Raw genomic sequence first — 72,089 nt, 5'->3', positions numbered from 1 at the left:
CCTGCTGCAATTTAAAATGATGCCCAGTCTACCTAATGTACAATCCACCTGCCGCGATCTCTTGATGCAAGGTGGCTCATAATTGCCACCCCTCGTCCTTTTACTGCCTTCCCATCTCATCGCATTAACCACCCCGATCAGGGGTGTCTCATTGGGTTATATTTATTCACAGGAAAATTCAGATTTCACTTCTCTATCTATATTAATATTCAATCACATGAATCTCTTAATTTTTTGAACTTTGTGCAGGTGATGGAAAAATTTGGGTTTCTCTCGACTGACCTTTGCTCAGCATCGTCACATGGATTACATCCTATATCAAACAAAAGGAAACAAAAGGAAAATGGAAGAAGAATTCTATGCACTGCTACGATGTTTGGATTTGTCATGATGGACAGGTCTGGTGATGTCAAAAGCATGTTCGGTGGAAGAGTGAAATACTATTTTGTAGGGGACTCTAAAGGATGTATTTATTGGGTAAAGGGATTGTCATGTTTCCAATCTCATTTTCTAACTTATTTGTCATATCTCCACATCATACATATTGTAAACAATAAACAAAATATAAATTTTTCAACATAGTAATATTTGAATTCACCATAGTAATATTTCATAAGGCATGAGTAACATATGAATTATTAAAAACCGTGATTAAATTCCGGAATTAATTTGTTTTCATGTTAAAAGTCTCCGATAATTGGGCCTCATTATTAATCCCTGCTATAGGGGATCTTATCTCACTATCGCTCACAGTCTCATTTACTTTGGGTTAATTCTATCATGGTTACACTTAAGTTCACACTCCAACTAAATATTACACTTGGTTTTGGCATTTAACCCCTACTCTACCATGGTAATGTGGTACTTGCAGGCTTGTCCTTCCGCAACGGTACACCTTGGATCTCTCGTTGCATCAACGGTGGAAGATTTGGGTTCTCGATCCTATGGCTGGGCTCTTCCCGGAAGGTTACTCAACCTTGTTTGCTGGAGTTATGCCTCATTCCGCTCCTTAGCTCCTTGGCATCTGTTCCCACTCTCCTGCTCCTCTCGCTGGCTTGCTTGACCTGCAGACCTAGGGTTTCGATTCGGTTGAAAGAATTCAGGAGCAGAGCTGTAGGATTTCCCTCCGTTGAGTGTTTATCTCCCAGTAAGTAGTTCATGTGATTATTTTTCTGTGATGATTTCCATAGTTGTTTATCTATTCCCTGATATCTGACTCAATTGCTAATATAGTTTGCCATGCACTCTATCTGCAGGTGTAATGGTTGCGGGTCTGAGGGCTTCCAGCTATTGTCAAGTGGAGCTCATGGTTCCCCTTTCTGTCTCCAACGCTCGAGGGTTTTCGGGTAAGCTTTATCAGTGGCCCTAGTGCTTGTCCTACAGTAAAGGAACATTCAGGTTTCACTTGTGGCTAAATGCATCAGTTCACAGGAGTTTTGCTAGTTCTTTTGTTTCAGTTCTGAAGCTAAACGAGATTCTATTGTCAAGTTACATGTTAATCCTCTTTCAGGCGTTTGCCTTCTGTCGTTCAAGAGTAGAATGCATGTTTTTCCCTCATCTAGCCGAGGGTTTCTAGCTGGCTGCGGGGCCTGAGACTAAGGCTGCACCGGTGTAATTTCTTCATATTTAGGTTCTGCGAGAGATTTTCAACTCTCTGGACTTGCCCTGATAATCTTGTATTGATTGACTTAGCCATATAAGTCTTCTTTTATGCTAAATCGATATTGTTTTCTCTTGGAATGTAATTATGGATTCTTGGTCGCTATGTGAATGATGATGCTCGTCTTTTAAAAAAAAATATCAATACTACCCTTGCTCAGATAGTTATGTACAGTTTTAAGTGGCTAGAATTGATGTGTGAACAACAGGACGGGGTTCCACTTATTTTAAACGTTTATTGCTTTTACCAATTAAGCGGCTCTAAGTTAGAAATAAGTTGGAATTTACTTCTGCGGAATAGGGTATCTGTGTCTCTCCTTTTTCAATTATATCTCTTGATGCTTTAATTAACTATCCGGGAATTTAACTCTATTGGTGTTTTATCACTATGGGGTTTCATTTCTGTATAGGGTTACGGGAAGGATCTTACAGAGTTTTTGACCTTATCTAACAGTCTTCTCCTTTAATGTGCTAGCCAGTACGGCTTTTGTGTAAATGCACTTATATTTCTCTGCTTCAACGACCTCGTTTTTTATTCGAACTTGCTTCAACTCTTTGGGTTTAGCACTGTACTTCCAAACCTATGAAATTAATCTTTCCCTTCACTCTTGGTACTAGCATCTTCAGTATTCTCTAAAGAACTTGGGCATGCCTTCTCTAGTCAAATTTTTATTCTCAGTTCTTAAATTTACATAGTTCAACTAAGAGAATAATAACCAGTTCAGTACAAACAGTATTCCTACCATAAATAATTTTTCAGCAATAAATAGCCAGTTCTATTCAATTAATAATTCTACAATTAGTATTTTCCATAATATAGTTTAACTAGTTCTGAACGGATAATAACCTTACTATTAATGTTTTCTAGTAAATATATTAACCAATTTTATACAGTAATAATCCTACTGTTAATGTTTTCTAAATATCATTTCAAGTTAAAAGCTCCAACTCTATCTTTCCATTTACAATTAAAGACACATAATATAGTTTGTGCAACAGATTAGTTCCAGGAGGGTACCACTTACCTGAGTTGTTTCAAGAAGGAAAGAACTCCAATGGTAGAGGTCACCTTTGTTATCTGGTGCTTTTCAACCACCCGTCCATGAGATTTGTCTTCAAGACCAAATCTCCCCCCAAGCTTGCTCGCAAGACCTCTGTCTTTTGCAAGTTTTCGCACTCAGTGCTTATGCTATCTGGTCATCACCAGACTTAGCAATCCCCTTACCGTTTGACATTTAAACATAGCTTTTTCCTCCCCTCACTCCCTTTTCTTTGGAGCATTCACAGCTAGGGGAGGTAGTTAGGGTTTTGGCAACTGCCTTTTCCAACTTCCTTCTATGAGAAGTTACAAGATCTACTAATACTTAAATTATTTCATATCTTCAATAATTAACAATATTATTCAACTCAAACGAATAATAACAATAATTATCCAATTTGTTTCTTACTGTGGTAAAATAAAAATATTTACAGTTTTCTGGGGACATTACATTATTGGATGAAGGATGCATCCATTGGGTAAAGAGATTGTCATGTTTCTAGCGTCATCTTCTGACTTATTGGATGAAGCACATTCGTACATTACAGCGCATTGATTTCAATCATATATATAGGGAGCAGAATCTCACAGCTGACATATTCTCCAAAAAAAGGCATTTCAGCATCTCCTAGAGTCATTCATTAGACTGTAGGACTCTAAATTTGATTTTGGCTCTAGATAATACTAGCATATCTCTCTTGCTTTTTTTCCTTTTTGTTTTTTTGTAACAAAGCACTTCTTAACAACAAATGAACTTTAAGTAGATTACAGCACAGTGGTCCATCTATGTTTTTATTTTCTGTTAGGTTTCTTGCTGCTGAGTTTTAGTACTTTATTATGACACAAAATCATGTACCTGTACTTTCTTTAGTAATAATAACCAAGGTGTTTTTTCTACTAAAAAAACATTATTTAATTCTTTCATTAGGTTATTGACCAAAGTGTTGATATGACTCAATGCATCTTCCACTGTTGATTTAGGATTGTCTTTCATATTTAACACAATCATTTTCCCATGGATGAACTTCGTGATCCATACTCATCGGTCGCCATTGGAATGCTCAATAGTGCTTGCACCATTATGTGTTGTCTACCACATCAATTTTTGGTTACCGATATTATGAGATTGGTGGTCTCTAGTAGCGATTATATTATAGATTGCTATTTGTTATTATGAAGGTTTTTAGAAGATTTTTTGGCGGAAATCGCATTATAATATATTTGTCGACCCGTTTCAAATCAACAAGTGTGGTTCATCGTCCGGACAAGTCGAAAATCATGGCTGCAATATAAATAGAGAGATTAGGTTATCTAATGGCTACATTTGACCTAGAACGGCTACATTTGATTGGGTAAAGGATAGGACCAAGAGAAATGGAGAAGGACATATAATTAGTTAATTAAATCATTAGAAAGTTAGTTTTATTTCTATTTACGATTAAGAGTAAATTGTTTGTATTTAACCAGATTAACTAATAGGCTTATTTATTATTATTATTATTATTTAATCATCAAAGACTAGAAAAAGACATATAATAATATTATTATATTAAATAATAAGAATAAATGAGTAATAACTAAATAGTCTAATTAGTTAGTTCGTTCCTTGACTTAATTCATAATTTAATTTAATTATATTAGAAACGAAACAATTTTTATTTAAAATATAAATAAAAGTCAATGGGAAAATATATCTATTTTCAATTAGTTAGTTAATTCAATTTATAATTTATTTTTTTATTTTTATTTTTTTATTCAAGGAGTAACGGGATTAATTGTATAAAACCTTATAATCATATTATCATTGTTTTATGAATAATAGAATTTTATCCATTTATATAATAATTAAGGGGTAAAAATTAATACATAAATTACTTAATGAAAAAACCCAAAGGGAAGAAAGGGAAGACTGGAAAAGCAAGTCAGATGATGTTGGGAAAAAAGATGACAGAAAGGGCGGGAAGAGGGAGAAGAGGGAAGGTTGGCTAGGAAGAAAGGGCAGGGATCCCTACCCTTTCTTCCTGCCCTTTCTTTTTAGCCAACCTTGCGCCCCCCTCCGCCCTACTGCCCATTGTGTTATCTTTTTCCCCCTCGTCATGTGGATTGCTTTTCCAGCGTTCCCTTTTTTCCCTTTGGGTTTTTTCATTCAGTAATTTATGTATTAGTTTTTATGCCTTAATTATTATATAAATTAATAAAATTTTGTTATTCATAAAACATTGATAATATGATTATAAAGTTTTATACCATTAATTCAGTTACTCCTTGAGTAAAAAACATAAATTATAAATTGAATTAACTAACTAATTGAAAATAGATATATTTTCCCATTGACTTTTATTTATATTCTAAAATTGTTTCGTTTCTAATATAATTAAATTAAATTATGAATTAAGTCAAAGAACTAACTAATTAATGAAACTATTTAGTTTCTACTCATTTATTCTTATTATTTAATATAATACTATTATTATATTTTTTTTTAGTCTTTGGTAATTAAAAAATTATAATAAAAATAAGCCTACTAGTTAATTTGGTTAAATACAAACAATTTACACTTAATCGTAAATAGAAATAAAACTAACTTTCTAATGATTTAATTAACTAATTATATGTCCCTCCCCATTTCTCTTGGTCCTGTAGTTCTTTCTTGGTCAAATGTAGCCATTCTAGGTCAAATGTAGCTGTTAGATAACCTGATCTCTATTTATCTGCAGTCATGATCTAGGTCTTCAACTTGCCCTCACAATGAACCACACTTGTTGGTTCGAAACTAAAGTGATTTCCGCCTAAAACTCTTCTGAAAAAACTTGATATGAATGAGAGAAACCTAAATTCAACAATTATGTAGTTTGTTAACTATTGCCATTAACTGCTACAATTACTGAGATTACGACATTGCTATTCCGTCATGGCGATTGGGTCAATACACGAGGGTGAGCTAACTAAATAAATGTGTCTAACATTTTGAAAAATTTCAAGGGAATTTAAACCGGCAGAGTTTATAATTTAAACTTAAATTTATAATTTAAAAAATCTCTATTAAATTGCTCCAACACATCTTCACTACTAAATTATAAGTAAATTAAAACATAAAATAAACAATAAAACCCTAAAAAAGTAAGACACCTCTTCACTAAATTATAAGCAAATTAAAACATAAAATAAACAATAAACCCCTAGAAAAGTAGGACAGACTGAGGAATAGATCAATTGGAAGGGCAGACGGGTTATTTTTGGAATACGGTTTCTGAAAGGATGATGATGAAGAGACCAAGGTAGAGCTCGTTTACATGTGCGCCAATGGTGAGAGGTTTTCTCGACTCAATCCCCTAAATAGATGTTTTACAGTTCGATTTAGGGGAATCTCACTAAAATATTTGGTCGAGTGTCTCGGGAATGGGATAGATGTGGCGAAATCTATTTGAATAGTACCCCGATTCCTCTTTGGAAAACAATATATGTATCAACATGTATTTATATACACACACAATTCCATCTAGCCCTGTCTCACCCCATGCAACTAGAAGAAGCTTCTATTGGAATTAGTCACACTTACCAAACTTAATGTCTGACAGTGCAACCATAGCTGGAGTACATGAAAAATCAAATTGCAGATTTTAGTTTCGTTTCAGGTTCAAAGACGTAAACGTAAATGAAATTCTGAACAAAGTACAAGATACCCCATCCCCGCATTACATCAAACATTCAATTGTCTGTAAATATCCACGCGGAGTTGGTGAACTGTAAGTCCGAAGCTTTTACTGCGCAACTAGAGTAAGTATTGCGTAGCGTGTGAGAGTTCAAAAGTTTTTTTAGTCTTAATATTCGTCTTGTCATGAATTAATGCATCAAAAGTATGTTTGAAATGTGTATGCAAGAATCGTGGAGAGAAAATAGGTGGGCGAACCGAGAAACTTGTCTTCTTGTGTTAAAAACTAGTTTTCACTGTGCAGAAACATAAAGTTGAAAATCTCTCTAAAAATATTAGTTTTATAGTCGTAAAGGAGATGAAGTCTCCATTTTATATGGTGAATGTATTTTTTCCCATATGAAATTATAAATCGAAGTATTTTTGTTGTGTGCCACATTCTAGAATTTTTATTTTCAGTTTTACTGTGCCAAGACAATGTTTTACTCTGTTTTACCTTGTCCCTTACTGCGAGATATTTTTAAACTTTTATTCTGTGGATTTACTATTCCGTGAAGTTTGTTTTGGCCTGCGCAGTGGTGACTATTATTTTCTCCTCTGCCTTTATTGTCACTGGTATCAGAGCAGGGTTTTACTGCAAGGATTTATTAGAGCCAAAGTTTGGTTGGCAGCAGATTTACCACAACACGTTTACAAGCAAGGAGTTAAGTTTTTAATAGTCAAGCACAAGCTTGAAAATTTGTCAAGTTCTTCAATTTAATGGTAAGAAATATGATTATTGAGTCATCATAATGAAACATTGTTTTGTTCAAGGCATATGGGATTTCGGGGAGAATGTATTCTAAGAACCAACAAATGTGCAACATACAATGCATTGACACAAGCAGAAAAATATTTGTTGAGAAACAATAGGAAGAAACACTCCAAAACTTTTTCTACATTTTTTAAGCAGTGCATGAGAGCATATTTTCAAGGATTACAGCAACAATAAAGTCCAAGCAAGCATGGAATATTCTCCAAACAACATATCACGACATGGAAAACGTGAATGAAAACAAAGTTGCAAATGTTGAAAAGGGATTTTGAAACAATATGCATGAAGTAGTGTGTGACAATAGACTCATTTTTCACACAAATAATTGGACTAGTTACTCAAATTAGATCTCATGGGGAGACACTTGAATAAAGTAGAATAGTTGAAAATATTCTAAGGAATTTTCCAATAAGGTTTGATCTTATTGTTGTGTCCATAGAAGATACAAAAGATCTCTGGAATTTTCAATGGATGAACTTCATGCATTATTGATTTCTCATGAACATAGGAACACCAAATTGTTCAATGGAGCATGCCTTCAAGACACAAGTCTTGGTTGGTTAAGGTAGAGGAAGAGGAAGTTCAAATGCTAGAGGTAGAGGAGAAAGCCCACACAGAGGTGGAAGAAGCAACCCTTCAAGTTTAAGTGGAAGAGGCAACACTCAAAATCCAAGTCAAAATCAAGCATAAGCCCAAAGGTATGATAAATCTCAAGGTCAATGTTATTATTGCAAAAAGTATGGACATTATGCAAGGGAATGTAGAAAGAAACATCATGATCTTGATAATAAACCAAATGCAAATTTCACAAGAAGAAAATCAAATCCAAGAGAGTATATTTTTAGCATGCAATGTATCACAAGAAAAACAAAGTAATGTATGATTTCTAGACTTGTGTTGTAACAATCACTTGACAGGGAATATATAAATGTTTTTTAATTTGGATGAAAGTGTAAAATATGAAGTATGATTTCTAGACTTGGGTTGTAACAATCACTTGGGAATATATAAATGTTTTCTAATTTGGATGAGTGTAAAATATGAAGTGACATTAGGGATTGATAACAAAGTGTCTATCATGGGAAAATGAAGAGTTAATATTCTAACAAAGAAGGGGGAAAATTGAGATGTATATTTTGTTTTAGCTTTAAAACACGATTTGATAAGTATTGAACAACTCATGCAAAAGGGATACAATGTTTTTATCAAAAATGGAGAATGCACAATTTTGGATAAATTTCCAAGCAAGTAGCTAATTTCAAAGGTTCAAATGACAAGTAACAAAATGATTCCCCTCAATATAAAACTAGATTTGAAGTAACAACATGCGCAAGCACAATTGTCAATGAATTCACAAGAAGATGGAAGAAATGTTGTTGTCACACAAACAAACTTTCAAGCAAAAGTCAAAGATGAAAATTGGCTATGGAATCTAATATTTGGGCATATCAACTTTGAAGGCTTAAATTTGTTGCTTAGGAAAGACATGGTAAAGGGATTGCCACTCACAAAAAACTGGACAGATTGTGTGAAGGATGCATCTTGGGCAAACAAAATAAAGAATCATTTCCAGCAGGAATGTCAATAAGGGAAAAAGCACCCTTGGAAATTGTCCACTCAGATTTATGTGGACCAATGCAAACACGATCAATTGGTGGCAACTATTATTTCTTGACATTCATATATATGACTAACAAGGAAGACATGGGTCTACTTGCTAAGACAAGAAAAGTGATGTGTTTGAGTGATTCCATCAATACAAAGCTCTTGTTGAGACACAAAGTGGACACTACATCAAAGTTTTGAGAACTAATAGAGGTGGAGAATACATCTCAAATGACTTCCTACATTTTTGCTCAGAGCATGGAATTCACAAACAATTTATAACAAGGTATACACCTCAGCGAAATGGTGTCACAGAAAAGAAAAATAAGCCATTATGGAAATGGAAAGGAGTATGTTGAAGGCAAAGCATTTTCCAAATGATTATTGGGTTGAAGCTGTCGCTTGCGCATCATATATTATAAATAGGTGTCCAACCAAAGGTGTGAAGAATATGGTTCCTAAAGAAACATGTAGTGGAAGAAAACATAGCATCACTCACATGGGAGTGTTTGAATGTGTGGCATATGCACATGTCATGGATGAATTAAGGAAGAAGTCAGATAAAACGGTAGATAAATGCATAGTTGTTGGATATTGTGATGAATCCAAGGCATACAAACTCTACAATTCATTAACCAAGAAGGTCATAATCAGTAGAGATGTGCAGTTCATAGAAGAGGAAGCATGGGATGGAAGTTTACAAAAGACAATCAATGCAAAAGCAAGCATACCATAAGAAGAAAAAGAGGAATTGATAGCACAAAACCGTTCTTCAGTAGTGTCACCTTTGACACCTACTCAAGATCAACAATGCAGTCATCAAGTGACACCATTAGCAAGCAATAGGACTGTTTCAGGCATTCAAGCAAATACCCCTTCAAGCGTGCAATAGAGATCAACAACTCCATTTTCTCCAAGTTCAACATTAGGTGACATGTCAAGTCCATCTTTGGCAAGCATTAGAAGACAAAATTTCTAAAATTTAAGTGAAATTTATGAGCAAAATGAAGCTGAAAATAATGGAGGTATGAATTCTTTATTTGCTTTATTTTGTCATGTAGATGATCCAATTCATTTTGAAGATGCAATCATGGAAGAAAAATGGTGGCTATTAGCAACAATGGATAAAGAAATAAAGGCAATAGAAAAGAATGACCGATGGGAGTTAGTGAATTTTCTAGAAGGAAAATAAGTCATAGGTGTCAAGTGGGTCTATAAGACCAAAGTCAATGTTGAAGGAAGGAATGAAAAGCATAAAGAAAGGCCGGTTTTCAAAGGATACAAGCAACAACACAAAAAATATTATGCAGACATTTGCACTAGTCACAAGAATAGAGATAGTGAAAATAGTATTTTCAATAACAATGAAACAAAAATGCAAGGTATATCATATAGATGTGAAATCAATGTTTTTGAATAGAGTGTTGACCAAGAAGACAAAACGTGCACATGGTAAAGCAATATAAACACTTGCATGTTGGACAATGGCTTTAGCAAATGTGATGACTTGCCTACTCTCTTGTAGATCCCTATCCCTGCATCGAAAGTTTTATTTAATACTCAGCACGATGAGGTGTGGGGCAGTTGGCTCAATGTCAGCATGCTTTGCGCGGGTGTCGGCGACCATGGAGAGAATTTAATGCTCCTTGTCCTTGCAATGACGGAACAACAGTCTCAGTGTGACCGTATGCATGTGCGTTTGTCACAACAGACATGACAACATGTTACCAAAAATATTATTGGAGCATTAATGTTTTGGGGCAGTATACGCCCATTCTTAGATTTTCCTTTTAGATTTATCTCAGTACATTAAGAAGCCTGCAATGCAAGTTATCGATGATTCCTGAATTGTCTTTTCTTTCCCTCCGTTGTCTTCTTCCAACTGCGTGCACGAGTCTGCAAAATAGCTCTTTTCTGTAAGTCGTCTTCTTCCAACTGCGTGCACGAGCAGGTATTGAGAAATGTTTGTTTTTTTAAGGATGTTCTTCAAATACTGAAGAGTTATGGCCTACTTTCCAATGTTTTTACGAGCTCAGAAAAAAAAGAATTGGAAATTTATTATTCTTTTTAAAGGGAAAATGATTTAGGATTTCCCATCTTCAGCTTTGGTTGTTTCTAATTATTAGGATCTTCTTTGAGAAATTTATTCATCTCCATTAGCATAGCGATATAAGGTTACTGTTAAAAGGAGTTGAGTATATCTTCTTTCAGAAATTTATTCATCTCCATTAGCATAGCGATATAAGGTTACTGTTAAAAGGAATTGAGTATTTTTTTTATTAGATTGCAACCTTCTAATCATATTCTGTATACAAAATGCTGTTTAGTATACCCGTGGAGAGAACTCTACTTAGTTAAACGCTGTCCCATAAACAACCAAGATAAGGAGTAAGACAATAGACCGTAGTACACCACAAGATCTGCACTCGCTTCACAAATAACTGACTAACTTATAAGTTATTTGCTACGTGGTGAATCTGTAACCGTTAAAAAGGGAAAACAATCCTCATTTTGAAGGTTTGTAGAATGAAAATGGGAAAAAACGAAACAATTCTCATTTTGATGAGTGATTAAGGAATCCGGGTTGCAACACTTACGCTCCGGGCTCTCTGTCTCGTCTTAGGTAGTGGGGGTTTTCAACATTGATATGATAAATGCTTGGGCTTGTGTTTTTCTTTTAACACCATTTGAGACTTATTTTGTGCCTAGCAGCTCTATTTCTTAGGATAGGACCAGCCAGTGTATTTTAATTTTTAAAAATATTGAAAACGTCTTTTTAGCCAAGAATTTTTTTTCTCAGTTAACTCTAAATTATGAAACCTCCTCTTTCATTTTGGTTCCGTTTGGCCGGAATATATTGGCCAGGATTACTTGTCAGCTTACTAGATGCATTTGTATTTACTGCCAAAAGAAATAATACATAAGATCGACAAAATTTCCGCTAGATTTCTATGGGTGGGTAAAAGTACAAGAAGGAAATACTACCTAATTCGTTTGTTAGGGTATACTGGACACTCTGAGTCCTTTAATATTTCATTAGTCACAAAAACTTTTTGGCAGGCATTATATGGCATAGGTATTTGGCAAAATATCATGAAAAGGAAATACCTTCGTCATATTGATTCCATGCAGTGGATTAGAGATGGGGCTAAGGAACATAAGGGTGTGTCATACATTTGGTGTAATATGATGAAAAATAAACAGTGGCTCTTTATTGGAATGAGATGGGAGATTGGCTATGGTTGTCAGATTTAGGTGGGTTTGGACGTTATCAAGGGTATGGATGGTTAACATTCACTTTCTACCCCTCTGATTTATCATTTATCACAAATGGGTATCACTCATATCTGGTAGGTGGCGTCTGAAATAAACAACAACTTGGGTACCCGCACGTGGCAAAATGCGGTTTCTTTGGGATTGTCAGGGAGACGTGGTATAGAATGGAAGGATTACATCCAATGTTTAAATCAGACCGGAGTCTTTCTATCCGAAGTAGAGGATAAATTGTACTGGGTGGGCACACTAAAAAAGGGACAGATTGTTGTCAAGGATATATATTCCAGATTTCCTGTAGACACATTTGATGAAAGGTTCTAGTGGTTCCAAAACATATGGTATTGGGACATACCCATGAAGCTAAAATGTTTTAATTGACTAGTTCTCCACAACAGAGTGCTCACTTTGGACATATTAATACATAGAGGGCATCAAGGACCAGGTAATTTTTCCCTATGTTGGGCTGCCATGGAGGACTCCCTTCATCTATTTAAAAATGTCCATTTTCAATTGCTATCTAGGATGGAGTAATGTCACTACTCAACATCAAAGGCAGGTGGCAACAAGGATCGATTGAGGGAGTTCTATCTTCTTGGTTCATTACACAAACAACACTCCACTTTACCATTTTATATATTCTGGTGGTCTGGAGATGTAGAAACAAAAATTTCATTGAACAACAAGAACCAGACATCATGAAAACTATAATTAAGACTGTCGCATACTATGGGGAGATTGGACCAAATAATAGAAAAGGCCACAAAGGTAATACCAAGTATATCAATATTTGGAGTGAATTTCCAGTTGGCTTCTTTGATGGGGCATTCATACAATCGAAATGTGAATGTGGGGCTTATATTATATTGGAACCTGGTAAGTTTTATCACTTGTGGTGGGAAGGAGGAAGTGGCACAAACATTCGGGAAAAAATTATAGCACTATGGGGGCACACTTCTATGTGAAAAATGGTTGGGTATTGAGACTATAAAGATATTCGAGGACTGAAAAAGTGTCCTTGAATGGGTACAGGGATCCTCTCAATTCAATCCTATCAATCTTTCTGCATGGATGAGGCGTATCCGGATTCTGGAGCAGACCCTTCATCAGATTACATATAGGCATGTGTACCAGGAACATAATGGAGCTGCAGACATGTTATAAAAAAGGGGCATTGTAGCATAAACATGTTTGATTCATTTTTATGCTTTCGAGTAGGGTTCAGTAATAAATGAAGGAACTATAGAGATCTTATAGTATAACATTTTTGTATAAGTGGATCTTGCTAGGACAGAGACACTTAAAAAATAGGGGCATGCTAATAGATTTTCAAAGTGGATTCATAGGTGGATATTGGACATATGATAGGTAAGTATAATTTTGCACTAAGTTTATATTGAGCATAATGACAAACATGTGACATAAATGTTTTTTTTGAAGGATGTCAATAAAAAACAAGCTATTGTAATCACCTTTATTTAATGACAGATGATGTTTTTTTTCTACTGAAAACAAATATTGACTAGGATTACATTGCTTAAAATCTTCGAAACCTCTAGGTTAATTTTGGTTCTTCTTGACCAAAAGGTATTGGCCACGATTACACTACTTGAAATCTTCATCTCCATTAATAAAAGTAGGCCCTTTGATGTTTTACGTTTTTGTTTTGTGAGGGGGCATTAAGTGAAATATTATGGGCCATATTTTGAAAATTGAAATTCTTAGTAGTGAAGGGTAAATATCAAGAACTTTGTTGGGCTTATCTCAAAGGGCAAGAAGGTTATTAACACGTGCACTTTTCTAAAGTTGGGAGCATGTGGACACTATGATTTGGTCGTTGTAGCTGGTATTGTCTTAAACTTATGTCAAATAATGTAAATTCAAGAGAATTTATTTGTATACATTGTAATAGAGATTGGTTTAAAGTAATTTTTAAATCTATTATAGTGTAATTCATATGAAAATTAGTACAAAAATAGAGAAAACAAGAAAAAAAGAGATAAACTTGAAGAAAGATATTTTGGTAATAGAAAATTGGGAGGAATGTTCACTTGTCTTTTCAAAGGGGAAATCTCATAAAACAATTCTCTAAATACACTCACAATTCTTAACAAAAACATTATATAACTTTTTTTTCTCAATATATATCTATTCATAGAGAACATTAACTACTTATGAGCCCACTTACAATGACAATCTAGTAATTAATTTGAGTTATATTAACAAAAGAAACCCTTTTTACAATAAGTAACTATTCACCAACTATTTAATGGGATTTATACATTAATAATTTATTTAGGTAAGGGGATTAGGGTATGACTCTAACTTTTATCTAAGTGATTATAGATTTCATGGAATAAAATGATATGGTGATATATTGCAAAATTTATCAAATTTGTGAAATTGTTAAGTGAAAGATAAAAACTCACTTCAATGTCATAGCAAATAATATAAGAGTGGCATACCTATACCAATTCAAACTTCGTTTGCTCTTATTTGTTCCTAGGTGTGACCTATAAATTTGTTCAATCACTAATTTGTCTATTTTATGTATGTTTCTTTCCTTTTGACCCTCTTCTATCAATTCAAAGAATTTAGGTTCATTTTATGCATGTTTCTTTCCTTTTGACCTTCAGTCCTTTGGATTGTTAGATCTATCAATTAAACACACAACTTTCCAAATTTCACCATTTTCATTATTTATTTGGTTTTCCCATTTTCTAATAGAATTTCAATATTAAATGTTTTCTTATATTTGACAATTATTAAAATTTTGAATCTAGATGTTAGAATCTTGAAAAGTCTATATATATAATAGAATAACCTAAAATATTCCTTTGTTGATAAATGGAAAGCACATCATTTGGGAAAATAGCCCAATTTTAGGATTTTTTCTTTGTCACACTTTTCATGGAACCTAGAAGATCCAAAATTCCTGACACTTTTTGGAAGTTTGGAACAAGTTTGGAACTTCTTAAAAATGCGACTTTTAGAAAATTTTGGTTATATAAATCCACATGCCTTTCCAAAACTCCTCTAGGTAACATAACCTTGTTATGGAATCATACATTCAAAACCAACATCAATCTAAAATTCCTAAATAAATCAACTTTCTTGAAAACATAAATCTAAATGCCACATTTCTTGAAAACGTAAATCTAAATGCCACATGGTACATGTTATATTCACGTCGTTTGATCCATGGACAATCCTCGTTACCTTCTACATCACAATCATGATAATCTAGCAATGAAGGGACCACAATCAAGATCGTTAAAATATGGGGAAACTTAAAAGGTGACTGGTTTTGAAATATTTTTAATGGAGTTTCTCAACTGTTTAATTATTTAGTGTGAAATTCAATATTCAAGATAAAATAATAAAAAAATTGTGTTTTATTGAAAGATGTAAATTTATTTTAATGAAAGAGATTATTATATTTAGTCTTAGTATAAGTATATTGAGTGTATGTATTTTTCATTATTATCAAAGTAAGTAATTATTATAATGGTTTAAGGATGAAAAATATTTTTTTATTTCTATATTTTCATGTAGTTGAGATTATGTTTTTAATTATATTCATTATCGTGATTTATTGTTAGTTATTATGATTTAGTGAATATTTATTTTTTAGATTTTTTAATTAGTTTTATTAATGTAAAGTTATATAAGTTAGTGTTTGTCTTAATAAAATTTAGTTAAAGGATTTATTTTAGATTCTAACTATATTCATACATGATATTTTTGGTATCATGTTGGGAATTTCCGCATCATTTCTATTGGACTCTAGGTTTCAATTTCTATTCCTTATTTCTATGGTATTTGTTTTCTAATCAAGTTTTAGGTTTGGAATTATAACTTGCTCGCAAGGTCCTCTTTGAGATGTGAAGGAAAAATTATAACCAACATCAACGTGGATAGTTATTGTTGGTTTTATGCATTTGTAGACCTTATTACATGTGGTCTATGCTTATTCATGGCCATTGCTACTCTTGTGACATTGCTAATAGCTTGCATTGTGGAAGTGTTTTTCAATGCCTAGATATTTGAAAATTGATCTCCTTACCAATCAACAAATCAAAGTTATGCTCCCTACATGTAATGTAATTCACCTGCACACGTTCTTCTAAGATTTTTTTGTACCTAAATCTAATTCATTTCACTATTAATTTTATGTTGCATTGCTATTAAGACTTCAAGCATTAAGATCATCTTGGTCATATGATGTAGGGATATAAAACACCCCCCTAAACCAAATTTGATTATAGAGGCCATTGAAAGGTGCATTGTGCTAGCCAAGGGGATAGGACATGATTTTCTCTAATTTTTATGTGAAATTAAAAATATTTGTAAGCCTTTAGAAGGCTGGCATGGCCAAATTATTTATTTTGTTAGGGTTTTATATTTTATTATATGTGTAAGTCAGGTAGGGGGCGGTCAAAAAAATCTAAATCAGACCAACAACATATAGAATCAGATCGAAGAAGGCGGTCATCCTCTAAGAGGTTGTGCCATCTAATCACTTGTTGTTTTAACCCAAGTTCCCTATGCCTTTGTAATGTACATGTGTGTATTTTGTTCATACGATGTGTTTGATTTATGTGTGTATGCTTGTTTTAAGTCCGCAAACCCTATTCGATTTTCGTGGTTGCCATGTTTTGGGAAGGGAGTTTGAGAGATAAGTAGAGAGTGGTGAGTCGCTTGAGAGGTCAATCTCTATCTAATTTATGTGTGAATGAAGGGACTATATCGCTATAGCATTGAGAGATATTTGAATATAGGGCATCGAGACGATGAAAATCCCAAGAAGGAAACATTAAAGAATTGAGCACACACTTCAAACCCACAATTTGGGATGAAGTAGAGTGAAGTGGGTGCAAAGTCCCAAACTCGTCGAATGAATGAGATGAATACATCGAACCAAAGAAGATACGAAAATTTGTCATAAGTGAATTTGGAAAAGTTAGGCCTTCGGTCCTCAGACAAATTTGATGTGCATGAAAACAAGTTGACCCCTAAATGCCCTGACCAAATTGATTATTGAAAACAACTTGATCCCCGAACGTAGGATGGGACCTTCTTGTTTGAACCCTCGATTGAGGTTGCCTCCCTAAGAATGGTTCAGGACCCAATGGTTTGGGACAAGTATAGGTTGGCTCATGGGTTATGGATGGAGCTCAAACCTTGGCATATCACTTGGAGCCAATTTGGCTCAATGGAGGTTGACGTGAGAGCATGGACATAGTGAATTAAGGATTGAGGAGGACGAGGTTATAGAGAAGAACATTGGCCCTAGATCTTGGTCAGTGCCAACATGTTGGGACTTTTGGATTTGGAATCATGTGAAGCTCTATTAGCAGATACGAGATAATTGCAGAAATAAAGGTAAGCTTTTTATATTTTGTGGGCCCATAACCCATAGGTATCTAGAGTTAAACCATCTGAGGATCGAATTTGTAGAAGGGAAATATTTCATGTAGGATAGAGAACAAATTCTAGCTACAGTTGGGTGGAAGTTGTTGAAGCAATTCCACAGTTGCGGTTGTTGGTAGAATTGTTGAAAAAAATGAACAATGTGTGACAATGAGGGGAGCAGAGGAAGCTTGAAAGATTCCAGAGGAGGTGAACCTAAGATGCCAAAAGACAGAGCTAGAGGAGAGAGCTTGGTGAGGTACTAGTGAGGCTTGGTTGCATCTTACTTTTGAGTATGACTGGAAGCTCAATGATATATGAGGAGAAAGAATACAGAGGTGGAGATGAACAAGACGAAACAATAAAAGCACATAATTAAGAGATCGTGAATGTTTTCAACTATAGGAGTATGATGCAGGGTTATAAACCCCCCACCCGAACCAAACATGATTCCAAGAACCACCACATTGTGCATCATGATAGCCAGAGGGAGAGGACATGATTTTCTCTAATTTTTTTACGAAAAAACGAAAAATATTTGTAAACCTCTGGAATGTTGGCATGGAAATATTCACTATTTTGTTAGGGTTTGTGTCTTTTATTATATAGGTGACATGTGTAAGTTAGGTAGGGGGTGGCTAGAAAAATCTAAATTAGGCTAACATCATCTAGAATTAAGTCGAAGAAGGCGGTTAGGCTCTAAGAGGACGCACCATGTAATCGTATGTTGTTTTAATCCAGGTTCCTTGTTTCTTCGTAATATACATACAATGTGTTTGATTTCTATGTGTGTGTTTGTTTTAATTCTGTAGACCCTATTGAATTATTGTGGTTTCCATTTTTTGGGAAGGGAGTTTAGAGACGCGTAGAGAATGGTGAGTCACTTGAGATGTCAAGCTTTGTCTAATTCGGGCATGGAAAAAGGGATTGTGTCCCTGTAGCACTAAGAGAGATTTGAATATTGAACCTTGAGAGGATGAAAATCCTATGAAGGCAAAGTTAAATAACTAACTGTGGATGCCAAACCAGCCATTCAGCTCGAAGCAGAGTGAAGGTGTACTGTCCCGAACTTGTTGAATGGTTGAGCCAAATATTTCGAACTAGAGTGACCCCAAAGTTCGTCGTAAGTTATTTTGGACAAGTAGGGCCCTCATGCCTTAAATGCATTTAATGCGGAAGAAAATGGGGTAACCCCCAAACATCTCGACCAAACCGAGAGTTGATGATACCGTGACCCTTGAACTTGTGATGGGCCTACATGTTTGGGCCCCCGAATGAGGTTTCCTTGCCAAGAATGGTTTATGACCCAAACATTTTGGGACAAACAGAGGTTGGCTAACAAGTTATTAATGGAGCTCAAAGCTTATCATATCACCTGGAGCTGAGTTGTGTCAATGGAGGAGAGCATGGGCACAATGAATTAACGATTGAAGAGGATGAGGTACAGAGATGAACACTGGCCCTATACATGATCTAGGCAGGTGTTGACATGTTAGGAGTTTGGGATTTGCAATCATGTGAAGCTCCATCATTAGATGCAAGATCATGGCTTAAATAAAGGCAAGATTGTTGGATTTCATAGACCCATAACCCATAAGCGTCTAGAGTTGAACCATCTAGGGATCAAATTTGCAGACCCCAAAATCGGTTTTCATCATCATCTCTTCAAGAAAGGGTAGAGATTTTGGATCTTCTAGGAAAATTTCTTGGTGCCTATGACATCCTTGGCACTTATCATTCTATACGTGATCTCCATCTTTATTGGTACCTCATCCCTATTATGAACCACCTCTTTGGGGTTCTCTTTATCTGTAATTATAAATGCTTGATCATTAGTGAACCAATCTTACTTTTCTTTAGAGATTTCTAGGTTTTCAATGCACATCTCAAAACCCTCACTTTGTTGTTCTTACATTATTTGGATCTTGGAAGACACAAATGTATGTTAATCTCTGGTTATTTTGATCAGGATGGTTATTGTTTATGAATATATGGTTTGAATTCAACTCAATCCTCATATATAGTAAATTGTACAAATCATGAAACTCCAAGAAACAACATTATTGTTCGGAAAGCCGTTGGCCTCAATACACATCTTAGAAAATTTCCATCATGATACAATTATGTGATTCAAATCCATATTATCATGAACCTTTTTCAAACTGAACTAAGAATAATTATCAAAATTATCAAAATGACGTGTCCAAATTAGTTCAAAATGTTCTCTTTCTTGAAGTCACAATTAACCTATGATAAGAAATAATATAGAAAGGAGGACATTGAAGTTACAATCAACCTATTATAAGAAACAATATAGAGAGGTGGACATTGTAGTTAAAATTATAGTGTGAATGATAGCATGTGGTAAGTTTCTTAAATGGGTAGTTGTCAAAACATAGAATTTGCTTGTAGAAGCTATTTTTATTCACAACATTGGTAAACTACATTTTGGTTCTCCTGAGATTTAGCTATGAGTATGAACATTGTTTTGACATTTAAAACATGAAGGATTATTTCATAGAAAGTTGTTTTACTGAATGTATGAAGTTCTTGCCATCATTTCCAAAAGGATAAGCATTATTTTATTATGCATTCAAAGGATTTTGAAATTATTAGCTACATGTATACATATGTTCTCTTATCTCCATGATGAAAATCCCTTAACAATCTACTTTGTTACACTACATTTGTTAGGTCCCTATAATACTAGTGATTACCCCATTACTATTATAGTTGTATCCCTTATTAATATTGTTGTGCCCCTATTGTCCCCATATTGTTATTATTGTGCCCCATAGAATCCCTCTATTGTTATTTTTGTGCCTTTATATTATTATTGTTAGGTTGGCTGGGTTATATTATGACTCCTTAGACTCCTATATATAGAAATGAGGTTTTGTCATTTGAATCATCAAAGAATCATTCATTTGTGTAATGTAAAGGAGGTTTCCCCCTCGAAGAGGCTAAATTCTAAGGCGTTGATTTATCTTTTCTATCTTTTTGTGAGCTGGTTTCATAACATTTGGTATTATAGCTTTTGGATTCTAGGGTTTCGCTACTCCAAATAGGTCATCGTGGCATTTTCGCTATATCTTTTTTCTGTGATGTTTCAGAAGCGAAAAAAAACCCAATTGAGACGAAATCGCACTAAACCTCAGGTCCAAATTTCAGAGATTTTCGCACTATATTTACGGAGATATGATCTGAGGAAGTTGGTCTTTTTGCAGACTTCTGAATTACATTCCAAACAGGTGACCTAGGGAAAATTATCATAACTTTCTCTCTGAGCATCAGATTGAAATTTCGTAAGAAGGAACAGAAAGAGGAAGGATTGTAGTTTCTTGTATATATTTTTTAGAGCCAAAGGTTGAAACAGGGACATGTGGCATGTCATACAAGTTCGCTCTACTGAACTAGTCTATAATCAGGTCACTGTGGGAGTTTTGGCATAACTCTTCCTTGGAGAGTCCAATTTGGATCAGACTGGTGGCATTGGAAAGAGGACACAGAGGGCTACTGCAGGTCGCAATTTTAGAACTGGATGATCCGAAATTACGAAGATATAATAGAGGAAATATCGAGCTCCTACAAAGTGAAAAAGGGTGTGTAGATTTTTTTAAACTTTTGCTTAAGCTTGGTTTGAAAAATTATTTTGAAGGAATTCAAAGGGCATAGTAGAGCATTATTATCGGTAACTGATGCCCCGAAGAAAGAAAATGCAAACACCTAGTAAGCAACCTGAAAGCTTTAGCATCACTCATGAAGAAGATGAAGAAATGCTACATGATATATCTAAATTACAAGACCAAGTGCAACAAATGTCACTCTCACAAAAGCTAACAGAAGCTAAGATAAATGGTGTGGAAGCTAAGATGAATGGCATGGAAGCTAAGATGGACAATTTGAAGATAGATTTGAACACAAATTTGAAGACAGACATGGCAGATTTGAAGACAGATTTGACAAATTTTCTACAAGAAATACTTATTAATGGTGAAAGGGTAGTAAAGGAAACTCATGATGCGAACAAAAGAAATGTTAATCATGATTTCATAGACTCTAATATTGGATTGAAGATCCACCATATTCCAAAAATAGATATGAGGAAGTTTGATGGCAAGGATCCCACAGCATGGATATTACAGATGGAGCAATTTGTCGATCTCAATAATGTGCAAAACACACAAAAGGTACGTATTGCAACTTTATATTTGGAACCAAATCAGTTTGTATCATATCAATGGCTTTGCTCTCGTAAACAAATTATCACTTGGGCAATTTTTACGGAAGAATTGATAGCACATTATGAGGATACAAAAGACAACACTTTTTTTAGCCAATTGATAAGTCTCAAACAAAAGGGTTCAATAATGGAGCACATTGAGGAGTTCCAAAAATTGAACATAAGGGTAAAAAATATTCCAGAGGAGCATATGATTGATGTGTTCATAGGGACTTTAAAGGATAATATCCAACATGATGTTCGCCTTTGGGAACTTGATTCATTAGAGAAGGCATTCAAGTTAGCAAGAAAAATGGAAAACAAAATTATGGCAACCAGGAAGCATACCACTCACAACTATAAAGATGGAAGTGTTGTTGCCCCTAGTCTTCCAAAACCTATAAGATTGACACCACAGTTCAATTGGAAGAAAAAAGAGAAAAAGGGCTTTGTTACAGTTGTGATAGCAAATACACTGAAGGTCATAAGTGTGCTGAGAAGAAATTATTCTACATAGAATGTGAAGAGGAAGAAGAAAAGGAGCAAGAAAGGTCAAAAGAAGAGGATATACTCTAGGAACAAAACCTAGATAAAGAAGAAATGAATCCGACCATGTCTTGTAATACATTGGCTAGAATTACCACTCCTCAAACCATCAAGATAGAAGGAAAAATCAAGAAGAAAAAGGTAATAGCGTTGATTGATTCAGGAAGTACCCACAATTTTATTCATAGTAAAATAGCAAAAGAATTGAATTGCTTCCTATATCCAGCACCAGAGTGTCAAGTGATGGTTGCAAATGGAGGAACAATAAATTGCACTGGAAAGTGCCATAATATCAAGCTATCCATGGGAGAATATGTATTGACTAGCCCACTGCTTTCCATTCCAATGGGAGGTGTTGATGTTGTACTAGGAGTCCAATGGCTATAATCCTTGGGTACAATAGCTTTTAATTTTGAAGAACTTTTCATGAAATTTTCTACGGAAGGAAAGGAAGTTGAATTAAGGGGTATTACAAGGAAACTGGGAAAGATAATCAGCTCTAATGGTATGACCAAGCTTCTAAAAAAGGAAAAAAGAGGTGTAATTTCACAATTATGTTCGTTAGATGTTTCCACATCAAAATCATCTATTTCTCCAGATCTCCAAAAAGTCTTGGATAATCATTCCAAGGTATTTGAGACTCCCAAAGGTCTCCCACCTATTCGTGATCATGATCATGCTATTCATATGATTCCAGGAAGTGTTCCTCCAAACATCAGGTTGTATAGATATCCCTATGCCAAAAAGAGTGAAATTGAATGTATGGTTGCAGAAATGCTAGAGGCTGGTATAATTCAACCTAGTCAAAGTTCTTTCTCTGCTCCAGTAATATTGGTGCACAAGAAAGATGGATCATGGCGCATGTGTCCGGATTATAGGGAGCTCATCAAGCTCACTATTAAAGATAAGTTTCCCATTCCTGTCATTGATGAATTACTAGATCAATTTACTTCACCAAGTTGGATCTTCGTTCAGGGTATCATCAAATTAGAATGAAGACTGAAGACATTCCGAAAACAACACTTAGAACTCATGAGGGTCATTATGAATTTTTGGTCATGCCTTTTGGCCTTACCAATGCACCTTCTACATTTCAAGGTTTGATGAATTCCATTTTCAAATCCTTCTTTAGAAAATTTGTGTCAGTATTTTTTGATGATATACTAATCTATAACAAGTCTTGGAAGGATCATGTTGAACATGTTGACAGGGTGCTACAACTATTGGAGGAGAAAAAATTATATGCAAAAAGATCCAAATGTTTCTTTGGAGTAAAAGACGTGGAATATCTGGGTCATATTGTATCTCATGAAGGAGTTAAGGTAGACCCTAGCAAAATTAAAGCCATTAAGGAATGGAAAATCCCCACATCCATAAAGCATTTGCAAGGATTTTTTGGGTTGACAGGGTATTATCGCAAGTTTATTAAGAATTATGGGAGAATAGCAGCACCTCTAACAACATTATTGAAGAAAGATGCATTTTCATGGACTATAGAAGCAACAAAGGCCTTCGAACATCTTAAAAAGGCAATGTGCCAAGCACCGGTCTTAGCTACACCAGACTTCACAAAAACCTTTATTGTGGAATGTGATGCTTTAGGAAATGGAATTGGTGTTGTTTTAATGCAAGATGAAAGACCCACTGCTTTTGAAAGTCGTCCAATAAAGGGAAAGTTTTTACACAAAGTTATTTATGAGAAGGAAATGTTGACAATACTACATGCACTTAAGAAATGGCGACCCTACCGAATGGGAAGACACTTCAAGGTAAAAACGGATCATGATAGCCTTAAATATTTTTTGCAAAAAAGATTATCCTCTGAAGAGCAACAAAAGTGGGTCACAAAGATGTTGGGTTATGACTTTGAAATCATCTACAAAAAATGGAAGCAAAATGTGGTGGCTAAAGCACTCTCAAGAAAGGATGAGGATGTGGAAGCATTGTTGTGCGCCATTTCTATTATCCAACCAGATTGGATAAACTAAGCAAAGGAGGAATGGAAGAATGATGAAGAAGTGTGGGCACTTATTCGAAAGTTACAACAAGATTCCAGTATATCTAATACATTTAGCTAGAAAAATGATTCGTTATGGTATAAAGATCGCTTATACCTCTATAAGAATTCCCAACTCAAGCAAAAGATTCTTATGGAATTGCACACTTCTCCCTTAGGAGGGCACTGAGGATTTTAAAACTTACCACAGGGTTAGGAAGGAATTTTTTTGGGATGGCCTTAAATCGAATATTCAAAAGTTTGTGGCAGAATGTTTGGTTTGCCAACAAAATAAATTGAAACAATTAAGACTCCAAGTCTATTACAACCTTTATCCATTCCAAGCCAACGTTGGGAGGAGGTTTCAATGGATTTTATCACAAGCTTACCCAAGTCTGAGGGAAAGAGTGTCATCATGGTGGTAGTTGACAGACTTACCAAGTATGCACACTTTTGCGCATTACCACATCTATTTAAAGCTAGTACAACTTCTACTGCATTTATGGAAACAATTCAAAAGCTACACGGAAACCCAAAGATTATTGTAAGTGACAGAGATTCCATTTTCACTGGAAATTTTTGGACAGAATTATTTTCTTGTCTCGGTACTCAGTTAGCTCATAGCTCATCTTATCATCCTCAATCTGATGAGAAAACTGAGATAGTAAACAAATGTTTGGAAGGATATCTTCGTTGCTTTGTATCTGATAAATAGACACAATGGGTTAAATGGTTGCCTCTGGCTGAATGGTGGTATAACACTTCCTTCCATACATCAACAAAAATGACCCCATTTATGGCACTTTATGGACATCAGCCACCATCCATCACATCATATTTCAGAGAAAACTCTAATTTTCAAGCAGTGGAACATCACATTGAGCATTAACGACAATTCCTCCAACTCTTAAAGAATAACCTCATGTTGGCGCAAAATAGAATGAAACAACAGAAAGATCAACATCCCAGTGAAAGAAGTTTTGATGTAGGTGATTGGGTATTCCTACCGCTACAACCATATAAATAAATGTCCCTCAAGCAAGCTAAGAAGGATAATACGTTATCACCAAAGTATTATGGTCCGTACAAGGTGTTGCAAAAGGTTGGTACTATGGCATACAAATTGGAGCTTCCCGCAGCTTCTCGAGTGCACCTAGTTTCCATGTTTCATGTTTAAAGAAGGTTATAGGCGATAAGTTCCCACTTCAAACAATATTGCCAGAACTTGATGAGGAAGGAAAAACTATATTGGAACCGGAAGCAGTGACAAAAACAAGAACTCGACAGCTACGAAATCGATCAATTTCAGAGTATCTCATCAAGTGGAAGAACTTATCCGCTGAAGATTCCACATGGGAGGATGAGAATTCTATACAGAAGCATCTAAAACTACTCAAACATTGAGGACAACACTTTTCTGAAGGAGAGAGGCATGTTAGGTCCCTATAATACTAGTGATTACCCCATTACTATTGTAGTTGTATCCCTTATTAATATTGTTGTGCCCCTATTGTCCCCATATTGTTATTACTGTGCCCCATAGAATCCCTCTACTGTTATTTTTGTGCCTTTATATTATTATTGTTAGGTCGGCTGGGTTATATTGTGACTCCTTAGACTCCTATATATAGAAAGGAGGTTTTGTCATTTGAATCATCAAAGAATCATTCATTTGTGTAATTTAAAGGAGGTTGTCCCCTCGAAGAGGCTGAATTCTAAGGCGTTGATCTATCTTTTCTATCTTTTTGTGAGCTGGTTTCATAACAACATTCCAATGGTGATTTTGCCCACTTCTTTATCAATTTTTACAAACATGCAATGGTATTTATGACTTCAGGCGTTTACATGTTTTGTTTTAGTATATTTTCAAAGATTTAATGTCCACAAGACAAGTTTTTTTTAATGTATCTTTTGGAGTCTCCATCTGAGTCTCTTCTATTTCAAGAATTTTTCCATTTGTATCATACTACTTTGTATGGTGTTATAGGCTTTTAGTGAAAGCGATTTAGCTGGTTTTGAGTGTTCTTTTAAGTTGATTGGGATTTGGGTTTATGTGTTTAAGTATTACAATCTAATTTGGGTTTGGGTTCCTCCACGTCATCAAGACAAAGTTTTTTCATTCTACAACTATTTACAATGTTTTATTTAGTTTGGCTCCTTTTTTTTTTTTTTCTTTTCGGGTGAAATTTTGATTTTGTAATGTTAATTGCAAATCTTCCTTTCACCATAGTAGTCAAGAATATACCACCCTTACCTTATTGCTAAGAAAATTCAACTCATTAAATCACCCCCACCAAACGTCACAACATTTTCCCTCTTGTGAAAAAAACCAAGGCCAGTGATTTTGTTGCTGGGAACAATGAACTGGGAAGAGTGATAGGAATTCTAGCTTTATACTTAACATAATCATATGGAGCATATATATTGAATGAGAGGCATTCTCACAAAATAGGAGATATATTTTAGTATTTTTAACTATTTCACAACAAACCAGCGATCTCTCGATTTCCATTTTTAAAATGCGGTTTAAATGGTAAAGCTAACTCCTCTTGACACATTTTTTTCTCTATGCTTCACGTTTTATCTCAAACTTTTTTCAACTTGTCTCCACCGTTGCACGCAGTCATAGTCTTTTAATTTTTCTTGTAACATATGCCAGAATTTTCACAACGAAAAGAGCTAAACATGTCTCGAGGTATTGAGATGTCTCCTTGGGCTATATTTATTCACAGGCAAATTCGGATTTCACTGGTCTATCTATATTAATATTCAGTAACGTAAATCTCCGAATTTTATGAAATTTGTGTAGATGATGGAGAGATTTGGGTTTCCCAACTGACTTTTGTTGGGCATTGGCACGTTTCAAACCAAAGGCAAATGGAAGAGGATTTCCATTGCATTGCTACGATTGATGGGAGTAGCCGTGATGGACAGCTCTGGACGATTGATTGGAGTAGCCGTGATGGACAGCTCTGGTGATGTAAAAGCATGTTTCTTGGAAGAGAGAAACATTACTGTCTGGTCCGAGAAATTCTTGGTAGAGAGAAACATTACTGTCTGGTCCGAGAAACTCCCTATTTAATTCTTTGATTGAGTTATTGCCCATGGTGTTGATATGATTCAGTGCATCTTCCCCTCTTCATTCAGGATTGTCTTTCATATTTAACACATCCTTTTCATTTAAATAAAATTAAATGAGTTTAAACCATCAACATTATCTTTAAATTCGAATATATAATTAATATATAATTACAAGGAATGATAAGAATTTAATCTCTCATGGAATTTAAATATATAATTTAAATATATAATATATAATTAACATGAAATTTAAATATATAATTACCCAGGCATGATAAGAGTTTAAATCTATCTAAAGTTTTGTATATTGCCAATATCACTAATAAATCATCCAGAAATTCAATTGAGATTAAAATAAATAAATTAATTAATAAAATAAATAAACAAATAAATAATAATTAAAATAATAATAATAATAATTAGTTAATCATTTATAAAGCCCACACTAAATATTTATTAGTTAATTGTTTCATGTTTTCACGCTTTCTCTTCTCAAAATGCAAATCACATTCAAAACATTGGTTTCAAAAACTTTTCACAACATTTCTACGAATATTCAAAATTCTACCAACCTGTATAAATTCTCTTTTTAACATCTTTTTCGCCTTAGTCTAGATTGTCTTTCATACTTAACACATCCTTCTCCCCTTCATCATGGCGCTCAATCATAAAGGAAGAAGCACTCAATCATATCATGCCATGCTCATACCTAATGGAGAAATTAAATTGGGAGCTTCTCGGAGAAGAGAGCAAAGTTCCTTTGTAATTCCACGAAATATGTTACAAAATATGCTTCTGATATCACCAGAACTCACTATCACCATGCAAATACCCAGATGGCTCCGTGTCACCCGGAATCAAGTAAAGAATTTGGCCCTGATGCAAGAGAAGTTTCCAAACATCTTCGTCAAACCATTGACAAGAATATTTTTTTATCGATCTAAGATATTATTTGAGAATTATCAATGTGGGTAGATGTGATAAAAGGGAGCGTTGGAATTAATCACACTTACCAATTCTATTTATATATATATAATTGATTAATAAATAAATTAATATATATATTAAATTGATTAGTAAATATATTGTTGCATTTTATATAAATAAAATTTATTTTGAAATAAGATTTTTTGAATTTTTATTTAATTATTAATAATTATTAGATAAATAGTTGAGATTTAATCACTATTAAATATTTTATAATATTTGTATTAATATACAAACAAATTAAAAATTGAAATTTAACTCTATTTTAATTATACACATTTTTTTTTCTTTTCTATAAGATTAACATACACTTTTTTTTTTTCCTTTCTCTTTTGTACAGTTCAGATCCAAAAAATGCTTTCCGAATAAATTATGTTTTTTTTTTAACATTAAATAAAATTAAAAAACATTTCAAAAAAATGTTATTATTAATATATAAAATTATATATAGATTTTTTTCAAATTAATATATTATAAATTAAATAATTATAATTTATCATCTATTATAATTTTCATTAATAATATTTAAAATAAATATTATGATATTTTTTTTTTCAAAAGCGGGAAAACTTATCATAACTCAGTTGTCAAACCAACAGTGAGGACAACGATCCTATTATCAAGGAAAATCATGCCACCTGGAATAACCCGTTGGTGGTCGGTAAGGGAGCAGGTTTTCACTCCTGGTTTTCACTCCTGGTTTTCACTCCTGCCAATGCCTCTCGGTCTTGGGCCGTTAACCTATTTCCTTAGGTCTGAAGAAGATGAGCTCTTAGCCAAGCAGAAACACTTTCAGAGCATACTCCAAATCCAAATATTATAATACTATTTATAATATAAATATATAATTGTTATTAATAAATAATTTAAAAAAATTAAAAATCAACACATTGACTACGTTTTAAAAAAATATTTTCGAATGGTCCAAAGTTATAAATATCTTAAATGTGAAAGAAATATGAAGACGGTTCTCAACACGCCTAATATTAAAGAATGACTCCGAATTATCTCAATCAAATTTATAATAAACTTATGGTATTAATATTTCATTAACGCTGTTGGTAAATAATTGAAACTCAGGAAATATATCGAATTTTTTGTATTTTAAAGTTAATTTTTATTATATTATGTAAAGTTAAAAATGGAGTTGTTTTTAGTTTGATTTTTTGGACTTTTAGTATTTTGATGAGTGGTAATTTTGAGGTGAAATATTGATTTGTGTTATTTAAATTAGATTTTTGGCTGTATATATGGATTGTGTAGGGCTACTCATCAATCTTGTCATTTTTCTAAATTTTTGTCAGATTTTAGAGAAATTAGATTAGAAAAACCTACTAGAAAAACTTCCAAAAAATCACACTAAAAACAAATCAGCTAAAAATATAGTTGTAATCATAAACTACGCTTATTGATTGTTGACCATAAAATTCTCTCATATAATATCTACCAAAAAAAACCTTTGATTAATATCTAAAATGTAAAAACATAATAACACTATTTTCCGATCATCACACGTCATCTTGTCCATACGCATTAATGCTGCTCTTAAATTATTTGTAATCATTTTAGTTCTGCTTGGCCGGAATATATCGGCCACGATTACAACTGAAAATATTAAATTTGATCTGATGGGTTATGTGAAGGTACCGTAGGTCGATTAGACAACTTCTTGAGATCTTCATCCCCATTAATAAAAGTAGAGCGTGTGATGTTTTAGGTTTTTGTTTTATGAGACGCATTAAGTCAAATATTATGGGCCATATTTTGAAAATTGATAGAAGGGGCAATACCAAGAACTTTGCTATGCTTATCTCAAATGGCAAGAAGTTTGGTAACACGTGCGCTTTTCTTCTCAACTGGGGAGCATGATTTGGTCGTTGTTAGGGTTGGTATTGTCTTAAACGTAGGTCAATGCGTGGTTTATAAATTCATGAGAATTTATTTACATACAACCTGGTTTAAAATAGTTTTTAAATGTAAGTTACATGAAAATTAGTATAAAAGTAGAGAAAACAAGAAAAAAAAAAAAAGAGTAAATTTGAAAGATATTTTTGATAATAGAAAATTAGGAGATATGTTCATTTATTTTTTGGAGAAATTTCAAAGAACAATATTTTAAATATCGATAAGGGAATGACAAATGGAAGCATGTGGAGCTTAGTGCCACCATTGCCACCACCAAGATCCAAAAAGATGAGCTTGAAGATCCAAATGAGGGGGAGCGCCTCTTTCACTCACAGATGTGGGTGATAGTTTCCCTACTGCAATTCATTGTTGATAGCGAGAGCCAAAAGAACCTCATTTCAGTAGAGGACGTGAAGCGGTTGGGGCTTATCGACCACACCATACCCACAGTCGTACACCATCAGTGGCTTCACCAAGGGCGAGGTCTTTGTGTCAGACAACAATGTCCCCTTCCCTACAACATCAAGCCCTTCACGGATGAGCTACTGTGTGATGTTTCTCCCTTTAAAGTTTTTGATATATTATTAGGCCAACCATACTTGTGGAAGCGACATGTTGTATATGAGCCTAGGCCTCGCACTATTATTATTACTTTGGGTGATAAGTTGTACATGATACCGGAGGTAGCACTGCCTACTGCCATCTCTTTGATCAATGTGATGCAATGTAGTAAGATCATTTCCCAAATCGGGAAATTTATTTTCCTTATGATTCGCCTTCAGGGAAAGAAGAAGATTGTGGCCACGACCTCTAGACAAGGCTCCTCTACACGGAAACAGTAGATAGACTAGGTTGTGGAGGAGTACGGGGACATCTTCACCTCACCCATAGGGGTACTTCTACACTGTCAGGTTAAGTATTCCATCGATCTAACCCTTAGTGCGCCGCTACCCAATGAACCGATCTATCGACACTCTGTTCTAGAGAACAATGAAATCAAAAGGTAGATTCAGGAGATGTTGTAGAAAGGGCACATCAGGCCAAGTTCATCACCCTGCGGGCGCCCGATCTTGTTGGTACAGAAGAAGGATGGGACCTGGAGACTCTGTATTGACTATCAGGTACTAAACAAGATAACTGTCTGGAATAGGTATCCAATACCACGGATTGATGACCTTATGGACCAGGTTAAGGGGGCCAAATATTTCAGCAGGATTGACTTGAAGTTTGGTTATCACCAGGTACTGATCAAACCTTTCAATGTGTAGAAGACTGCCTTCAAATCTAAGGAGGGCCTTTTTGAATGGTTGGTTATGCCTTTCAGGTTGAAAAATTCCCTCACTACCTTCATGAAGTTGATGGACGACATCTTGCGACTCTTCACCAACTCATTCATGGTGGTGTATTCAGATGACATTTAGATCTTCATCTAGAGTTAGGAAGAGAACCCCCACCATATTTGATAAGTACTCCAAACCCTATGACAACCTAAGTTGTGTGCTAATGTGGATAAATGCACTTTTGGTATGACCTAGGTTCAATATTTGGCATATATTATTGATGAGTGGGGTGTGCATGTGGACCCAACCAATATACAAGTCATTTGGGATTGGTCAACCCCAACCACTCTAATAGAGCTCCGCAACTTTCTAGGCCTTGCTAACTTCTACCGCATGTTCATGTTGAGGTTCTCTCATATCACTTGGCCCTTGAGTCAAGTCACTGAGGGAGGAGACAAAGAAAAGTTCTTTTGGTCTGAATCCAAACATAAGGCATTGGCCAAGTTAAAGCATCACCTCTGCTCTGCACTAGTGCTCACATTACCCGACCTGCAACAACCATTTGAGATCAAGACAGATGCCTCTGACTATTCTATTGGTGCAATTCTTACTCAGCATGGGCACCAGTGGCATATCATAGTGAGACACTTTCAAACACAGTCCAAAAATATCCTCCTATGACAAAGAGATGTATTCCATTGTGAAATCCTGCCGACAATGGAAGCATTACATTTTGTGGAAGGAAACAATCATCCACATAGACCACCAACCCCTGTAGTTCATACAGACACAAGGGAAGTTGCAGAATGACCACCATTAAAAATGGTCCACGTACCTGCAACAGTTCCATTTGAACATTAAATACAAGAAGGGAAGAACCAACAATGTTGTAGATTTCCTCAACTGACTACCGGTCATGGCACTGACCACTGTGCTTGAATATTATGGGCACGAGACTACGGGGTGCCCGCATCTTTACAAGAGTGATCTAGAATTCGGAAACACATACCAGACGCTCCTGGAAGACAAGAAAGTTCTGAATTTTCACCTCCAGGATGCACTATTATGCCACCTGGGACACCTTTGTGTTCCTTCAAGTGAGTGTGCCAAGATGATTTGGGAGGCGCACTACAGTCAGGTTGTTGGACATTTCAGGGTATAGAAAATAGTGGTCATGCTGTAGAAGTATTTTTATTGGTCGAACCTTTAACATGATGTTGGGAAGTACATTAGATCCAGCACTAGTTGCACCATTTCTAAACCGACCATCAAGAAGTAAGGCCTATATACTCCTCTACCTACTGCTAGTCGGCCTTGGGAATCCATCTCCATGGATTACATGTTGGGCCTTCCTTCTACTAAGCATGGTACTGACTACATTTTCATGGTCATTAATAGATTCTCTAATATGGCCACTTTGGCAGCTTGTAGGAAGAGTATCGCAACAGAAACTACTGCTAAGCTACTTTTTGAACAGATGCGGGTACACTCTTGGATCCCATAGTCTATTATTTTAGATCGGGACAGTAGGTTCCTAAGTACTTTTTGGTCAAGTCTTTGGTAGATGTTGGATACCAAGCTCACTAAGTCCATGACTTTCCACCCATAAATTAATGGCCAAATAAAGGTTGTCAACAGGATGATCATACACATTCTATGCATGTACAACTCGAAGCATCCATGGGATGAAAGCCTCCCCTATCTCTAGCACAACTACAACAAAGATCTCCATATCTCAACTAGAAACAACCCTTTTGAGGTGGGATTGGGATTCCATCCACTATGTCCCATTGATGTGGCCATACCATTTGCAGCTACTCCGACTAATTCAGCTCATGTTCTGTTTGAAGTTGACAAGGCTAATAACTTCATTAAGCACATTCAACACATTCACCAGCACGTACAGGACATATTGGACATAGCCAATGCTAAGTACAAGTAGGGTTATGATCAACATTGGGTGCCACACAAGTTCCAGGTCAGTGACAAAGTTTGGCTACATTTGTAGAAGGAGCACCTCGTTGGGCCCCACCACAGGCTTCGTCTGCTCCGATATAGGGGACAATGCTTTCGAGCTCAACATTCCACCATTCCTTGTGCTTCACCCAGTGTTCAATGTGGACCGCCTTCAACTATACTTTCCACCATTACTAGACACGTCAAATATTGCAGAACAACTCAAACTAAGAGAGTTAAACTCAGACTACATGGAACAAGCCACAACTAATCAGATCATGGACACATATATCAAGAATACTTTCCAACAATAGATACAATTGTATTGGGTTGTCAAAGTTAGCAAACTCCTACACCAAGGCAAGTGGCTCACCAGGGACCAAGTTCAGCAGAAGTTTCTCCATCTCATGGAGGCACTCAATGCAATGGGCACCATTTCATCCTAAGGGGGGAGGACTAATCCAGGTGGATATTGGTGTTCACCCGCCTATTCCACTTGGACCCCCACCATTGTTTCTTTTAGTTTTTTAATATCCTTAATTTTAGCAAAATTTACTATTTTTGGTAGTTTTCTGGGTCCTAAACTTCAAGAGCTGTTTTGAGGCCCTAGACGACATTTCCTTGGGAAAATGGGAAATAATGAGTCTTATACTCATGTTTGTATTTGAAATTTGTGTTCTTTGGATAGATATTTCTAGCGAGGTGTTGTGCGCGTCAAACAGAGATCGTATGTCAAAGTTAGGACCCCGGGAACTTGATGTACCAATTTACCCAAACGATACCCATAGTTTTGGCGCTTCATCTTCGCGGGTTAGGTTTTTGGATGTTTAGGGTTTTCCATTGTTTCTAAATAATAAATATTCATTCGAGCTTCATTGTAACATAGTTCGGAGGTATGTAGCCACCACATCTCTTCTCTGAGATAAGCTACCATCGCTTGAGATAGTTTATTTCCATTTCTATATGTAAGCATATTTCAGTTCTTTGATATTAATGAAATGAAGTTTTATTTATGCTGCATCTCTGTTTATATGTGTATTTATGTATTTTTTTGCGTTCCTGCATAAGTCTGAATTAGGTCAGGCTCTAAGAGGCCACGCCATGTAATCTTTTGTTGTTTTAATCCAAGTTCCTTGTTTCTTCGTATTGTAAATGTGTTTATTATGTGCATACAATGTGTCTGATTTCTATGTGTGTTTGTTTTAAGTCTATAGACCCTGTCAAATTATTGTGTTTTCCATGTTTTGGGAAGGGAGTTTAAGAGACGTGTAAAGAGTGGTGAGTCACTTAAGAGGTCAATCTCTGTCTAATTTGGGCATGGCCAGAGGGATTGTATCCCTATAACACTAACATAGATTCGAATATGAGACCTTGAGAGGGTGAAAATCCTACGAAGGAAAAGTTAAATAACTGAGCATGGATGTTGAATTGACCATTCGACTCGAAGTGGAGTGAAGTGGGTGCAATGTCCTAAACTCCTTGAATGGATGAGCCAAATATTTCGAAATAGAGTATCTCCCAAAGGTCGTCGTAAGTGATTTTGGACAAGTAGGCACCTCATGCGTTAAATTCATTTGATTCACAAGCAAATTTGCTAACCCCCAAACATCCCAAACAAACCGAGTTAATGATATCCCGACCCCCAAAATTGGGATGGGACCTACATGTTCAGGCCCCCAGAGGAGGTTTCCTTGTCGAGAATGGCTCAAGACCCAAACATTTTGGGACAAACATAGGTTGGATGATATGTTATGGATGGAGCTCAAAGCTTGGCATATCACCTAGAGCTAATCTGTATTAATGGAGGGTCAACAATGAGAGCATGGACACAATGAATTAAGGATTGAAGAGGATGAGGTATGGATATGAACGTTGGCCCTATAAATGATCTTGGTAGGTGCCGACATGTTAGGAGTTTGGGATTTGGAATCATGTGAAGCTCCATTGTTAGATGCAAGCTCATTGTTTAATAAAGGCAAGATTGCTGGATTTCATGGGCCCATAACCCACAAGCATCTAGAGTTGAACCATCTAGGGATCAAATTTTCAGACCCCAAAATTGGTTTTCATCATCATCTCTTCAAGAAAGGGTAGAGTTTTTGGATCTTTTGGGAATTTTTTTTGGTTCCTATGACATCCTTGCCATTTATCGTTCTCTATGCGATCTCCATCTCTATTGCTATCTCATCCCTATTACAAACCATCTCTTTGGGGATCTCTTTATATGTAATTATAAACGTTTGATCATTAGTCAACCAATCTTAATTTTCTTTAGAGATTGCTAGTTTTCAATGCACATCTCAATTTTCTTTAGAGATTGCTAGGTTTTCAATGCACATCTCAAAACCCTTACTATGTTGTTCTTGCATTATTTGGATCCTCGAAGACACAAATGCATGTTAAGATCTAGTTATTTTGATGAGGATGATTATTGTTTGTGAAGATATGTTTTGAATTCTACTAAATCCTCATATATATTAAATTGTACAAATCATGAAACTCCAATAAACAACATTATTGCTTAGAAAGTCGCTGGCCTCAATACACATCTTCGCAAATTACCGTCATGATACAATTATGCGATGCAAATCCATACTATCATGAATATTTTTCAGACTATCGAAATTATCAAAATGGATGTGTCCAACTTAGTTTAAAATCTTCTCTTTCTTGAGGTCACAATTAACCTATGACAAGCAACAATATAGAGAAGAGGACATTGTAGTTGAACTTGTAGTAGAAATGATAGTATGTGGTAATTTTCTTAAATAGGTAGATGTCAAACCATATAATTTGCTTGTACAAGCTATTCTATTCACAACATTGGTAAAGTACATTTTGATTCTCCCCACCTGAAATTTGATTATGGGTATGAACATTCTTTTGACATTTAAAACATAAGGATTATTTCATAGAAAGTTGTTGTACTCCATGTATAAATTTATCGCCACCATTTCCAATAGGATAAGCATTATTGTATTATGCATTCAAAGGATTTTGACATTATTAGCTACATGTATACATATGTTCTCTTATCTCCAGGATGAAAATCCCAGAACAATATACTTGTTACACTACATTCCGGTCGTGACTTTGCCCACTTCTTTATCAATTTTTACAAACATGCTATGGTATTTGTATCATACTTGTATGGTGGTATAGGCTTTTAGTGAAAGTGATTTAGCTGGTTTTGACTGTTCTTTCAACTTGATTGGGATTTGGGTTTATGTGTTTAAATATTACAATCCAATTTGGGTTTGGGTTCATCCACATCATCAGACAAAGTTTTTTCATTCTGCAATTATTTACTGTATTTTATTTAGTTGGGCTTATTCTTTTCTTTTCCGGTAAAGTTTTGATTTTGTAATTTTAATTGCAAATCTTCCTCTCACCATAGTAGTCAAGGATATACCAGATATCCCCTTACCTTATTGCTAAGAAAATTCAACTCATTAAATCACCCCCACCAAATGTCACAAAATTTTCCCTCTTGTGAAAAAATCCAAGGCCAGTGATTTTGTTGCTGGGAACAATGAACTGGGAAGAGTGATAGGAATTCTGGCCTTATACTTAACATAATTATATGGAGCATATATATAGGAGATATATTTTAGCATTTTTAATCATTTCACAACAAACCGAGGCTGTGAATGCGATCTCTCGATTTCTATTTTTAAAATGCGGTTTAAATGGTAAAGCTAACTCCTCTGGACACATTTTTTCTCTATGCTTCACGTTTTATTCCAAACTCTTTTCAACTTGTCTCCTGACCGTTGCACGCAGTCGTCGTCTTTTAATTTTTCTTGGAATACATTTTCTCTATAGACTATTTAAGTTGGCTGTATGTCTAAGACCTGCTTTTTAATATAATTCGGAAAGACAATTGCATTTTTTTTGTTATTTGGTTTTTAAATCTCTCACAAAGAGCTCTGCTTTTTAACGGTCAAGTTTTGGAGTTTTTTTTTTTCAGGACGCCATGTTCCAGAACTTTCACAACAAAAAGAGCTAAACATGTCTCCAGGTATTGAAACATCTCCTTGGGTTATATTTATTGATAGGCAAATTCGGATTTCACTGGTCTATCTATATTAATATTCAATAACGTAAATCTCCGAATTTTATGAAATTTGTGTAGATGATGGAAAGATTTGGGTTTCCTAACTGACTTTTGCTAGGCATCGGCGCGTGGATTACAGCCTATATCAAACCAAAGGCAAATGGAAGAGGATATCCATTCCATTGCTACGATTGATTGGAGTAGCCGTGATGGACAGCTCTGGTGATGTTAAAAGCATGTTTCTTGGAACAGAGAAACATTACTGTCGGTCCGAGAAACTCACTATTTAATTCTTTGATTGAGTTATTGACCATGACGTTGATATGATTGAGTGCATCTTCCACTCTTGATTCAGGATTTGTCTTTCATATTTAACACATCCTTCTCCCCTTGATCATGGCGCTCAATCATAAAGGAAGATGCACTCAATCATATCATGCCATGCTCATACTTAATGAAGGAATTAAATTGGGAGCTTCTCGAAGAAGAGAGCAAAGTTCCTTTGTAATTCCACGAAATATGCTTCTGATATCACCAGAGCTCACTATCACCATACAAATACCCAGATCGCTCCGTGTTACCCGGAAATTCTTTGGTCCTGATAAAAATAAAAAGGAGCAGGCACATTGACATTAAGTATCATTTTATCAGAGAATTAATTAACGATGGAGAAATTCGCAAGAGAAGTTTGCAAACATCTTCGTCAAACCATTTTGGGAATTATCAACGTGGGTAGATGTGATAAAGGGGACCGTTGGAATTAATCACACCTGCCAATCTTTTGTCGGATAGCGCAAACATACCTGAGTATATGACAAATCGACAAGCAGATTTTGGTTCCAAGTTGAAGGACGTAAACCTAAATGAAATTCTGAACAAAATACAAGATCCCCCATCCCTGCATCACATCAAGCATTCAAATGTCTGTAAATATCCACGTGGAGTTGGTGAACCGTAAGTCCCAGGATTTTACTGCTCAACTGGAGTAAGTACCGTATCCTATAAAAGTTCAGAATTTTTTTGTTTTTGTTTTTGTTTTTTTTTATTATTATTATTATATAGTATATGTGAGCCCATACTGTGTTTTAAGGAGAACTCTGTATCAGCAGACAAATACCCAGAGATGGCTCCAGTGTTAGCAGGAATGAAATAAAGATGGTAACGATAAACCGTCGGTGAGCCCTTGCCTTTGTTATTAAGCATTCAGATCTAAAGAATTTGATCATGAAATTTATTATTCTTGTTAAATGGAAAATGATTTAGGATCATCTTCATCACATCGCCAAATATTCTTAGCTTCAGCTGTTTTTAAATATATTCATCTCCATTAGCATAGCGATATAAGGTTACTGTTAAAAGGAGTTGAGTATTTTTTTATCAGATTGCAACCTTCTAATAATATTCTGTATATGAAATGCTGTGTTAGAATGGTGCTGTTTTAGTATACCGGTGGATAGAAATGTATTTACTTAAACGTTGTCCCATGAATAACTAGATAAGGAATAAGACAATAGACCGTCCCCAAGATCTGCACCTGCTTCACAAATAACTGACTAACTTCTAAGTTATTTGCTGCGTGGTGAATCTGTAACGGTTAAAAAAGGGAAAAAATCCTCAGTTCGAAGGTCAGTTGAAAGAAAATGGATAAAAACGAAAACAATACTCATTTTGACGATTGATTAAGGAATCCGGGTTGCAACACTTCCACTCCTGGCTCTCTGTCTCGTGTTAGGTAGTGGGTTATGTGAAGGTACCGTAGGTCGATTAGACAACTTCTTGAAATCATCATCTCTATTAATAAAAGTAGAGCCTGTGATGTTTTAGGGTTTTGTTTTTTGAGGCGCATTAAGTGAAATATTATGGGCCATATTTTGAAAATTGAAATACACTGTAGTGAAGTGGCAATACCAAGAACTTTGCTATACTTATCTCAAATGGCAAGGAGGTTGTTAACACGTGCGCTTTTCTGAAGTGTGGAGCATGTGGACACTGTGATTTGGTTGTTAAAGCTGGTATTGTCTTAAACGTAGGTCAAATAATTCGTGGTTTATAAATTCAATAGAATTTATTTATATACAGATTGGTTTAAAAGAGTTTTTTAATGTAAGTTACATGAAAATTAGTATAAAATCAGAGAAAACGAGAAAAAAAAAATCGTGGTTTATAAATTCAAGAGAATTTATTTATATACAGATTGGTTTAAAAGAGTTTTTTAATGTAAGTTACATCAAAATTAGTATAAAATCAGAGAAAACGAAAAAAAAAAAAAACTGAAAGATATTTTTGATAATAGAATTTTTTTTTTTTTTTTTTGAAATTTCAGAGAACAATGTTCTAAATCAGAGAAAACGAAAAAAAAAAAAAAAAAAACTGAAAGATATTTTTGATAATAGAAATTAATTTTTTTTTTTTTGAAATTTCAGAGAACAATGTTCTAAATACAATCGCATTTTTTAACCAAAACATTACATAACTTTTCTTTTTTTTTCAATATAACATTAATTACTTATAAACCCACTTACAATGACAGTCTAGTAATTAATTTAGGCTCCATATTAATAAAGGAGACTTTTTTACAATAATTAACTATTCACCAACTATTTAATGGGTTTATACATTAATAATATATTTAATGGGGTTTATACATTAATAATATATTTAGGCAAGGAGATTAAGATATGACTCTAACCTCTATTTAAGTGACTATAGATTTTATGGGATAAAAAGATATGATGATATATTAGTAAATTTATCCAATTTGTGAAATAGTAAAGTGAAAGATATGAAAAATCACTTCAATGTCATAGTAGATAAAATAAGAATAACAGATTTATACTAATTCAAATTTCATTCACTCTTATTCGTTCCTAGGTGTGAATTATAAATTTTGTTTAATAATTAATTTCTCCATTTTATACCTGTTTCTTTATTTCTGACTTTCCATTTAAATCTATCAATTTACCACACAAGTTTCCAAATTTCAACCTTTTCATTATATGTTTGGTTCTTTCCAGTCTTTTGATAAAATTAACAAAAATTAACCCCAAAAAAAAAAATTAAATCTACATGTCAGAATCTTGCAAAGTCTAAATGACAAAAACAAATTATATAGATTCCAGAAAATGGGTTATAGAACTTAAAATCTTCTTTTGTTGATGTTAGAAAAGCACATTGTTGGAGAGAAATAGCCGAATTCTATTTTATTTTTCAAACTTTTCATGGAATCCTCTCACTTTAAAAGTTTGGAACTTCTTAAAAATGTGAATTCTAGAAAAATTAATGTAGAATTCCTAAATAAATCAGCTTTCTTCCTAAACATAATATGTATGACATGGAACATGTTATATTCACGTCATTTGATCCATGTGACAATCCTCATCACCTTCTACATCACAATCTTCATCACGTGTGATGAGCTAGCAATGAAGGGACCACAATCAAGATAGTTAAAATATGGAAAAACTTAAAAGGTGGCTGGTTTTTAAATATTTTTAATGGAGTTTCTCAACTGTTTAATCATCTAGTGTGAAATTTAATATTCAATATAAAATAATCAATATTGAAAAGTTTAAATTTATTTTAATAATTGAAATTTTTATGTTTAGCTTTAACATAAGTATATGTATTTTTTATTATTATTAAAATCAGAAATTATTATAATGTATTTTTTATTATTATTAAAATAAGTTAAGTTGTTTTCTTTTAACTTTTTCCTAGAGGAAAAATACATGTAGTAGATGTCTAAGGCATATGCAGAGTTATTGGCTTATAGTCATTTCAAAATACATATCAGTGAATTTGTTGGTGAATGTGGAATTGTTCAGTAAAGTTAATCCTATACATAATAACCTCATAGAGGTATTCATTCTGTTGTGCCATATGTGCATATGTATATCGTCAAAAAAATAGATACATAGTTTTTATGAGAATCCAAAAAAAAACACAGTAAAATTAGGGCCTTTCCACCCTATGATATTCATGATCTATATAAGGATGGTGATGGTATTGGTACTGTTTGGCTCCCATCTGTTCCGTGATCATCCACAAGCCTCGGGGTAGTAGCGTGGCCTCCTTGGAAAGCCTGTCAGCACTTTCGTTATATTCCCTGTATATATGATGACATGAGATTGTATTAAAAATTGCTTTGAAGACAATGACTTCATCCAATATATTTCGAAGTGAAATAGCATGACAATGATTTTTATTGTTGAACCAGTTAATAATGATTTTTGAATCCCCGAGAATTTGAATGGTTGTGCAATCATGAGCTAAAGCAAAGTGCAGTAGATGTCTGAGGGTAATTAGCTCGGCATAATTGTTTGTCCCCTCCCCCAATCCCATTTGAACTTTGAAAGAGTGTTGTTCAGAAATATACAGAATGAAGCCCCCTCCACATCCATGGCTTTGAGCTGCGCCATCGAAGAAAGCCCATGGCCGGGATTTGTCGATTGGACCCGGGGAGGTAGTTCGACAGATGTGGGAGTTATCAACTTCCGGTATGTCATGATAGGCTGCCACAGCCTTGGCTATGATGAGAGGCCAGCAGACAGTTGCTTCATTAAAAATGATGTGATTCCAGGTGAGCCATATAATCTAGCAAAGGATGAGAGGGAAACATTTTTTGTAGAGCCTTGGTGCACTGCGAACCATGTGTTCCAGGCTTGTGGGATTGAGGGTCCCTGCCATATATCCTATATGGAGAGGAGTTGAGTAATAACTTGCCAGAGATGGATGATGATAGGACAAAGCAGGAATAGATGTTCATTTGATTCAGAGCCTTGTTTGCACAAGACACACCAATTCAGGCCATAAATAGATCTGTGCATGAGGGAGTCTCCTGTGGGAGTTTTATTGCTGAGGACACTCCACATGAATAGTCGGGCCCATGGAGGTGTTTTCAACTTCCAAATCTATCGCCACCATTCTTTTGTTATCTCTGGTTTGCGATTCGAGAGAAGGGAGATATAACCGAGTTTCGAGGTATATTTACCATGCTCTGCTGGTGTCCAAACGAGTTCATCTGGGCCATCTTTTATACGCACATGAGCCTCAGTCAAAGCATTTAAGTACCCTTCCCAGTTCTGTTGCCACTGTATAGGTATACCCACATTTTGAGCAGACCTCCATTCTTGATTGAAGACAGTGTTGTGTTCACGATCAACAATTTGTGCAATCACATTGATGTTCCTTTGTTGTAGAAATTGAATCAAGTCAGGTGGGAGCTGATAACTATTTCCTCCCCCAATCCATGGATCTATACCGATGTGCGCTGAGTTGCCATCATTTATACGCCAAGCCAGACCAGATCTAATGAAAGGCATAGATTGTAGGATTGATTTCCAGACTATAGAGATGCTAGTTCGTGGCCAAGCTGGTAGGCGAGCCCAATCCAAGACTTGCTGCGACCAAATGTATTTGTGGTATGTAACCATAGTCCAGAGATTCTGAGCAGTGAGAAGTGTCCAACTCATCTTAGATGCGAGGGCTTGTGCAAATACAGTCAGATCCTTTAATCCCCAGCCTCCCCATTTTTTTGGTAGGGCAATTTTCTTCCAGCTCACCCAAGCAAATGTTTTTCCCTCTTTTTGTCTGTTCCATAGATATCTGCAGCATATCTACTAAATACGGGTGAGTATTCCCCGAGGGATCCAGGAAAGCGACATCCAGTACATAGGTGTGGCTTCCAACACAGATTTGATGAGGACGAGGCGCCCCGCTCTCGAAATAAATCTATGATTCCAAATTTTTAGTCTTTTCTCGATTTTGATCACTAACCAGATCCAGTCAGCAATCTGGTAGCTATGAGGTTTGATCCAGAACCCCAGGTATTTCAAGCCATTTTTGAGGTTATGCATTTGATAGTGGAAGAAAAGGAGGGTGACTTTGTCTTCCTGAGGGGAGGTGTGTGTCAGAGTGATAGTTGACTTGGATTGGTTTGCGACCATACCAGTGGCTTTTGCAAAGAGAGTAAGGATGTCATGGAAGGTAGTAGAGTCTCGGATGCTGCCATCAAGAAAGATGAGAACATCATCAACAAAAAGGAGGTGAGTGAGGTGACAGAGGTCACTCATTTTTAGTCCTTTAAGTCTACCTTCCCTTTTTGCAGATTCAATGAGCCTGCTGAGACCCTCCATCACAATTAGGAACAGAAGGGGAGAGAGAGGGCATCCTTGTTGGAGTCCCTGCTCAGCATGGAAGAATTGGGAAGCAGATCCATTTATGAGGAAACTGAAGGATGTTGAGTTGATGCAGCACATGATCCATTCTGTGAATGCTACTGAGAATCTTAGATGGATCAAAATCATCTTTATGTAGAGCCAGCTAACACGATCGAATGCCTTTGCAAGGTCAATCTTGAGGATGATGCTTTTCATATTTTTTACTTTGATAGAGTGTATGGCCTCTTGTGCAGTTCCTATGGCCTCATGGATCTGGCGGTCTTGTAGGAAAGCAAATTGCTCAAGGGAGATATGGTGAGAGAGTATGGGGTGGAGCCGATTTGCAATGATCTTAGCAATGATTTTGTAAAGGGTATTGCAGAGAGAGATTGGTCGAAAATCATTGAAAGATGAAGGGGAGTCAGATTTAGGAATCAGGGCAATGAAGGTAGAATTGATGGCCTCATACATTTTTCCTGTGATCCTGCATTCTTCAACTACATTGAGGAGATCGTTCCCAATAAGCTCATAAAAAGCTAGATAGAATTCGATAGTCCATCCGTCCAGACTAGGACTTTTGTCTTTGTTAAACCATTTCAGAGTCCCTTCAAGTTCTTCTGCAGTGACAGGTGCAGTTAACTCGTCTGCTGAATCCAGGTCTACAAACCTTGGGAAATGCCCTGCCAATTGAATAATATCAGCAAGATTTGTAGCCGGGGGTTCTTTATAAAGTTGTTGAAAGTGAGAAATGCCCAGCTGAGAGAGATGATTGAAAGTATTAGTTGTGCCTCCATCCTAAGTGGGCATCTTCCAGATAGTGTTTGAGACTTTCCTCCCCTTGGCATAGTTATGAAAGAAACTCGTGTTCTCATCTCCTGCTTTTAGCTAGAGCGCTTTGCTCTTGAGGCACCAAGTTTCCTCTCTTTCCTTCATGATTTTTTCCCTTTGATTTTCTAAATCAATAAGGTGGATCTTGGATTCTGCAGATAAGAAACCCCTGTTCTGGTCATCCATAAGGAGGGCCAAAGAGGACTCGACAGTGGCGAGGGTATTGTCATCCTTTAGGGTTTTTTCCTTTGCCCACTGGATAGTTAATCTCTTGAGTTGTAGAAGATTATAGCAGAAACCTTTAGCTTGGGTGTGACCCCTTGTGGGAGGGTTTGCCAGCCAGAAATCTGAGACCAGTTTGGAGTAGGAGGGGTCCTGAAGCCAAGTTGAGTTGAATTTGTACGGTGCCTTGGGCTTTATAGGAGGGCCGATGATTTCTAAGTAGATAGGTGAGTGATCAGAGATACCTCCTGAGCCGACCCATTGCCTATAGTGGGATAAGCGTTGTATCAGCGGGGTCTTTATTAAGAATCTGTCCAGCCTTCTGGCTAAAGCCGCCTCCCCAACTCTCCTGTTCCTCCAAGTGGGCAAAGGTCTGTTCATGGGGATATTAGTCAGTTGTGTCCGATCCAGAAGATTTTCCATGGTAGTAGAGAGCAGGTCGCTCTATGCCAATGAATCCCAAGACTCGCTAAATCTAATGGAAAAGTTTAGATCTCCATCCATAATTATGTTATCAAGCAAGGTGATGGAGAGGTTTAGGAGCTGATTCTAAAAAGCCTATTGCCCCTGGAAAGGCCCATATATGTTGATGACTCGAAGATCCATTCCCAGGGCAGCAGAGAAGATATCTATCCCAATGAAACCCTGCCCTCCCCAAGTAGATTTTAGGTTGATGGAACGAGGGTTATAACCCAGAGCCAGACCTCCAAACCTCTCGACTGCATCTAGGGAGAGAAAGTCCCAGCTTGGGTTCAGATTCCCCAGGATACTGTTAATGTGTTTAGCTTCACCAAGGGTTTCTTGAAGAAATATGATGTCAATAGGCTTGGATTCGAAGAGCCTTCAAAGGGCTAGTTTTTTGGGCAAGCTAGCCATGTCGCTGCAATTGAAGGATAGGCACTTCATGGGGGTAACATGTCATGGGTGTTCGCTACTCTAAGAACCCGATCTAAGGAATATTGCCTTCCAGAGGCCACCTTAGCCCCTGCTCGAAGGATAATGTGCGAGAGATAGGATTTGCGGCCACGAAGAGTTTTAAGGTGTATCAAAGGAATGGATAAGCCAAGGCTAGAGAATTGAGAGGGGGAATCGGATGAGAGGGAGCGGGGGCGCAGATTGTAGGAGTGTGGAGGGGCAGATGTTGATGGGGATAGACTAGCGGATGCCTCTAGAGGGAGAGATGGGGAAGTAGTAGAAAAAACAAACTAATGGGAATTCAGGAGACAAGGGATGGGAGGGGGGATGGTGGATTGATATAATATAGATGCATTATGTAGATGGTGTGCAGGGTATGCATAAGTAGAAGATAAAACATGGAGAGGAGGAAGAGGAATACCCGAGGTATGAGCCGCTTCATCCGCTACCCTAGCTCGAGTCAGCGGCGGAGATGGAGGTCGCGAGTAGCTGCCAGGAGATAGCTGAGCTTGCTGAAATGTGGTTGCTTTCCCAATCGTGGAGGGTGCTACTAATAGAGTCTTCTTGGGGGTGTCTACGGAGGGCTTGCCAATCCCACCCTAATTTTCCAATGTCGCTTCAGGGATTTTTGCACCAGAGGGAATTCCTTGTACAGGTGCCCGACCTTGTGGCAGTGACGGCATCTGAATGGCACTCCCTCGTAATCTAGGATTTGAACCCTAGTAAAATTTCGCCATTGAAGTGTAATCTTTTCCTCCAAGCCCTCTCGAGTATCCAGGTGCACTAGGATATGGGCTAGAGTGCGGTTCTTGGACTGGATAATAGATTTATCATAATCCAGAAATGTGCCCAGGGTGTTTCCAATTCGCATGAATACCTCTTCTGACCAGTACTGAAGGGGTAAACCAGGTAAACGCACCCAAAGGGGTCTGGCGTCGATCTGTTCTCTTTCTGGATCAAAGAGAGGGCTCCATCCTTTTAGCAGGACAGGGGCCATTTCAATGTGCCAATACCAAGCGAGCGCCATGTTTGTGTATTCTTCGAGGGCAAAGTGGAGCGCAAACCATCCTCATGGGAGGATCTGTACTTCTGGAAGTTGTATGAAGATCTTCCCCCAGATTTCTTTTACCCATAACCCCAGTCGTTTCGCCGAGTAGGTTCTTCCTCGAACCCTACCCACTAGAACTTTTCCTGCCTTGTCTACAACTTCTCCCATGGTGAGTCCTTCCCCAAATTTGATGGTGTAGTCCTTTCCTGAGGCCTTTACACACTTTTCTTTCCTTTTCCCTGATCTCGGCACTGTTGGATGGTCTTGCAATGGGTCCGAGGGGCTCAGGGTTTCTTGCTGGGATTGTTGAGCTGCAGTTCTTACCCTGATTACAGGGGTTTCAAAGCATCCTGAAGGAGGGGCCGAGACGTGTGCCGCCGCGCAGCTGCTAGGAGTGCCGAGATTTACAGCCTATGTCTCTGCTGCCTCAGGAATCTCACAACCCAGGTAGGAGGCAGGATTGGTAGGGAAGAGATGATCCACAGGGGGCGAGGGATCAAAGGTTGGGGATGAGTAAGCAGCCAGGAGGTTGAGGGTTCTGGGAGATAGCGGGGGGCAGTCTAGGGCAGGGGAGTCAATGGAGAGGGTCGCGATGTGGAGGGTGGAAACAGATAGCCTGGGGAGGGAGACAATCGACGACGGGTTCGAGCAGGATGAAGTTGCAGAGGGAGCGAGTGTCGGCTTAGGGTTTGGGTCGAAAATGGATTGTTCTGGGAAAGGGTCCAGTGAGTAATCCACCGCTTCCAAGTCCATTTCCTCCATGCTGAGCCTAGGAACAGTAAACCATAATCGTTGAAAGTTGGGAGCAGGTGCAGGCGAGGGTAGCTGGTTGCGGAGGGAGCTCGCGGGATTACAGTGACTGCAGTTAACCGTAACCTGAGTTACGGCTAGGGTAAGAAAACCAGAGGAGCGCCATCGCTCGATCCATCATCAGTTTCTGCTCCGCATGGTTTACCCAAAATAAGAAATTATTATAATGGTTTAAGAGTGAAAATTAATTTTTGGTAATTCATATTTTTATGTAGTTGAGAACATTTTTTCAATTCTATTTTTTATTGTGATTTATTATTAGTTCTTATGATTTAGCGAACATTTATTTTTTAGATTTTTTAGTTAGTTATGTTTATATAAAGTTATATAAGTTAGTGTTTGTCTTAATAAAATTTAGTCAGGGGTTTTATTTTGGACTCTAGCTATACTCATATATGAGATTTCTTAACTTATGTTGGGAATTTCCACATCATTCCTATTGAGTTCTAGGTTTCAATTTCTACTCCTTATTTCTCTTGTAATTTTTTTTAATTAAGTTTTGGATTTGGAATTGTAATTTACTTGCAGGGTCCTTTGAGATGTGTAGGACAAATTATAACCAACATCAACGTGGAGAGTTCTTTGTGGTTTTAGGAATTTGTAGACGTTGTTACATGTGGTTTATGCTTGTTCATGACCATTGCTACTATTGTGACATTGGTCATAGCTTGCATTATGGAATTGTTTTTTAATGCCCAAATATTTGAAAATTGATCTCCTTTTCGATCAAAAAATCAAAGTTATGCTCCCTACATGTAATGCAACTCACCTGGGTGGGATTTGTTGAAGCAATTCCACATTTGCGATTGTGGGTAGAATTGTAGAGAAAAGTGAGCAACATGCGACAACGAGGGGAGAAGAGGAATCTTGATAGGTTCTAGAGGAGGTGAACCTAACACGCTAGAAGACTGAGTTAGAGGAGAGAGCTTGGTGAGGTGTTAGTGAGGCTTGGTTGCATCTCACTATTGAGTATGAGTAGAAGCTCAGTGATGCATGAGGAGAAAGAAGACCAAGGTGGAGATGAACAAGATGCAACAATAAAAGCACATGATTAGGAGATCATGAATATTCTCAACCATGGTAGTATGATGCAGGGTCATAAATCCCCCACCACCCCTAAACCAAATTTGATTCCAAAAGCCACTGGAATGTGCATCATGGTAGGTAAAGGGAGAGGACATGATTTTCTCTAATTCTTTTATGAAAAATGAAAAATATTTGTAAGCCTCTGGAAGGATGGCATGGAAATATTCACTATTTTGTTAGGGTTTGTGTGTTTTATTATATAGGTGACTTACGTAAGTTAGGTAGGGGGTGGCCAGAAAAATCTAAATTAGGCCGACATCATGTAGAATTAAGTCGAAGAAGGTGGTCATGGTCAAGGTGGATATTGGTGGCCACATGCCTATTCCACTTGGACCCCCACCATTGTTTCTTTATGTTTTTCAATTTCCTTAATTGTAGCACAATTTATTATTTTTGGCAGTTTTTCGGGTCCTAAACTTCCAGAGCCATTTTTAGGCCCTAAATGATATTTTTTTTGGGAAAACAAGCAAACTGTCAAAAGTTGTAGTCCGCTGATAGATATATCTAATGAGGTATTTTTTACGTCAAACATAGATCGTATGCCAAAGTTACGACTCTGGGAAGTTGATTTACCAATTTACCCAAACGGGGCCCATAGCGTTCGCACTTCATCTCCTAGGGTTAGGTTTTTGGATGTTTAGAGACATGTAGCCACCACCTCTCTTCTCAGAGATAAACTACCATCACCCGAGCTAGTTTATTTCTATTTTTGTATGTAAGCATATTTCATTTCTTTGATATTAAAGAAATGAAGTTTTATTTCTGCTGCATCTCTGTGTATATGTGTATTTATGTATTTTTTTGCGTTCCTGCATAAGTCTAGATACATGGTATCAGAGTGGTCTGCTCTTTCTATTTTTTTCTTTGCATGTCCCCAACAAGGCCAGGGTATAAGGAGCTAGGGATCAAACTGGTTGAACCTTTGGAAGACCAGCCTCGCAAACCCCCATGCCCTCCCATTACGAAAGAAAAGAAAGAAAAGGGGGCAGGAGATCCTTTCAAAATGTTTCTCAAGGAAGCCCTCGAGTGACAAAGGAATGTGATGATGGATAACTTTGCCTAGATACTTCAACGGATACCCACAGAAACCACAACTTCATCTAACAACCGCCCTGGAGGCGCCACTCCTTCTAAGGTACAAGTTAGCTTTGATATTCCCATATTTAAAAGCCAAATAGATGCAGACTCCATAGATAGATGGTTAAATCTATTGGAAGGATATTTTTCAATTCATGACTTTTCCAATCAGGAAAATATTACTTTCACACTTCTCAAAGCCACCGTACATGTTAAGGACTGGTAGGAAACATATTGTGAACAAAAGGATGAGAGGGAATCCTCATTTTTTTCAGCTACACCTGCTTGGAATTCTTTCTGAGACACCATAAAGGAACAATATTACCCTATTTGGAGCTATGAAGATAAATAATTAAAGTCGATCATGCTATACCAGGGAAGGGACCAAGATGTGCAGGAGTTCACAAATTTTTTCGATACCCTTCGTACAATGCTGGGTATCAAGGATTCTGAGTGGCATTTGGTACTCAAGTACCGTGACTATCTACACAAGTACATCCAGAAGGAGATGGAGTTCTTAGACATCTACTCACTTGGCATCGCCTATCGATACATAGTCAAGATCGAGCAAAAATTTAAACAGAAGAAGTGAGAGTTTGGATCTGCAAATCCAAAGCAAGGGAAAAGTGCCCCGAAGCAACAAAACGAAGGACAAAGCCAAGGCAAGGTGTCCTAGGACAACTCATTGTAGCCATAAATGAAGAACAACACCACGAAGGCAAAGAAGGACACAGGGAAATGGTGTGTTACATAAGAGCCCCACTCACAACAGAAGTGAGTGTCGAGCCAAGCAGTCACTGGTGGCCAAGATGAAGGCTTTTGAATCATATGCATGAGAGTCAGAAATCGATAAGGGGAATGAAAAACGGAAGCATATTATCGATGTGGAGTCTAGTGCCACCATTTCCACCACCAAGATCCAGAAGGATGAGCCTAAAGATCCAAAGGAGGGGGAGCGCCTCTTCCACTCACAGATGTGGGTGATGGTTTCCCTGCTAGAGTTAATTGTCGATAGCAAGAGCCAAAAGAACCTCATTTCAGTAGAGGACGTGAAGCAGTTGGGGCCTTCCGACCACACCAGACCCGCAATCGTACAGCATTGGTGGCTTCACCAAGGGGGAGGTCTTTGTGTTAGACAACGGTGTCCCCTTCCCTATAACATCAAGCCCTTCACAGATGAAGTGCTGTGTGATGTTGCTCCTGTTGAAGTTTTTGATGTATTATTAGGCCAACCATACTTGTGGAAGCAACATGTTGTATATGAGCCTAGGCCTCACACTATTATTATTACTTTGGGTGATAAGTTTTACATGATACCGGAGGTAGCACCGCCTACTGCCATTTCTTTGATCACTGTCAAGCAATGTAGTAAGATCATTTCCCAAACTAGGAAATTTGTTTCCTTATGATTCGCCTTCAAGGAAAGAAGAAGATTGTGGCCGCGACCTCTAGATAAGGCTCCTCCGCATGAAAACAATAGATGTATAAGGTTGTGGAGGAGCATGGGGACATTTTCACCTCACCCATAAGGGTACCTCTACACTGTCAGGTTAAGCATTCCATCGATCTGACCCCTAGTGTGCCGCTACACAATGGACCGATCTATCGACACTCTATTCTAGAGAACAATGAAATCAAGAGGTAGATTCAAGAGATGTTGCAAAAAGGGCACATTAGGCCAAGTTCATCACCCTGTGAGAGCCCGATCTTGTTGGTACAGAAGAAGGATGGGACCTGGAGACTCTGTATTGACTATCGGGTGCTGAACAAGATCATTGTTTGGAACAGGTATCCAATACCACAGATTGATGACCTTATGGACTAGGTTACGGGGGGCAAATTTTTCAACAAGATTGACTTGAAGTTATGTTATCACCAGGTACTGATCAAACCTTTCGATGTGTGGAAGATTGCCTTCAAATATAAGGAGGGACATTTCGAATGATTGGTTATGCCTTTCGGGTTGAAAAATTCCCCCACTACCTTCATGACATTGATGGACGACATCTTGCGACTCTTCACCAACTCATTCGTGGTGGTATATTCGAATGACATTATGATCTTCATCTAGAGTTAGGAAGAGAACCTCCACCATATTTGATAGGGCCTCCAAACCCTGTGACAACACAAGTTGTGTGCTAATTTGGATAAATGCACTTTTAGTATGACCCAGGTTCAATATTTGGCATATATTATTGACGACTGGGGTTTGCATGTGGACCTAGCCAATATACAAGTCATTTGGGATTGGTCAACCCCAACCACTCTAATAGAGCTCCACAACTTTCTGGGCCTTGCCAAACTCTACCGCATGTTCATGTTGGGGTTCTCTCATATCACTTGGCCCTTGAGTCAAGTCACTAAGGGAGGAGAGAAAGCAAAGTTCTTTTGGGCCGAATCCCAACAGAGGGAATTTGCCAAGTTAAAGCATCACCTCTGCTCTGCACTAGTGTTCACATTATCGGACCTGCAACAACCATTTGAGATCAAGACAGATGCCTCCAACTATGCTATTGGTGCAGTTCTTACTTAGCAGGGGCATCTAGTGGCATGTCATAGTGAGACACTTTAAAACATAGTCCAAAAGTATCCTCCTATGACAAAGAGATGTATTCCATTGTGCAATCCTGCCGACAATGGAAGAATTACATTCTATGGAAGGAAATAATCATCCACACAGACTGCCAACCCCTGTAGTTCATACAGACACAAGGGAAGTTGCAGAATGACCACCATCAGAAATGGTCCACATACCTGCAACAATTCCATTTGAACATTAAATACAAGAAGGGAAGAACCAACAATGTTGTAGATTTCCTCAGTTGACTAGCGGTCATGGCGCTGACCACTATGCTTGAATATTATGAGCACGAGACTGCAGGGTGGTCATATCTTTACAAGAGCGATCTAGAATTCGGAAACACATACCAGATGCTCTTGGAAGGCAAGCAAGTTTTGAATTTCACCTTCAGGATGCACTATTATGCCACCTGGGACACCTTTGTGTTCCTTCAAGTGAGCATGCCAAGATGATTTGGGAGGCACACTACAGTCAGGTCGTTGGACATTTCAGGGTATAGAAAATAGTGATCATGCTGCAGAAGTACTTTTATTGGCCAAACCTCTGACAAGATGTTGGGAAGTACATTAGATCCAGCACTGGTTGCACCATTTCCGAACCGACCATCAAGAAGTAAGGCCTATATACTCCTCTTCCTACTCCTAGTCGGCCTTGGGAGTCCATCTCCATGGATTACATGTTGGGCCTTCCTTCTACTAAGCATGGCAATGACTGCATTTTCGTGGTCGTCGACAGATTCTCTAAGATGGCCAATTTGGCAGCCTGCAAGAAGAGTATCACAACAAAAACTACTGTTAAGCTACTTTTTGAATAGGTGCGGGTACACTTTGGGATCCCATAGTCTATTATTTTAGATTGGAACAGTAGGTTCCTAAGTACATTTTGCTCAAGTCTTTGGTAGATGTTGGATACCAAGCTCACTAAGTCCATGACTTTCCACCCCAAACTACTGGCCAAACAGAGGTTGTCAACAGGTTTATCATACACATTCTACGCATGTACAACTCGAAGCATCCACGCACATGGGATGAAAGCCTCCCCTATCTCCAGCACAACTACAACAAAGATCTTCATAGCTCAACTAGATACAACCCTTTTCAGGTGGGATTGGGATTCCATCCACTATGTCCCATTGATGTGGCCATACCATTTGCAGTTACTATGACTAATTCAGCTCATCCTCTGTTTGATGTTGACAGGGCTAACAACTTCATTGAGCACATTCAACACATTCGCCACCACGTACAAGACATATTGGACATAGCCAATGCTAAGTACAACAAGTAGGGTTATGATCAATATTGGGTGCCACACAAGTTCCAGGTCGGCGACAAAGTTTGGTTACATTTGTAGAAGGAGCACCTCGTTAGGCCCCACCACAGGCCTCGTCTGCTCTGATATAGGGGACAATGCTTTCGAGCTCAGCATTCTACCATTCCTTGGGCTACACCCAGTGTTCAATGTGGACCGCCTTTGGCCATACTTTCCACCATTACTAGACATGTCAAACATTGTAGAACAACTCACACTAATAGAGTTAAACTCAAACTACATGGAACAAGCCACAACTAATCGGATCATGGACACACAGATCAAGAATACTCGCCAACAACAGATACAACTATATCGGTTTGTCAAAGCTAGCCAACTCCTGCACCAGGACAAGTGGCTCACCAGGGACTAAGTTGAGCAAAAGTTTCTCCATCTCATGGAGGCACTCAATGCAATGGGGACCATTTCATCCTAAGGGGGAAGGACTGATCCAAGTGGATATTGGTGTCCACCCGCCTATTCCACTTGGACCCCCACCATTGTTTCTTTTAGTTTTTCAGTTTCCTTAATTGTAGCACAATTTACTATGTTTGGTAGTTTTTTGGGTCCTAAACTTCTGGAGCCGTTTTGAGGCCCTAAATGACATTTTTTTTTGGAAAAATGGGAAATAATGAGAGTTAGACTCATGTTTCTAGTTGAAATTTGTGTTTTTTGGATAGATATTTCTAACGAGGTATTATGCCTTTAAACAGAGATCGTATGCCAAATTTATGACCCCGAGAACTTGATGTACCAATTTACCAAAACGAAACCCATAGTTTTGGTGCTTCATCTCCCAGTGTTAGGTTTTTGGATGTTTAAGGTTTTCTATTGTTTCTAAATAATAAATATTCATTCAAGCCTCATTATAACACAGTTCAGAGGCATGTAACTATTAGCGCTTGAATTTGGCCTCAGGCTGAAAAAGACAAAATCCAAGGCAACATCAAACCACTTAGCCTCGTAGCTAGCACTACGGGGCAGGAGAGGGCTCTCTCCGGGTCTATCTCGGCAAAAGGTCTTCAAAGGGCGAAGATGACCGATAAAGAACACTAATTTTAGGCTAGTAAACTGATTGAGAAGGTTTTGATTTCAGATTTTTAGGGTTTTGGTGGAAAACAGGGGGAGAGCAATTTTGGGTGGAGGGATGGGTCACAGCTTTTGCAGAGGTCTTTTTGGGGCAAGGTAGGAGATTGTCTTGATGCCTTTGATTTAAGTGAATGGATAGGAATGACCGATGAGGAGCTAAAGAGAGCAAAAAACTTTCGATAGTTCTCTTTAGACAGAGGAAAACATAGATATTAAGCAAACTTAAAGGCAGAGCATATAAATTATGAATTCTACCTTAACACTTCATTTACTTAATGTGCAGAAAAGAAAAGTGGGAAAATGATACACATAACACACTTACAAGTACATGAGAAAAGCACACCATCAACACAAATAACCACAGGAATCCCAAATAGTGCTGCAAAACCTTGGTTTTTCCTTTGCCAAAATTGCAGAGATACAAAATGTAAAACAGTCTAAGCTTATCCCTCCAAAGTCCAACCCTGAAAATGACTAAGAAAATACATAATATAGGCAAGCTAACACCTTTCCTTGCCTCTAGGGGTCGAGCTCATCCTTCTCGGAGTTGTTTCAACCAATTCTAAACTGAGCACTAAAATCTAGGCAGTCAAAACAACTTGCCTCTATAAGCTAGGAAACCAATTCATTCATTAAATTTTTGACTTTTTATGAATGAATCTTCTAGAAGAGATAAATAAGTGCCATGACATCATTAAATTACATCAATTACATCAAGGAGGATGAAAAATCACCCCAAAAAGTCAAAACTAGTCAAATCTACGTTTTGCTGAGCTGTAGGTGAAAATCTGGCAAATTTCCCTGATGCGTAGCGCCCCAATCCTCAATGCATAGCGCGCCTTTGAGCCAACGTTTGAGGCACTTCCCGACATCTAAATGAGGCAAAAGTAGGCTTGTTGGAAAGGTCTGGATGTCTACTTTCCAACCCAAGTGGAATTTCTCAATTTGGTGTCCATTTGCCCCTCCAAAATTGCAATCTCCCAAGACTGCTTCCTGTGTGTCCAAAAAGTGGCAAAAAGTCATTTTTTGCATGTTTTTTTACCTTCTGAGGGCTCAAAACCTGATGAAATGTCTTGGAAATTGCTGAGCAAGTGTAATTTGTCATGAAAAATCCAAAAATGTTGAGTTTTTGAGAAATGAACTTGCCCATCTTCAGGGTAGCGCGCAGCGCGCTACGCGTTGAGGGCAAAAACTTGCTTTTTGACCAAAAAATTCAAAAATGACCAAAATTGCTCCAAATTCTCTGAAATTTGAGCTGAAGGTGTGTCATTTAGTACCATGCTCCTCCAAGGAAACCTCAGCCAAAATATGAAGGGGATCGGGCCTTTTCCTCTGTTTTAGTGCCTTGGCCAACCTTCCTTTGAGCACCTTCATTCTTGCTTTACACACATGCATTTGAGCCCAATAGTGATTCTTCATGTGTCGGAGCATGTATTTTTCCATGTTTGCCTTGGCCAGCAACTTTTCCAAATGAGTATTGACCCGGATGAGCATAGCCTCTCGCTCAATGGGTGTCAAATCACCGGGTCTCTTGTGAGCCAAGTTGCGTTCTTCATGGATCCTCCGCAACTCATCAAGAGAGTGTTCATCCTCTAATTGCTTGTTGCGCTGCTCTAAATAAGTAATTGTCCAATTTGCCATCTCCAATTTTTGCTGCAACAAGTCATTTTCAGCCCTTAGTTGCTGGATGATCTCCTTTGACTCTAGGCTAGGAGAAATGATATCAAGGTCAACAACATCTATGCCTGGAACACCTGATGGCCCCTCATCAATCTTGGGCTGCTTGCCTCTCTCTGGTACCTGTGCTGCTGTCGAAAGCGAGGCCCCTTCCACCTGATGTGGAGATAACACTTGCTGTGCTGATGAAGAAGGCGAGACCCCTTCCACCTGATGTGGATATAATACTCGCCGTGCAGATGCAAATAAGACCCTGTGGCCTCTCTGATATGTGACAAATGGAGGGGAGCTGACATGCTCGGGCTCTAGAATATCAAACTGATGTGAAGGCCCTCCCTCATCACGGACAACCTCAGGAGGTGGCTGTGGCACTGTGAACAAGTCACGAGAAATGAAATCCTCCCATGGAATATCCTGTTGTGCCAACTGATGCATGACCATAATCTTGATCAGTGCATAATGATAAATGCTCTTATGTTGCTGTGCTGGGCTCTTTCTTTGCACCAAGGGCACCATTCTCTCTATATTTCGACACATGAAGAATGGAATGTTCATCATTCGTACCCATGTGAAATGCATCAACAAACGGATATGGTACGAATACAAACGTGAAAATCTGCCCTCACAAGTGAAATAGCGAATGATGATCCTCATCAAAGGTGCATACTCGTCTCTTAAGAATCTGAAGGGAAAAACACCAGTTAGGTGCCTCATATATACAGGTTTGATATATGGATCATAATGAAATCTGTCCAACTGCTGGCGCTTGTTCCATTCTTCTCCAATATTGGGTATCCCTGTTGCTTGTGCAACGATCTCGGGTGACAATGTGAAGTCCACTCCTGCAAGATTCACATGCCCATTGTGCAAATGTAGGACAAACAAGCGGGCCAACTCCTTGTGGTGTTGAATTTGGGAGATTCTTTCACAATATTCATAGCATGATAGATATCGGAAACATGACACTGCAAGTGGACAAGCTTGTAGATAAGCCAAAGAGGTGGGCTCTTCCCTGACATGCTGACCACCTTTACCACCCCTGTGATGCCTCCTTGGCACCTCTACCTCTGGTGTTGTTTCACGGTCATCACTTTGCTCATAATCTGTTTCGGTTTCTGACATGGTTTTGGAGGCAAGTGACTGAAAAATAATGCTGACTGTGCACCCAATGAACTGTTGTTTTGACTTGTTTAATGTTGTTACCAAGGGGACAAACACACATGGGAAATGTTAGGGAAAAGGGAAAATTGAGGGGATTAGGGAAAACAAATGTGAAAGGAGATTTTAGGAAAGGAACATGGAACATATACAATCATAATTTGTGGGATTGTAATGGGAAGTGGGGTTTAGGAAATTTACATAGGATTTTAGGAATTAGTAGGGTTTAGGGATTTTAATGATTTTTAGTAGGGAAATTATATGATTTGCATGGAAAAATGTCAAGGAAAATGGTGAGGAAAATATGGGGAAAGAGGAATGGAAAATGGGTAACCTTGGGCAACAAATTTCAATGAAACCCTAGCACATTTACATTTTTAAATTTGATACAGCAAGGTAGGGTTTTACTCCATACTAGCATGGCATTTTTGCATGTTCATTGCTCATTCATCTTAGCCAAACCAAAACCACCATGGATTAGAGGCCTACCTGAAAAGATTTGGAGAGAGAAGCAGTTTTGATGGCTTGCTGGCGATTTCCTGAGCAAGAAACCCAACGCGTAGCGCGCCCAGCCTGATGCGTAGCGCGCCTCCAACGCGTAGCGCCTGAGTTAAATTGAACTGGAAAATGCGCACTGATGCGTAGCGCGCCTCCTCTGATGCGTAGCGCGCTGCTGCAACTACTCAATTCGCCCAATGAACCTTGAAATTGACTTGACAAGTATTCTCTTGAAGTGTTGAGAGGCAAATGAGTTACCAATGAGGAATGGCATGCTTTTATAGGCTTCCTTTTAATTTTTACTTGCCCAAAACCCACTTTGTAATGTTTTGAATGTTGACACTTTTTGCTTTAATTGGCTCTGACCTTTAATTTCATTTCTTTGAAAAATTGGTTGAAATGATGATTTCTTCTGAAAATTTTTGCAGGGATAGCTTCTGGGATGCTTTGGCAAAGGAGACCAAGGCTGCACTTCGACATTTGAAGAATTTGAAATTTTGAGAATTTTTACAAAAATGAGATAATGACCTTGTTTTCAAAAACAGAGTTTTTGAGAACAAGGCAAAAATTTAGCTGTACAATGATAAGAAATGTTTAATGAAGGACATCCCTCTGGCCTGCTGGTCCTTGATGACCTCTCAAGACAAAATTAGACTCAACCCTAGACCTAAGACCTTAAAACTTAAAGCAAAATGAATGACCCTTTGAGGACTTTATTTATTTGAACAAACCTGAACCAGCAGTGCCAAACAAGAGGGGAATAACGACATAAACTCCTTCCACCGAGATTATGGCATGCCTAACGGAATGCAACATGATCACACTGATGAGACACCTAACTATGAAATGCAAAGAGCTTTGATCTCTGGTGGAGGGCTACTAGACCGACTCTAACAGTAACCACCACATCTCTTCTCTGAGATAAGGTACCATCACATAGACTAGTTTATTTCCATTTCTATATGTAAGCATATTTCAGTTCTTTGATATTAATGAAATGAAGTTTTATTTATGCTGCATCTCTGTTTATATGTGTATTTATGTATTTTGTTGCGTTCCTGCATAAGTCCGAATTAGGTCAGGCTGTAAGAGGGCACGCCATGTAACCTTTTGTTGTTTTAATCCCAGTTCCTTGTTTCTTCGTAATGTAAATGTGTTTAATATGTGCATACAACGTGTCTAATTTCTATGTGTGTGTTTGTTTTAAGTCGGTAGACCCTGTCAAATTATCGTTTTTTCCATGTTTTGGGAAGGGAGTTTAAGAGACGAGTAAAGAGTGGTGAGTCACTTAAGAGGTCAATCTCTATCTAATTTGGGCATGGACGGAGGGATTGTATCCCTATAACACTAACATAGATTCGAATATGGGACCTTGAGAGGGTGAAAATCCTATGAAGGAAAAGTTAAATAACTGATCATGGATGTCGAACCGACCATTTGACTCGAAGTGTAGTGAAGTGAGTGTAATGTCCTAAACTCGTTGAATGGATGAGCCAAATATTTCGAAATAGAGTAGCTCCCAAAGGTCTTCGTAAGTGATTTTGGACAAGTAGGGCCCTCATGCGTTAAATTTATTTGATGCACAAGCAAATTTGCTAACCCCCAAACATCCCAAACAAACCGAGAGTTGATGATATCCCAACCCCCAAAATTGGGATTGGACCTACGTGTTTGGGCCCCCGGATGAGGTTTCCTCACCAAGAATGGCTCAAGACCCAAACATTTTGGGACAAACAAAGGTTGGATGACATGTTATGGATGGAGCTCGATGCTTGGCATATCACCTAGAGCTAGTCTGTGTTAATGGAGGGTCAACAGTGAGAGCATGGACACAATGAATTAAGCATTGAAGAGGACGAGGTATCGATATGAACGCTGACCCTATACATGATCTTGGCAGGTGCCGACATGTTAGGAGTTTGGATTTGGAATCATGTGAAGCTCCATTGTTAGATGCAAGCTCATTGTTTAATAAAGGCAAGATTGCTGGATTTCGTGGGCCCATAAGGCACATGCATCTAGAGTTGAACCATCTAGGGTTCAAATTTTCAGACCCCAAAATTGGCTTTCATCATCATCTCTTCAAGAAATTGTAGAGATTTTGGATCTTTTGGGAATTTTTTTTGGTTCCTATGACATCCTTGCCATTTATCATTCTCTATGCGATCTCCACCTCTATTGCTACCTCTTCCCTATTACAAACCATCTCTTTGGGGATCTCTTTATATGTAATTATAAACGATTGATCATTAGTCAAGCAATCTTGATTTTCTTTAGAGATTGCTAGGTTTTCAATGCACATCTCAATTTTCTTTAGAGATTGCTAGGTTTTCAATGCATATATAAAAACCCTCAGTATGTTGTTCTTGCATTATTTGGATCCTCGACACAAATGCATGCTAAGATCTAGTTATTTTTATGAGGATGATTATTGTTTATGGAGATATGGTTTGAATTCTACTAAATCCTCATATATAGTAAATTATACAAATCATGAAACTCCAATAAACAACAATATTGCTTCGAAAGCCGCTGGCCTCAATACACATCTTAGCAAATTACCATCATGATACAATTATTTGATGAAGATCCATATTATCATGAATATTTTTCAAACTAATCTGACAATAATTGTCGAAATTATCAAAATGGATGTGTCCAACTTAGTTCAAAATCTTCTCTTTCTTGGAGTCACAGTTAACCTATTACAAGCAACAATATAGAGAAGACGACATTGTAGTTGAAATTGTAGTATAAATGTTAGCATGCAGCAATTTCCTTAAATGTCAAACCATATAGTTTGCGTGTACAAGCTATTGTATTCACAACATGGGTAAACTACATTTTGATTCTCCCCACCTGAAATTTGATTATGGGTATGAACATTCTTTTGACATTTAAAGCATAAAGATTATTTCATAAAAAGTTGTACTGCATGTATAAAGTTCTCAACACCATTTCCAATAGGATAAGCATTATTGTATTATGCATTCAATGGATTTTCACATTATTAGCTACATGTATACATATGTTCTCTTATCTCCACGATGAAAATCCCTGATCAATCTACTCGATTACACTACATTCCAGTTACATGTTTTGTTTTAGTATATTCTCAGAGATTTAATGTCTACAAGACAAGTTTTTTTCATGTATCTTTTGGAGACTCCAACTCAGTCTCTTCTATTTCAACATCATACTACTTTGTATGGCGTTATAGGCTTTAGTGAAAGTGATTTAGTTGGTTTTGAGACTTCTGTCCACTTGATTGGGATTTGGGTTTAAGTCTTACAATCTAATTTGGGATTGGGTTTATCCACATCATCAAGACAAAGCTTCTTCATTCTGTAATTATTTACAGTGTTTTATTTAGTTTGGCTCATTCTTCTCTTTTCGGGGAGAGTTTCGATTTTGTAATTTTAATTGCAGGTCTTCCTCTCACCACAGTAGTCAAGGATATACCACCTCCTACCTTATTGCTAAGAAAATTCAACTGATTAAATCACCCCCACCAAATGTCACCGAATTTTCCCTCTTGTAAAGAAAATTCAAGGCCAATGAATTTGTTGCTGCTAAGAATGAAAATAATTCTAGCCTTATGGTGCATATATATTGAATGAGAGGGATTCTCACAAAATACGAGATATGTTTTTGCATTTTTTATCATTTCACAACAACAAACCGAGGCTGTGAATGCGATCTCTCGATTTCTAATTTTAAAATGCGGTTTACATGGTAAAGCTAACTTGTCTCCTGACCGTTGCACGCAGTCGTTGTCTTTTAATTTTCCTGGGAATATATTCTCTCTACAGACTGTTTAAGTTGGCTGTACGTCTAGGACCTGTTTTGGTTATTCACATATATCAATATAATTCGGAAAGACAATTGCATCTTGTTTGTTATTTGGTTTTTAAATCTGTCACAAAGAGCCCTGCTTTTTAACGGTCAAGTTTTGGAATTTTGTTTTCCAGGACGCCATGTTCCATAACTTACAAAATTGGGGTTTAATATATGTCACGCCATGTTCCAGAACTTGCATAATTGGAGTTTAATATATGTCACGCCATGTTCCAGAACTTGCAAAATTGGAGTTTAATATATGTCACTTTCACAACAGAAAGAGCTAAACATGTCTCCAGGTATTGAGATGTATCCTTGGGTTATATTTAGTCACAGGCAAGTTTGGATTTCACTGGTTTATCTATATTAATATTCAATAACGTATATCTCCGAATTTTATGAAATTTGTGTAGTTGATGGAAAGATTTGGGTTTCCTAACTGACTTTTACTAGGCATTGGCACGTGGATTACAGCCTATATCAAACCAAAGGCAAATGGAAGAGGATTTCCATTACATTGCTACGATTGATAGGAGTAGCCGTGATGGACAGCTCTGGTAATGTCAAAAGCATGTTTCTTGGAAGAGAGAAACATTACTGTCTGGTCCGAGAAACTCCCTATTTAATTCTTTGATTCAAGATATTGACCATGGCGTTGATATGATTGAGTGCATCTTGCACTGTTGATTCAGGATTGTCTTTCATATTAAACATATCCTTCTCCCCTTGATCATGGCGCTCAATCATATCATCCCATGCTCATTAATCAAGCAATTAAATTGGGAGCTTCTCGGAGTAGAGAGCAAAGTTCCTTTGTAATTCCACGCAATATGCTTCTGATATCACCAGAACTCACTATCACCATACAAATACCCAGATGGCTCCATTGTTACCAAGAATGAAGTAAAGAATTTGGTCACGATACCGTCCGTGAGCCCGTGCCTCTGTAACAAAACATTCAGATGTAAAGAATTTGGTCATAAAAATTGTGGTTTCTTGCCTGACTATATTGTCCATAAGATTAACTGCACTTTTGCCACCTTTCTTTGTAGAATCAGTCTCAGCATTCTGCCGATGAAAATAGATGGCTTTTTAAGGCATATGATAGTTTATTTTTGACTGTCCAGAAAATGTTGGACACTGTCACACGTACATTTGAATCTCTTTGGAGAACTTCGAGTTAAGAAACGTTGGAGTTCAGAAACGTTTATTACTTTATTTTAATTTATGGTTTGTGGAGATTTATTTTATTTTAATGGTTTTGTATTTCATGCGATTAAAATTTTTAAAAGTGTAAATTTAAGTATGGGGGATTTTCGCAGTGCATTATATTAGATATCATTTTTGGGATTCAACTGCATTAAGTAAGTCATTCAAAGTATGACCATTTCCATGAGAGGTAGTCGTAAAATGACTAATTTCTCATGATTTTTGAATAGTTCACTTAGCACTCATTGCATCGGGTGATGCTCACAGGGGTGAAGAAGTGGGATTGAAACTAGTGAAATGTGGAGAACGAATCACATAGCATCAATCATCACTTCCGGGGCTTGCACCCGGTAACCAGGACTTCCCAGGAGGTCACCCATCCCAGAACTCCTCTGGCTCAAGCGCGCTTAACTGTGGAGTTTTTCCCCACAATCAAGCCCACTTAGCTTGCTACCCCATAAAGTGTAAAAAATAAAGTTTAATTTTTTATTATTTAAATTGTATTTTTGAGTTTTATAAAAATTATATAATATGTATATTTGACTCATGGATCAATACATATTAAATTTGTTTTTTGATATTAATATATTTTTAAATGTGTATTAATATTAATTCATATTAAAAAATTTATTTATAACATTTTCTTTTATATAACATTAACATATTTTTTTAGTATTTTTTATAAATAGATATATTTGAACATGAATCATGTGTTAAAATATTTTTGAAAAGTATAAAGTGTAAATATCTTATTTATATATATATAACATATGACATTGTTTTTAAGGTAGAGAATATTTTATTTTTATTTTAAGAGGGACAGAGATATTTATATATTTCCTTCATACTGGATTGTAAAATGAGACTCTCCACTCAATAATAATAACAATAATAATAATTTGAAACAAAATTTTAATATAATTAATTTTGATGGTATTTTTTTTAATTATAATAAGTAAAATGTATAATGGTCTTTTTTAAACAACGGTTTTCCCATCAAATTGAGACTTAAAAAAAGTTTATTAATGTTGTTTTTATTTAATTTAGAGAATATGTATTCTAGTGGAAATTTATTTTTAATGGTTTTCCTCTCTATATTATTATTGCTATAATTAAGAAGAATAATAATTTAAAATAAAGTTTTAAGATAATTATTTTTTTAATTAATTTTAGTAAGTGAGATTTATAATGGTTTTTTTTGTATTTAGAGGAATTTGTAATTGAGCTAACTTCTTATCATTTAGGTACCAACTCCTACCACTATAACTTCTAAGTACCTAGCTATACCCCTTTCCAAAGTACAAGTGAATCCAAAGGACTTGAGGCTCATAACACTCCATTTTCAAGGCCATTTGCTGCCTCACTTGAGACCAAATGTATAATAAAAACTTATGACAATTAGAGAAGGGCTATATGAATCCTTTTATAATTAATAGCATTAATAATAAATTAAAATAAAGTTTAAATTTAGTTAATTTTATAATCTTTTTTAATTTTAACAATATGATGTGTATAATAAAATAAGTGTTGAAGACAATGGAGAACCCTATAATAGTGTGAGTTAGTTCACGAAACTTTAAGATAAAAATTAATTTTTATTTCTTAGGAAATGGTTCTAACTTCCCTATAGCTATGTGTGTTATATAATGTTTGATGTTTATTGAAAATGATGAGCGCTGACCAATAAGTTACTATTTATTAATTTAAGAATTTCAATTTTGACATTATATAGAGCTTCAGAGCTGAAGCTAGTCCCTGAGTGGAGAGGGGTTGACGCGACTGAAGCGGAATCAGCACGGATTTCAAGGAGAACATCGCGCCGATTCACTGAAAATCGCACTGACCTTGTGAGGGCAAAAGGCTGCGTTTTTTTTCTTCGGTCTTTGCATGCATTTGCTACGTGTGTTTGTGTGGCAGGCTGCGGTCTGAGGAGGCTGCGTTGGATGCCTGATTTAATGATTCACTGATAAAGGCTTTAATGATTGCAGGCGCCGCGTGGAGGAGACTTGCGCAGCGGAGGCGTGGAGGAGTCCTGTTGTTGATTGACTGCGGATTTGATTAGCCGTGGGAGGATTACTTTCTTTATTTTTTTACGAATACTTTTTCCTTAAGGATTACTTTCTTTATTTTTTTACGAATACTTTTTCCTTAAGGATTACTTGCCCCTAGGCTGCGGGAGCATTGCGTTTTGGGTTTTGAGGACTGCGTTTTAAATTCCAGTGGTGCTTGAAGCCCATCAGATTTGAAGGTATTTTCATTATTAATGGTGCATTGTGGAAAGCGTATGGTGCATATGAGAACGGTTAACGCATCGTGAATTTTTTTTTTAAGTGTTTTAATTAGAGAGGGGCTACAATAATCTAGTGTTCCTTTCACGATTATCAAGAGGGGTAAGGGTTTTTTAAAGGAAAATAATTCATGTGATCCTTTTAAAGGAAAGGGGTGATTATTCTTTAAGAAGGAATGAGTTTTTTATTTAAGAATTCAAGTTCTTTAATTAAAAAAAAAAGGAGGGCCTTTTCACTTAAAAAAGGGGTGATTGAAAACAAGGGAGATGTAAGCTCAGTTTTTGTTGTGAATTTGGCACTTGGCAGTTTATTTTTTTAAGAGATTGAGTTTGCCTTTTTTTATTTAATTATTGAGGTTGAAGTTTTTATTCATTCAAGATGAATAATCAAGTAGCAGAAGCTTACCTCAATGAAAACAACAAGCTAGATGGATTCAATTACTTTGGTTGGAAATTCAAGTTGCAAACCCTGCTTGAGGGACACAATGCATGGACGATTGTAAACAATGATGAGGTGAAGCCAAACCTCATTGTAGGAGGAACAACAACAACAATCCAAGACTGGGACAAGTGGGAGACTAAGGCGAGAATGCTCCTGAAATTGTCAGTCAAAGATTGCATTATCCCCCATATTCATGATTGCAAGACTGCACCAGAGATCTGGAAGACGCTCAAGGATCTCTATGAGGTCAAGAACACCAATTGACTGTTGTTCTTGAAGAGCAAGATTATTTCCATCAAGATGGAGGAGAATGAGACAGTTGTAGCATTCATTTCGCGGATCAATGAGCTCAAGAAAATGCTGGGAGATATTGGTGAAGCTATGTCAGATACAAATCTGGTCACGATTACTATGAATGGTATGACTGACGAGTATCAGATGTTCATCACTGGCTTGAATGCAGGAGAAAAATCCCTTGTGTTTGAAGAACTGATAGGGATCCTCATGCAAGAGGAGGAAAGAAGATTGACTCATAAACCCTAGAGTTCAGATCTGGCCTTAATGGCGAAGAAGAAGCTCTTAAGAGGAAAGCCAAATCCAGCACAGAAGAGTAGTGCAACCCCACAAAGAAAGATGCCATCACCTCAAGGTACGTCCTTCAACAGAAATGACTCTGTGACCAAATGTTTTTATTGTGGTCGAACTAGCCATATAGCCAGATATTGTATGAAAAAGATGTTTGATGAAAGTCGGAAGAGACATAAGCAGCATGTAGGTCACTTTGCTGATGAGAAACAGAGTCAGAATATCAGACTGTTCATATCTGACTCTGCACTTTCGGCTAAGGAGGATGAAACAGATACCTGGTTTGTCGACTCAGGTGCATCCATCCACATGATAGGGAACAGACAGTGGTTTGAAGACTTCAAAGAGACCAACAGTGGAGCAAACATCTATCTTGGCGATGATAGAGGGTACCAAATCAAAGGTTATGGTAATATTCCTGTTGTTTGCCTGATGGAAATATTAGACATATCCATAATGTTATGTATGTACCCGGGATAAAAAAGAATCTGATCTCTGTTTCTACTATGATTGATCAGAATCTCAAGGTAGAGTTTTATAAATCATATTGTGTCATTAAAGACCTGTTGGATTCTATGAAGCCTATTGCATCAGGTATTCATGTGGGAGGATTGTACAAGTTAAATGTCAAAAGCGCACCACATCAGGCATTGGCATCATCTGCCATGACTACAGTGGACTTATGGCACCAGAGGTTTGGCCATATTAACTTCAATGATTTGCTGCTTTTACATAAAAGAGGTATGGTTGAAGGTCTTCCTGTTTTAAAATCTGCTCATATTGGTTGTGATGCATGTGCACTGGGAAAGTTGCACAGAGATGAATTTCCTATGAATTTTGATATAAAAGAGAGAGATATACTCGAGCTGGTACACATAGATCTATGTGGGCCTATGCAGACAAGATTGTTAGGCGGTGCATATTATTTTTTATTGTTTATTGATGATTGTACTAGATTTACTTGGGTGTATTTCCTCAGGAAGAAAAACAACACTTTTGAATACTTCAAGGAGTTCAGAAGTATGGTTGAAAAACAGACAGGTAAATGTATCAAGATTCTCTGCTCAGATCAAGGGGGAGAGTACAAGAAAGCTTCTATATTCAAATATTGCAAAGATAATGGGATGCAATAGCAGTTTACAGTACCCCACACTCCTCAACAAAACGGGGTTGTAGAGAGGAAGAACATAACCCTTGTGGTGTGTTCTCATAGTGTGTTGAAAGGTAAGAATATTTCTAATGGCTTTTGGGCTGAAGCGATTAATACTGCAGTATATCTAAAGAATAGGGGTCTAACAAGAAGTTTAGATTTTAAAACTCCTTTTGAAGCTTTAATTGGTTATAAGGTTGCAGTTAAGCATTTGAGAGCTTTTGGCAGAAAGCCTTTGCTCATATCCCAAAGGAAGATAGAAATAAACTTGACTCAAAGGCCATCAAATGTATTTTTGTTGGCTATTGTACAGAATTTAAGTCTTACAAACTGTTTAATCCCTCTACTCATAAAGTATTTGCGAGCAGAGATGTAGCGTTTCATGAGCATGTTAATGATGGGGGCCATGAGAGTGCTAAGGAAGAATGGCACGTGCCCTTATTGGTGGAAGAAGGAAGTGATGAATCAAGTGATAGCAATGAGCAACAGCAGCAACAGGAAGGAAAAGAATATGATGTAGCTGTCAAGCCAAGTCCTGAAAATGATGATCAGACAAGGTTTGAAGGTACTCCACCACTCAGGAGATCAGGTAGGAAAGCTTAGTTTCCATCAAGATATAGGGAAAATTCTTTTATAACTAGTATGATGAATGTTGTTGAATCTTCTAGTTATAAGGAAGCAAATGAATGTAGTGAATGGAAAGCAGCTATGGAACAGGAATATGAATCTATAATCAGAAACAACACTTGGGCACTGGTTGAACTTACTAAAGGGAAACAAACCATAGGTTGTAAATGGTTGTACAAACCCAAGATGAATGCAGATGGAACCATAGATAAACTAAAAACTAGATTGGTAGCAAAGGGGTATTCACAAAAAGAAGGCATTGACTATGAAGAAACCTTTGCCCTCGTAGCTAAACTAAATACTATAAGAATGTTGATTGCTTTAGCTACTAAGAAACATTGGATGATTCACCAACTAGATGTGAAATCTACATTTTTAAATGGGGAATTGAAAGAGGAGGTTTATTTAGAGCAACCTGAGGGGTTTGTCTAGAAAGGGAAAGAACATTTAGTCTGTAGATTAAAGAAAGCTTTATATGGACTAAAACAAGCACCCAGGTCCTGGTATGAAAAGATTGATTCATTTTTTCTGCAACTTGGTTACAACAATAGTAAAAATGACCCCAATTTGTATAACATGAAAGATGAAAGGGGGCGCATAGTGTTGATTTTTTTGTATGTAGATGATTTAATTATTACAGTTGGTGATATTTCTCTAATCAAAGAAATCAAGCAACAAATGTCAGAAGTGTTCGAAATGAAAGACCTTGGTGAATTAAGTTACTATTTGGGTCTTGAGATCTGGAGAGATTCAGGACAAACTTTTCTATACAAGGGTAAATATGTCAAAGGTCTATTGGAAAGATTCAAGATGGATTAGTGTAAGGCTATAACAGTACCACTGCAACAAAACATTAAACTTCGGAGTAAGGATGGCTCTGAAGAGGAAGATGCGACACTTTATAGACATCATGTTGAGAGCTTAATCTCCCTGACCACTACTAGACCAAATTTGGCTTATGCAGTCCAAACCACTTGAGAGTCATTAGAATGCAGCAAAAGGTATCTTAAGGTACCTACAAGGAACTATAGGCTATGGTATTATTTATGTTTATCTTTCTGATGTTAGATTGACAGGATTTACAGATTCTGACTGGGCTGGAAATGTATAGGACGCAGATCCATAACAGGCTATGCATTCAGCTTTGGATCCAGGGTGATTACATGGAGCAGTAAGAATCAGAACACGATTTCCTTGTCTTCAGTGGAAGAAGAGTATCAAGCTATGTGTGCAGCAACATGTGAGGCAATTTGGTTGTGGAGACTTCTCCAAGATGTCAGGGAAGAACAGAAATATGCAACAACAACCAGATGCGATAAATAGAGTTCAATCAAACTTGCTAATAATTTGGTGATTCACAAGAACTCTAAACACATTGATAGACAATTCCACTTTGTGAGGGAGAAAGTTCAATCAAAGAAAATTCATCTTGTATATTGTAAAACATGTGATAGTTTTGCAGACATTTTCACTAAGCCTCTTGGAAAAATTAAGTTTGAAATGTTTAGGGAGATGTTAGGCATATTTGTGAACCCCTTCTCCATTAAGGCGGAGTTTTGAAGATAATGGAGAATCCTATAATAGTGTGAGTTGGTTCACGAGACCTTACGATAGGAATTAGTTTCTATTTCTTAGCGTATGGTTCTAACTTCCCTATAGCTATGTGTGCTATATAATGTTTGATGTTTATTGAGAATGATGAGCGTTCTGCAGAGCCAGACTCTCCTGGTTCAAACTCTCATTCGTAGAGCTGACCAGTGAGTTTTTATTTATTAATTCAAGCAATTAATCTTTGACAATAAGTGTATTGTTATGGATTGATTGGTGTATTTCACTTTCTAGCAAAAATGATTATAGCAATGATGTCAATCCAACACTATATAAAAGTATCATTGGGAATTTAATGTATTTGAAAACAACTAGACTAGATTTAGTGTATGTAGTGAACTTGGTGTCAAGATTCATGGACACACCAAAGGAGACACATTGAAAAACAAGTAAAAGAATTTTAAGGTATGTTAACGGGACTAAAGATTATGTCATTTTGTACATTGCAACAAAATGATCTCAGGTTCGTTGGACAATGATTGTGCAGGAAGTGTTGATGATAGAAAGAGCACATTAGCCTATGTCTTCCATATGGCTTGGGAACCATTTCATGGGCTTCCAAGAAATAGCCAACAGTGTCACTATCGACAGGTGAAGTTGAATATGTCACAAGAACTACAACAACATGTTAAGCAATTTGGATGAGAAAATGTTGAAATATTTATGGCATGAACCAGAGGTAACAACAACAATTTGTTGTGATAACATCTTTGTAATTGCACTATCCAACACTTTTGATTTTCACAAAAGGAGCAAGCACATTGACATTAAGTATCGTTTTTGAGATAGTTGATTAACAGCGGAGAAATTGTTTTGTAGCATTGCAAATCACAAGCGTAGTTAACAAAGATCTTCACCAAACCATTGACAAGAGAAATTAGCAACATCTTCACCAAACCATTGACAAGAGAATTTTTCATCCATCTAAAAGAGTACTTGGGAATTGTCAAAAATGTGATAAAAGAAGTGTGTTTGAATTAATCACACCTACCAATCTAATGTCTGGTAGCGCAACATACCTTGAGTATATGACAAATCAATTTGCAGATTTTGGTTCAAAGTTGTAGGATGTAAACGTAAATGAAATTTTGAAGAGAGTACAAAATCCCTGTCCTTGCATTACATCAAGCATTCAGATGTCTTTAAATATCTACTTGGAGTTGGTGAACCGTAAGTCCTGTTAAACTTGTAATTACTCCCGCATGAATAGTTGGCAGTGATATAATCGTAATTAAGGGGGAGTGTTAGACATTGTAATTACTCCCGCATGAATAGTCGGCTAAAATTAGAGAGTCAGTGAACTAAGCATTGAGTCAAGTCGAGTTAAGTGAGAGACGAATTTAGTGTGTGGTTGCATGTCAAGATATTTTAGGTGAGTCGCTAGTCGAAAAGGTTTAAATACCCTTCACCGGGTTCATTGTATCAATCAAGTTTTTGTGTGATCAATAGAAGAGACGCAACTCATGTGTTTTGTGTGTGAAATTTGTATTTTGTCTCCTCTACCTTTCCAATGAATTGCTATCAGAGCGAGGTTACAAAGAGTTAGAGAAAGCGAATCAGCAGTGATCCATGAGAGAGAAGAGGAAAATAATTTTTCCCTTGTTTGAACTATAATGCATCTTACAATGATATTCAATGTGTTATAACGTTCATGGGCCTAAAAAAGAGCTGCGTTAGAGCACTAATGCGAGTCCTCTTATCGTGGGCAACGATATTACGCGGCCCAAATATATCACAAGCCGCGTTAATAAAGCAGAGATCGTTATTTTTATAAAAGAACCAGGCGAGAGCATATCATATGGCAAGTTAATAGTCACGTGTTGGATTAAGTTCTTATTAAATTAAATACGTGAGCGCATGTCTTTTGAGAAGAATTTTTTTTAAAAAGGAGCACATTAAAAAAGGGTTTGTTAAAGCCCCTCTTAAAAGGATTTGGTAGGCCTTATTAAAAAGGACTTTATAAATACTTGAGAAAGGATTTATAAAGGTTCTCTTTATGAGTGGCTTGTTATAAAGATATTGAAAGGGATTTAAAAGTTTTTTTTTGAGATATTTATGGAAAAGGTTTTTTCTTAGAATTAAAAGAAAAAGAAAAGGTTTTTATTGGCAAGAGAATTTAGGGCTTTGCAAAGTTCGTCGGTTTACAATTTTTTGTTTGTTTTGTCAAGCATGACAGTGTTTGAGTGAAGATTGTGGCTTACAGGGGTGCATATTGAAAATCATATTTTTTTTTAGGGTGTTATGGAAGATTGCCTCATGCAATCAGGAAAAAAAAATAAGACAGAGGACTGGAGAGAAAATACAAAGAAAATATGGGTCACAAATCTCGACTAGAGCATATTAAGAAAATAAATTGAAAAGAAGAGGCAAAGATCATTGCCATGGTTAGAGAGGTTCAA

At 36.8% G+C, this 72,089-nt stretch overlaps 1 long non-coding RNA gene across 5 annotated transcripts; it reads left to right on the top strand.

The window, feature by feature from the left end:
• Positions 1-37,387: 37,387 nt before the first annotated feature.
• On the top strand, positions 37,388-63,038 carry LOC149175439 (uncharacterized). 5 transcript variants are annotated; one of them, XR_016258561.1, is made up of 5 exons: positions 37,391-37,448; positions 37,563-38,469; positions 38,594-38,659; positions 61,914-62,091; positions 62,236-63,038. It is a non-coding gene; the product is annotated as an uncharacterized LOC149175439 (long non-coding RNA). The 5 variants fall into 5 exon arrangements; XR_016258564.1 differs by lacking the exon at positions 38,594-38,659; XR_016258565.1 differs by lacking the exons at positions 37,563-38,469; positions 38,594-38,659 and having other exon boundaries at positions 37,388-37,448; positions 61,914-62,081; positions 62,257-63,038.
• Positions 63,039-72,089: the final 9,051 nt, after the last annotated feature.

The sequence above is a fragment of the Pinus tabuliformis genome, chromosome 4_1 (genome assembly GCF_031772625.1).
Source record: "Pinus tabuliformis cultivar Carrire ecotype Pingquan chromosome 4_1, CPIR1, whole genome shotgun sequence".
Classification (NCBI taxonomy): domain Eukaryota; kingdom Viridiplantae; phylum Streptophyta; class Pinopsida; order Pinales; family Pinaceae; genus Pinus; species Pinus tabuliformis.
The sequence above is the reverse complement of the archived record's forward strand: the minus strand, read 5'-3'. Positions and strand labels throughout refer to the sequence as shown.